Source organism: Anastrepha obliqua, chromosome 6 (genome assembly GCF_027943255.1).
Source record: "Anastrepha obliqua isolate idAnaObli1 chromosome 6, idAnaObli1_1.0, whole genome shotgun sequence".
Classification (NCBI taxonomy): domain Eukaryota; kingdom Metazoa; phylum Arthropoda; class Insecta; order Diptera; family Tephritidae; genus Anastrepha; species Anastrepha obliqua.
The window spans coordinates 72,936,569-73,005,147 of record NC_072897.1 but is presented as its reverse complement, the minus strand read 5'-3'; the positions used below and the strand labels follow the sequence as shown (position 1 = coordinate 73,005,147).

The following is a 68,579-nucleotide window of genomic DNA, read 5'->3' as shown; positions in this document are numbered from 1 at the left end:
TTTGTGTTTCCTAGTGAACAATATAAGTTGTGTTTTGTCTGGGTTGACTCCTAGACCACACTTTCCTGCCCACCTAGAAAGTATGTCTAGAGCATTTTGTATTAGGTCTCTTAATGTAGATACAAATTAACCAGAGACAGCAATGACAACATCATCGGCGTAAGCTATCACCTTACAGCCCACCGATTCCAGTATTAACAGAAGTTTATTTACAACTGCGTTCCATAGAAACGGTGAGAGGACGCCGCCTTGCGGTGTACCTCTACTTACCAATCTCCTGAGCACCGATTCTCCTAGTTCCGCTTCAATGATTCAGCTATTTAGCATTTTGCCAATGAAGCCTACCAAGCCCGGTTCTACCCTAAGATCAGTGAGTGCTGCAGTAATTGCGGTATATGAGGTATTGAGGTATATGACCGTCAAGAAAGCAACCTTTGAAGATTGCTAGTAGCCCGTGTGCTAGATATCCGGCGTCCTTTTGCAGTTCCACCGGGTAAATACCATTTGGACCCGGTGATTAAAAAGGTTTGAAACTTTCAATCGCCCATAAGAGCCGATCCTTAGATATAGCATCTATTCTGACTTCACGACAGTGTACTGTATCTTCCATGTCATGCCCAGTAATGTCTGAGCAACCTGGAAAATGAGTGTCGAGTAAAAGTTCTACAGATTATTTACTGGTTGTAGTGAAAGTACCATCATTTTTCTGTAGCAGTTCCCAATTTTAAGGGCTTCCCGCTAAAATCTTACGAAGTCTGGGGGCCTCAGTTGCCCCCTCAACCTCTTCACAAAAGGATTTCCAAGAATGCCTTTAGGCATTTCTAATTTCCTTCTTGTAGATTCTCAGAGCATCTTTATAGCCTTTCCAATCTTCATCGAGACGTGTTTTCTTTGCCTCATTAAAAGCGCTTCTGCTTGTTTTTTGAAGCTCGCTTAGTTCAACCGTCCACCACTTAGGCTTGGGTTTACCCCTCAGCCTTCTTATGGGGCAGGCTTCCGCTAAGGCAGAATTCATGTTATAGGTAATATTGTGAATCAAATTTTCTAGTCCTTCTATGCTTTGCGGTACCACAGATGGACATGTTTCTAGGGTAACCCCGATACAATCTACATACTTTTCACAGTCTGTTTTCCTGATATTTCTACCAGGCTCGGTAGATTTTTACTCATCTCTAACGAGATATATCTATGATCAGAGAAGGAATGTTCTTCCAAAACTTTCCAGTTCCTAATTCTGTTAATAACGGAGTCAAAAACAAAAGTAGCGTCTAACACTTCCTGTCTATTACTAATGACAAAAGTAGGTTTATTACCTTTACTGCAAACCTGTAGTTTAGTACCTATCAGATAATCAAAAAGACACTCACCTCTAGCGTTAGTATCAGTACTGCCCCATATCTCGTGATGCGCATTTACATCCGCACCAATAATTAGCTTTGCGCCAAGCTTCTGCGCCTGCGCTACCAGATCTTTGAATATTAATCTCGGTAGCTCCTCATGGTCATGTGCGAGGTAACAGGAAGATAGCCACATCCGTTCATTTCCCGACTCCAGGCTAATGGTCAGTTGATCGGTGTCGTTGTAATTAGAGAGCATAAAAGCATTTATCCCTTTTCTTATTAGTACGCACGCTCTAGGGTTACCTTTGTTGCGAGCATACATCAGTTTATATTTTTGAGTCCTTAGTTCGCGCACAAGTCCATGTGATACCCATGGTTCTTGAATCAGGACAATATGATGTCCACCTTTGGCCAGGTGGATTATGAGTTTGGCGGACGCAACCTCTGAGTGGTGAAGGTTAATTTGAAGAACCCGTAACATCATGGTTACTGGGCTTCCTCTCCACCACCGTTTTGTTGGGATCATCTGAGTCTGACGCCAGTAACTCCTCCTCATCAGTGAGAGTAGTATCAAGTACTCTATCTAACAAGGAAGAGATACTGCCGTCACCAGATGCCTTTCTTAGCTCTGTAGCAGTATTAGGACCGAGCCAGATTCCGCCGTGGGGGCTATCTCAGCTCGCTGTTAGTGCGAAGGCATTTTAAACCCTGATCACCCACTACAAAAAAGAAAAGCCCCCGTGATGCAACGCGCGGAGCGGACTTGAACTTTTACCAGTGGCCGGAGATATATTTTTTTCCTTACCGCCTTCCTCCGTGGATCTGCCCTTAATGTACGCGTGTTGTGATTTTGGCAGCCCCTCAGGACCTAACCTGTCCCCTATATGGTTTGCCAAGAGTTTTTCGAAGATTTTGAAAACGAATGACATTAAACTAATCGGCCTGTAATTTTTCGAGTACATTTGACCACTTTTACCTGCTTTGGGTGTAAGGTCAAATACTCATTTTTTATAGATACAGGGTTTTCCAATAACAGATGTTATCTTTCGCTATCGAGAGATGATAAACGATTTTTTGCTGCCGGAATTGGATGGTATTGATCTGGACAAACTTTATTTCCAAAAGACGGCGCTACGTGCCACACAAGTACGAAACCATTGATCTTTAACGGGAAAAATTTCCGGACCGTGTTATCTCTCGAAGAGGTGATCACAATTGGCCACCGAGATCTTGTGATTTAACACCTTGCGACTTTTTTCTTTGGGGCCACGTGATAGAGAAGGTCTACGCCAACAGCTCAGGGTCGATTCAAGATCTCAAAGATGGAATTCGTGAGGCTATCGAGGGCATAGAGCAACCACTTTGCAATTCGGTTATGGAAAATTTAATGAAAAGTATATTGTCCTGTAAGCGTGGTGGTGGTGGTCATTTGCCTCATGTTATTTTCCACTATTAACGACATACCTTCCTCTTTATATTAAAATACACATCCGATCATTTATATTAAAAAATAGCATTTTTCTTTGAATATCAAAATAACACCTCTTATTGGAAAACTCTTTATTTTGTAGGATTTTTTTTTAGGAAAATAAAATGCGATCGTTTTGATTTTATAGTATGTTATTATTCACATCAAATAGTGTACAAAGACATGTCTGTTTTTTTACATATTTTTTGTAGTAGAGTGGCACCAAAGTAAGCGTCTTAAAAAAAGATAGGTGACTTATCAACATGATTTTTGCTCTTTAGGACATCTGAAACGAAAAAGTTAAACTGATTATTATTCTGTAGGCTTGTCATTCTGGCAGGCGCTACAATTTGAAATTTTTTTTTGAAAAATATTGTAAAAAAATGGCGGACTTTTGAAAAAAAGGTATGTTTGTGGAAATCAGACTGTAGTATGGAAAGTTAGGGCTGAAAACGAACTATTGTTGTGTGGAATAACTGATGAAAATTTCAAATCAATCGGTTAAATAGAATTTGCTTTAAGTCGCTGAGAGACCAGAAACACGTTGTTTTGAGAAAAACTCGTTTAAAGTTTTTGAATAGATTTTCTTGACAAAATTCGTACTTATAGTACATTACTCGTCTACGCCTGGTGCGTATAATAATCCTTCAGTTTTTTCGTAGGCATCATTTTCAGTAAGTTTTGCTGCTCTACGACTTGACCTGGCCGCTTTAGAAGCCTTAGCTGCGTCTTTATCCGCCTTTGCTTCCCGAGCGGCAGGGCCGTAGAGAGCATATCCGGGCCCCGGGGGAAAATTGCAAATGCGGGCCCTTCCCAATTATGTCTAATTCATATAAATACGTATAATTGTTAAGCAGTGTGTTAACATATTAATAAAACAATATAAAAGTTTCCTGATTAAATCAATGTCAAAATAACGATTGATTTAAAAAACTTGAATGCATATCCGAAGAAAAACGCAATTTAAAAAGGTTTAATTTTTTTATTGACTTAGGCTTACAAATTTTCCAAAATTACAGACATAATTTGTAGAACTTTGCCTTCTGTGCTTTAGCCGAGGCAAAAGCTTTTATAATATCAGGAAAGTCAAGTTTTCTTGCTAACTCAGATTCTAAATACAAAGTTGCTAGTCCTGAAACTCGAGCCTGAGTCGAACAAGAACGATGATAGTTTTTAATTCTGGATAAAACACTAAACGAGCTCGGCGAGCGGCATTGTACTTCGTAGCGTAGCAAGCAGCTTGCGTACCGATTGTGACTACCATAGTGTCCACAACTTTCAAAATAGGATGAAATCCTTCATTGAAAGTGCATGCAGCTGTCAATGTAGGAATTTTAAGGGTCTTTTGCCCAACAAAAATATGTTTTGGAGCCAAATTCCATACGCAATGGTTGATTGCTTTATTATTATTTTGCGTGTTTTTGCCTAAGCAGCGTTTCAAAAGTTCCTCATAAATCGGATTCAAAAGCAATACGGTATCCTCGTCAAAAGCAGGCGGATGAACAAAAGTATGTTCCTTCTTTCCGGCTTTGATTTTTCGATACTCACACCGAGATAGTTAAGGAATGATTTCATTCACAAATAATAAATAAAAATAGTTAAGCAAATTCAATAGGGAGCATGCATCAGCTCATTTGCAAAATATGGCTAGTAGAAAGCATGCCCGATGATTGGAATCTCAGTGTTCTTTGTCCTGTACTACCGACGCATCTTCTAACCATCGCTTACAAGGTCCTGTCTAGCATCCTATGTGGAAGACTTAAGCCGTTTGGCAACACACTGATCGGACCTTATCAGTGCGGCTTCAGACGTGGTCAGTCCACCATCGACCAGATTTTCACATTACGCCAAATCCTGGAAAAGACCCATGAAAAGCAAGTCGACACCCATCATCTCTTTGTCGGCTATAAAGCTGCGTTCGATAGCCCGATAAGGGATTGCCTGTACGCCACCATGTCTGAGTTCGGTATACCAGCGAAGCTCATACGGCTTTGTAGAATGACGTTGAGCAACACAACTAGCTCCGTCAAGGTAGGAAGTAGCCCCTCCGAGCCATTCAATACCGTTCGAGGTTTCAGACAAGGCGATCCACTGGCATGCAACCCCTTCAATTTCGTGATTGAAGGGGTGCTCCGAAAAGCAAGTGTTCATCGTAATGGCACTATTGTCTACAAATGTGTTCAGCTCCTTGCGTACGGCGATGACATTGACATTATCGGCCGCTGTAAGCGAGATGTCACCCTTCAATTTCGTGATTGAAGGGGTGCTCCGAAAAGCAAGTGTTCATCGTAATGGCACTATTGTCTACAAATGTGTTCAGCTCCTTGCGTACGGCGATGACATTGACATTATCGGCCGCTGTAAGCGAGATGTCACCGCTGCGTTTTTTGCTATCGAAAAGGAATCATTACGAGTGGGTCTGGCGGTGAACGAGGGTAAAACGAAGTGTATGCTGTCTACAACGCGGAACACACGGCGTGTAGGAACGCACGTCATTGCGGACAACTATACCTTGAAAGTTGTGCCAGAATTTATTTACCTTGGCACCGCCGTTAACAGCAACAACGATATCAGCGTGGAGATCAAACGGAGAATCACTCTTGCTAATAGGTGTTACTATGGGCTAAATAAGCAATTGAGTAGTCGAACCTTCTCTCGCATGACCAAACTGACACTTTACAAGACGCTCATCATTCCCGTGTTGCTTTATGGCGCAGAGGCATGGGTAGTGTCACAAAGCGATGCAGCCGCTCTTGGGGTGTTCGAGAGAAAAGTTCTTCGTAAGATCTTCGGTCCTGTGTGCGTTGGCGAAGACTACCGTTCAAGAATGAACCACGAGCGGTATGAGCTCTGCGCCGACATTGACGTAGTTCAACGTATCGCCATCCAACGCCTGCGTTGGCTAGGGCATGTCGTGCGTATGGTTGAAGAAGCTCCAGCAAAGAAGGTGTTCGAGGGCGAAGTCCAAGGGAGCCGTCGCAGAGGAAGACCATTGCTCCGGTGGAAAGACCAGGTGGAGGAAACCCTATGCTCGCTTGGTATACAGAATTGCGGAAGGCGCGCGCGGAGCAGAGGCGCCTGGAGTGAGCTAGTCAGGTCGGTCGTAACTCGGTAACGGGTTGTTATGGTCACCTAAGAATACCAAAAGATAAACATACACTTGCCCCACAAAGTCTGCGTTCACCCTAGAATAACTTTTTAGTGAATGAAACACACAACCTGATTTTATAATTTTTATAACTTTGTATATATTTATATGTTTAAGTTTCAAAAACAAAAATAAATTTGAAGATTCCTCACATAAGTGTTTAGATAACGGAGAATAATGGCTGTAACAAGTAAATAAAGCGACCATAAAGTCTGCGTTCAGTCTTAAAGTGTAATACAAAAACATGATATGTTATATGCAAAAATTAAATCTAATATTTAGTTGGATATCCACGTTGCTTCAGGACTTCACTCAGCCTATTTGGCATTGAACTTTCTAGTTTCTCTGTTTCCTCTGCTGTTATCTTCCTCCATTCTGCCTGCATGACACTCCGCCAAACCTCTTTACTAGTAATCACTTGCTGACGAATTCTTTTTTCCAATAGATCTCATAGATGCTCGATGGGGTTAAGATCTGCGGACTGTGGCGGTTTCATAAGCTATTTTGGGGCGTTGTACATGAGCCAAAGCTTAACGATCTCGGCTGTGTGCTTCGGGTCGTTATCTTGTTGAAACCAAAATGTTCTTGATAAGCCGAGATTTTCTGCACTTTGCTTTAAATTCCGTTTTAGTATGTTCAAGTATCCCCATTTATCCATCGTCGAATCATTAAATTCTATCTGACCCACCCCATTTGCCGCCATGCAGAACCAAACCATAACCCCGCCACCTCCGTGCTTAACCGTGCCAACAAGATTTTGCTTTTCAAGAGCAGTTCCAGGTTTTCGCAAAACAATTTGACGGCCTTTTATTCAGAATATACAAAATTTACTTTCGTCTGAAAATATTACTTTTTTCCAGAACTCGGGAGGCTTATTTATGTACTCATTAGCAAACTGAATGCGTTTACGTCTGTTCACAAGAGAAATGAAAGGCTTTCTTCGGGCGACTCTACCATGGTATCCAGCTTAACGTAGAACTTTTCTGGCAGTTACAGCGCAAATACTTTTTTTAAATGTTTGATTTATGTTTTCAACTAATTTTGAGAATGCAATCCGGGGGTTACATTTGCCAAGTTGATTATAGAACGCTCTTCCCGGGTCGATAATTTTTTCGGACGCCCTTACCTGGGCTTAGATGTAAAAATTCCAGTTTGCCGAAAATTTGTTACAACTGGCTGAATAAAGGAATATGTTCTCCCAATATATTTTCCAATATTTCGGAAAGTTTTTCCGTCTTCCCACATTTTTATAATTATTTTCCTCTCAGAAACCCTTATTTCTTTTCCCTTTCCTTCCATGTTCAAATAAGCTTTGTTAACATTCAGTCGAAGTAATGAGCAATCAAAAATTAATATAAACAAGGAAAAATATCTTAAAATTAACGGTATCATTAAAATAAACAGGCTGAACGCAGACTTTTTGGTGCCACATTTAAATGCTGCTGAAATTATTTTCCCGTTGTCTAAAAAGTGAAGTGGGGAATCTTGTTTTATTTTTTTGCCCTTAAAAGCTGGGAATGTAGTGAGTATACAAATTGTAAAGATTTCAATTTAATCATAATATTCTATTTTGTTTTTAAAAAATTTAAGAAGGCTATTCGGGTGAACGCAGACTTTGTGGGGCATGTGTATGTATTTTAAGAATAACCAAAAATAAACATATTTTAAGAAAAACAAAAGATAAACACATGTATTTTAAGAATAACAAGATATAAACATGTTTTTCCTAAACAGCAAACAAAGAAACTAATATACAAGTCGTGTACCTAAAACAGTAAGATGAGGTATATGTACTCGTATAAATACGACTGTCAAATATGTTGGCAGTCAGTCCAGTATTAACATATTGTTAAGAACTACCGTAAAATTAAATTCGAAAAAATAAATTTTTATATTTTTCCAAAGCCAAGCAAGTCCTTAACTATCTTTCAAGTCTTTAACTAGATTCGGCACCCTCCGGGCAATGGAAATGCTGGGGATTTTCGTCAGTAGAAATCAAATGGTAGTAAGTTGCCCACACAGGGTTCATATCTTTCATTGAGTTTTCGTTTCGAATAATTGTTAATCCATAATATGCACTAAGTTTGACCATAAGTCAACGCAAGATGTTTGCTTTTTAGTGCATCAACAGTTTTTTTACCTTTTTTCGATCTGCGTTGTTTTTTTTCGGCGGCTCAGCTTCACCCGTAGATTTTCTGTTTTCGACTGCTTTTCTTTCTTCTTCAACTAAAGCTTGTTTTTGGCCTTTTGTAATGGCGTAAGGGCTTGTTTTGCCTTTTCACACGTCAATCAAATTTTTGAAGGTCTTGTAGTCGCCGGCTTCAATATATCTTTCGTACTTCACATTAAGCCATTCAATTGATCTTCCGAACATCTCTATAACACTGTCAACCTCCATTTCCCCTGAACTTCCTTCATGATTTGCCATGCACTGATCGATGTGATCTTCGTACCCCTCCAGGTACTCATCAGTTTCTTTTTGTCCTTCCCATTTCTCACAAACTTTGCAAAACTTCGGTTTAACAATCACATCTACAACTTTATTGGTAAATTTTCCAATTAAAGAAACAATACCTAAAAGTGATGTGAAATCACGTCTTGCCTACGAACCGTCGCCTGAAACTACAATATCGTCTTCAGTGCGGCCGTTTTTAACATTTTCTGCTTTTTCTTCATTCACGGCTTTTGTAAAAACGAAGTTTAGCTACGGATTTTACGGCAATCAATATATATTCGAGAATATTGTAATAACAACTTTTACTTAGGTCAGTACCTAAATCCGTCTTGAGCATTTCAAATTTATGCCGGCTAAACCAAGCGAAGGAATCTCATCGCGTAAACAAATATCGCAGCTGTATCGGCCAGTGTTAATGATGACCATCAATTATCGATTCGTCGCAGCAATTGGGCCTCTGTTACTCAACAACATGGAAAATTTTGCAAAAGGATTTAGGTGTGAAGCCTTTCAAAATACAGGTGGTGCAAGAATTGAAGCCGAACGACCTACCGCAACGCAGAATTTTCGGTGAATGGGCTCTTGGAAAGTTGGCCGAAGATCCACTTTTTTATCGAACAATTGTGTTCAGCGACGAAGCTCATTTTTGGAGCAATGGGTACCTAAATAAGCAGAATTGTCGATTTTGGAGTGAAGATCAGCCAGAAGAATTGCAAGAGCTACCAATGTATCCAGAAAAGGTCACAGTTTGGTGCGGTTTATGGGCTGGAGTTATCTTGGACTTCTTCAAAGATGCTGCGAATCGTAACGCAACTGTGAATGGTGAGCGCTACCGTGAAAGGTTATCCAATTTTTTTTTGCCCAAAATGCAAGAGCTTGACTTGCGTGACATGTGGTTTCAGTAAGGCGGTGCCACATGCCACACAGCACGCGTAACAATGGACTTGTTGAGAAGCAAGTTCGGTGAACATTTTATTTCACGTTCGGGACCTGTCAATTGGCCACCCAGATCGTGCGATACAACGTCTTTAGATTATTTTTTGTGGGGCTATGTTAAAGCTCGTGCCTATTCAGACAAGCCTGCTTTAATTAACGCATTGGAAGACAACATTAAAGCATTTATATGTGAGATACCGGCCGAAACATTGGAAAGAGGATGCCATAATTGGACTAAGCGGACCATTTGAAGCGCAGTCGCGGTCAACATTTGCATGAAATAATCTTCAAAAATTAAATTATATGGACTGTACTATCGATTTAAATAAAAATTTTATGCTTTTTTCTGAATTTTACGTCTGTTTTTTTTGAATAACTTTCCTATAGCTCTTAAAAAATCACCTTTTATTACCTCGAAAACTTCTCTTACGTTCACGTTTACCAGGATACCTCGCATTGCCTCTCTTTCCTTTTCTATCCATTTTAACATTTCGTCGATGTTTACGCACAAGAGAACGAAAGTATACTGATTCTTATTTTCAAAATTCTCATGGAACTATACTCCAAAATAAATGTGTAGTGAAATGCATATGGTGTATACCTTCCAGGTATATCGAGCAGGTATAACAACGGTACAATATATTACAAGATCCCTTCTTGTGAGGTGATGTCAGAACAAAAGAAGGGTCCTTCTGCAGTTGCCGTACAGCAAAACGCAGCTACGACGCGCTCTTTAATATGCGCTATAACTTTACTGATATTTTGAATTTTAGTCTAAAATTTTCACATTATATATTCAACATATTTACTTTTAAATATTCTAAAACTTTTAAAATATCTAAAAAAAAATATATATTTTTTAATTTTTAACCAGACTACTACCATAAAAACGACCCCCGCAACTCTCCAATTTGCCCGGTACATAGTTTAACCATCTGGTCCAGGCGATTTGAATTCAAATGAACTGATTACCCAATCCAGATTTTCGTGGGTGATTGCGTCTGTTTTAGTGAATCTCGTTGTCATCCCAGCTGAATCGGTATTGCTTACGTCAACACTGAGTGGAAAGTGGGCGCTATTGAGATTCTCTAGAGATTCTGCGCCCTTTTTAGTCCATGTACCATCCTCCTTCCTAACAAGGTTAGGTACAGAAGGATGCTTTGACAATAGCTTTCTAAGCCCCGCTACTTCAACCGTTTTTCCAAAACCTTTCCAGGAAAAAACAAGCAATGGATTTTGATTCGAACAATTAATAATAGCTAACCATATGTCTTAGTGTATCAAAGCTACGATTTAATTGAAGAATCTAATATACATAATACCAATTTAGTTCTAATTTATTTTAAGAATTTTACACAATTCATATTGCATTGCTTGCCCATGCGGTAATAGCGACTATGAACATTAAAAAATATACTTACGCTTATTGTCAAAAACCATCCATCGACCGGCATACATACAGTTGTTTCAAAGTAAACAAACGAATATTAACAAACCACATCATTTTTTGTTAAAAAATCAGTTGGGCTCTTGCCCCTACCTCTATAAATACACCTTGTCACGAGCCTTCTTACTAGATGACATGTTACTATAAGTGAAAAAGTATGCCTTTCCTATCTCGCTTACGCGAAAATAAAGTAGACCGCAAACGAGACTTTCAAGCAGGTGAATACGGCCTACGATGAGCTACCGCTTTTGTACGATCGTTCATTTGCCAACGGAAATGATTTTCACGAATTAATCGTGATCGCATTTATCGCGCTTAATCGCGATCGAACAATGTATTTTTGAGCGATCACATACCTGTAGATATTGGGTTACAACAAATCTCTCCGTCCCAATATATCAACTTTTATATTACAGAAGAAGGTATTTACAATGCGCAGAATCATCCTGCGTGATAAGTAGCTAAGATCTACATATATAGCGTTTTTCAATAGGTGCGCTTCAACTTTTTTCCGATAGGGAGGGCGAACGACGCAATATTTTTTATTTTTCGCTTGTCATTTGTAAACTTCATTAGTATACATTTTATCATGGAACGCTACACACTTGAGCAAAGATTGCAAATTGTGCAAATTTTTTATGAAAATAATCGTTCTGTTGCTGCTACTTTAATCCAGATTTTTTCCAAAAAATCATCTTCAGTGATGAAGCTCACTTTTGGCTCAATGGCTTTGTCAACAAGCAAAATATGCGTTAGTGGGCAAAAAGCAATCCACACGTGATTCATGAGGCACCGTTGCATCCCGAAAAAATCACTGTTTGGTGCGGTTTACATGCCGGCGGCGTAATTGGCCCATATTTTTTCGTTGACGATAACGATCGCCACGTTACTGTGAATGGAAATCGATACCGCGACATGATAAACGATTATTTTTAGCCGCAATTGAATGGTATGGACTTAGACGACATGTGGTTTCAACAGAACGGGGCCACAAGCCACACAGCACACGCTACAATTGATTTGTTGAAGAGTAAGTTCGATGAGCGCATTATTTCCAGAAATGGACCGGTCGAATGGCCGCCGCGCTCGTGTGATTTGACGCCTCTAGACTATTTTCTTTGGGGTTATGTGAAGTCATTGGTCTACAGTAACAAGCCGGCGACGATTTGTGAGCTCAGAGCCAATATTGAACGCGAAATTGCTGGAATTTCGGCCGATTTATGCAAAAGAGTGGTCGAAAATTGGGTTCAACGATTGGACTTCGTAAAACGTGCACGCGGTGATCATGCAAAAGAAATCGAATTTCATACTTAAATGTATATGTTCAAACTCGATAATAAAAAAAAATTAGTTAAAAATGTCAAACCGTTTGTGTTTTATATTATTAAAAAAAAAAGTTCAAGCGCTCTTACTGAAAAACGCTTTATATGTATTGAGGATAGAACTTTAGCCTATATTTGATATTTTCGCAAATTTATTTCTTTTGTTCTCAGAAAATTCAAGTCTAAAAGCAATTTCATGTTATTCAATTTTCAATATTCAAACAACTTTAACCGCCACAAATAAAAATTAAACAGTGTATTTCGAACAGGCAGTGACTCAATAAAGATTTTGGACATGCATAGCATGCAGATGCAAATTCGAAATTTTTGTAAGAAATGCAAGTTAAATATTTATATTTTTCTATGGAGTATTCAAATAGGATTTTAAATAGTAATAATAATTTACAAATCCATTACCTCCTTGTAACAAAAAATTTATCATGCAGCATTCCCAAAATTGGTGTCAAAACAGAAGTGGGACATCTGACATTATTGTCATTGTTTGGCACTTTAAAACGGGGAACCCCACAATTAATTTGTTCTCGGTAGAACAGTGCAGAGAAAGAACCAAACGTAATAAATAAAAAAAATTCAGTCGTGTTTTGTTGAATAAAAGTCCAAATTATAAACATGGGTAGGCAGCGGGGACAAAGCTGAATTGAAGTCAGAAATTTAATTATTAGTTATCATGAAAAGGGTAAAACCGTTCGGGAAATCGCAAAAATAGTGGATAGACCCCGTTCGACTGTATACTACGTGACCAAGAAACAAAATCCGTGGAAAATGAGAAGAAATCGCGACGATCAAAACTGTCTTCGGATGTAGATGAACGGTGGTTAGTGGACGAAATGCACGAAAAAACCGTTCATCAACAAGATTAACCGACACAAGATAATAAAATTAGCAAAGCGTCATGCGGATAAGGATTTCGAGTTCTGAAAGCACGTGAAGCAAGCAAGAAGCTGGTCGAATCCATGCCAAGAAGACTAAATGCTGTGAGAAAAAATAAAGGATTTCCGATTAAATATTAATTATATTGTTCTTTCCCAAATATTATTTGTCTAACTCTATGTTACTTTATATAAATGTTCTGTTTTGTTATGTATTTTGCTAAGCTTTTATGTTTGTATCATATTTTTTCACGAATGAGCTGAAGTTTGTTTATGTTTTTTGTAGTTTCGAAAGATACGCTTGAAGAACGAAAATAAATGTGGCCTACAAACGCAATAGATTCTCATTGTAATATATATTTTTAGACGTGATAACGTCTTATAATTCGATTTAGCCGGCTGCACGCACGAAAAAATGTGTCGTTATCTTGCTCATGCGGCGTTACCTTGCTTGATCTGCAAGCGAGAGCGCGGAACGAACGACAAAGAGCACAATCGGCCCCCGCGTTCGGCAACGTTCGACATCTGGTTCTCTCCTACTTGAGTGAGCATATATATGTATGTATATGCGCATATGTATATAAATTGACACATTTGTATTTGCATATGCCTTCTTCCTGTGTGCATGGTAATGAACCATTTCTCTGTTGCGAAGAGGACGATGATAGGAAAGGTAGGAAATGAAAGAGGGTGTTTCGAGTGTAATCTGTCTTGAAAAAGGCAAATCGATGATGTTGCCTCTTAGTGTTGTTGACTTATTAACGTCTGATGCACAATCGAAATTGAACATATCTTTCATGAATTTGATAAATGTTTCGTAATTTTTCACGTTTGTGTAAATGTAACTTGATCAATTCCATTGCGATTCCATTTACCTCCTTCTCTTTATCCATACAAAATATCTATCAAACAAATAAAATTAAAATTTTGTTTGGAAAATTGAAACCATTACATCAGTATTTTCTTATGACGTTGTCACGTTAAACTATCGTCAGTAAACCGACTTTACAGACCTCTTTTTTATTTAAAACCACATCACTTGGGTGTCTGAGTTCTTTATTGAGCCACGGTATGTATACATCAGAGAAGACGTTTCGTAAATAAAACTTATTTATTTGGATTGACATAGTAATTGCTTTTTACAAATGGCATACGAGCAAGAGTTGCTTCATATAGAACATTACGAACTTTGAGCTGCACTTCGGTGCCTAGCTTCTTCAAATCATTAGTAATATAGCCCATTGCGATATTTTTCCCAAGGGTCGGACTTGGACAGCCGGTTGTTATATGTCCAACTACTTTATCCTGACAATAGATCTTTACACCAGCGCGCGCAGGTGGAATTTGCTTTTGCCCGTTCATGATTAAACCGATGCGTCGTTTCGTGACCTGGTTAGTTCCTGGCTGTAATTGCGCCAAAATTCGACGAGAGCCTGGAAAATTCCCTTCGTTACGTCGACTTCGAGCTTTGCATGCAAATATAAACTAAAATTAGTGTCAAGAGCTTGTGTTAGAACATAAGTATCTGACCAATTAACCAAGTAAGACCTGCTTCAACAGGTGTAATTTGATCATTTATATCAGTGCCGTACAAACACAAACCCGCTTCTAGGCGTAGTGAATCTCGTGCTCCTAAACCGGCCATCTTAAGATTTTGATTTGTATCTAAAAGTGCTTCGGTAACATGCTGGACGTGGACTGACGGAACAGATATCTCTACACCGTCTTCACCAGTGTAGCCGCATCGTGTTACACGACAATTTGATACCCCAGCTACTTCCATGACTGACGTGTGCATAAAATAAAGTGTGTCTAACATTTGGGACTTTGGAAGCAGCTTCTCAAGCGTTGTAACAGCTTCAGGTCCTTGGACGGCAATAAGTGATTGATCATTAGCCGATAAAAACTCGATGCTAACATCTTTCCCATCTGCCCGAAATCTATCCTGAAAGAATATTGTGTTCATAAAATTAAAAATAGCTCTTAATTTAATGATTTTACTATATACATGCCCTAACACATTTTTTACATTTCCGCGGCAAAAGTAGAAATTGCACGTCACTACTGTTATGCTAGCTTTAATTAAAAAACGGTCAAGAATGTAAATCGATAAAATGACACATTATCGCATAAATACTTATTGCAGATAAAGAACACGAATAAAGTGCATTCATGAACTATAATGTGAACGGAGTGCATGCTTGCCGATTGGAGTTTAAGTATTCTCTGCCAAATCCAAAATAATCATCCCTCTTCTTATTGAATATACACCCCAAAACAAAATTGAAGTTTCCTACTACTTTTCCTTTTGTTTTTTGAATGTTCATTACTTAAGTGTAAAAGCTGAAGTTTTAGAACTTATTAAATTTTAGTATAATAGAATGATTACGAATGTACAGGGGGAGGATTATATAAGGAAGTTAGAAGTAGTTAGAAGCCAAGTATGAATATATCGGAACAATGAGATCCAATGTTCGGATACATCGGGTAATCTTTTCATACAGGTACAATGGCTTTTATGTGTATATTATTGCATTGGATATATTATTAAGACCACCCCATTCGAAAGTCTGCGATGCTAGCACTGCTTTAGTTTTAGTTTATATAATAATTTTGTTGTTAAATTAAATTAAATTGAATTAAAATAAAACAAATATGAACTAAACTACATTACACTACCTCTGCATATGATATACATATGCGCAACAATCAGTGATCTAACAAGTTTCAATTTAGTTTGGTGGGTCAATAAGTAGGCACTAATATATAGATTTCTAATATATCTTGCTAAAAATGAGGTATCCGTGGTCAACGCATGATAATCATGCATTTATTTTGAAACCCATGTTAGTTGCTGTGTTTATATTGCTTTTTTGATGTGATAACGTCTTATAATTCGATTTAGCTGGCTGCACGAACGAAAAAATATGTCGTTATCTTGCTCATTCGTCGTTATTTTGCTCATGCGGCGTTACCTTGCTTGAACTGCAAGCGAGAGCACGGAAAGAACGATAAAGAGCACAATCGACCCCCGCATTCGGCAACGTTCGACATCTGGTTCTCTCCTACTTGAGTGAGCATATACTATATATGTATATGCGTATATGTATATAAATTCACATATTTGTATTTGCATATGCCTTCTTCCTGTGTGCATGGTAATGAACCATTTCTCTGTTGAGAATAGGACGATGATAGGAAAAGTAGGAAATGAAAGGCGCCTCTTAGTGTTGTTGACTTATTAACGTCTGATGCACAATCCAAATTGAACATATCTTTCATGAATTTGATAAATGTTTCGTAATTTTTCACGTTTGTGTAAATGTAACTTGATCAATTCCATTGCGATTCCATTTACCTCCTTCTCTATATCCATACAAAATATCTACCAAGCAAATAGAATTAAAATCTTGTTTTGAAAATTGAAACCATTACATCAGTATTTTCTTATGACGTTGTCACGTTAAATTATCGTCAGTAAACCGACTTTACAGACAGCCTCTTTTTTGAACTCAAATATAGCAAATAAAAGCATGTAGATGCGCTCTTTTTTTAGAAAAGATTATATAATGTTTGCGTATATAATATGTACGTAGATTTATTCATTTGATATGCCCATATGATTTGTATGCAAATTATGTTTTTCCTTACTGGAATAACATTTTTAAAAAAGACGTGCTTCAGTTGAAGACGGAGTAAAAACTAAACTTTATTCTATAAATTCCCTTATTTATATCTTTACAATTTGTGTACTTAAATCTATGTGTTTCACAATGATGGTTTGGCATTGCCAATTTGTTTACTTAAATCTATGTATTTCACAATGATGGTTTGGCATTGCATCAGCCTGGTCAAAGAAGATATCAATTTCATTTTCAATTAATTTTTATTACGCAGCAGCATAATGCTGAGCTGGCGGATTTGTAAGATGCAAAATATGTTTTCTCAATTGTGTTTACATTTAGCATTGTAATGGGGTAAGTGGTCTGCCGTTAACTCCCCCTTCTCTAAAATGAATCGCCCTCGATTCAACGATTTCTTTTGATAGAATATTTATTTTATTTTGCAACTCAAAATATAATTTTTCTTGATTTCTTTGGAACTTTTCTTGCTTTTTCATTTGTATAAACAATATCAATTTATGAACTGTATATGCTATTATTGCCAGTGACATGAAGGTCAATAATGACATTGATTTGGGATTTTCAATATACGAATTTCCAATTTTTTCTAAGAAATTTATGTTAGTGAACTTTAAAGTGTCGTCATTTGAGTTTACAAATTCAAGTATTTCATAATTTTTAAAATGATTTTGTTTTATAAATTTTACAATTTTTCCTGTGGGGTTTTCATATGTTTTGTTATCTATATTCACACTTGTATTAAAAGTTATTAAATATGTACCATTTATTACAATTTTATTAACTGTATGTTTCCCTGAAACGAATATAGCCCCATCTCTTATTTTATCTATTTGTTTATTATTTTCTTTGATTTTAGTGCAATTAGCTGGCTTTTTATTTAACAAATTTATAAAACATGTATTTTGTAATTTTTGCTTACAAAAAATATTACTTATTTCAATTTTACATTCTTCAATAGATATAAATGTGTTATTACATAATGCTACTTCATTCTCAATTATTAACTTCCCATCATTTTGTGATATTGGTCTGGTTTCAAATAACGTACAAATATTATTTATTTTGGGATATTTAATATACAATATAATTAGATCTGATTTTTGTATGATTTTAAATGTTGAAACGTCTAATAAGTCTGTCAAGGTTACTGCTTGTAATTCGTTCTGAATTATTTCTCTTGTTTCATCTGTATGAAGTATATGTGAGTTTAATATTCCTCCTTTTGCTAATGTAATAGTTTGCAAAATATTTTGTAATTCATATATTATCATTTTAATTCTCTGTTTACGTATTATTCTTTCATGCGAAATTCCTGTGATACTGTTTACTAAATTCGTTAAACGTCGTATTTCATTAAATATTTCAGAATTTGTCGTTAGTTGTTTATTGCTATTTTCAATTAAATCATTAATTTTATTTGAAATAAAAATGTAGTCGTCATGGTCAGGTGTGCCTGCTATCCACTTCCATACTGTACCTATTTCATTAATTCCTCTCTTTGTTCTAGTTTTTTCCAATTGAATTAAAGAAGATTCTATAATTTGGAGTTCTGATTCTATTTCTAGAAAGTCCGATGTAGAATAAGAATGTTTTTCTTTTTCTTGTAAAAAATATAATTTTTCTTCATTATATAAAGTTTCATAATATGTTAAATTTGTAACATGGAAAATGCTTCCAAACGATTCGTATAGCAATGCTTGTTCATTCTGTATTAAAATATATTCGTCGTTTGAGTAATTGATTATGTCCGCCTGGATGAGAGTAATAAAAGGTATGAAAAAATACCCCAAGTACATTTCCTATAAAATAATATAAAAAAATTTTAACTTTTAATGTTATCCTTATGTATTATTCTGTTTCTGTTATTAATTACTACCTTATTTGCTAAGTTCTCTTTTACTTGTTGTCTCTTATATCTGGGCTTTAACTTATTTCTTTCACCTACAATTTTTTCATATATTACCTGACCAGAGTGGTATTCCTTATTTAATCTATTTTTGTTATGAATCGCAAGCATTTTCTTTTGCGCCTGCTCAAGAGTATCATGCAATTTTTCATGATCTATTTTATTATGAAAAATATCTGTTGGTCGGAATTTTGTAACGGAATGTATTGTAATATTATATTGTTGTGCAGCTCTTAGAACTGTTTCTAAATCACTTACTATGTTGTATTCCTCTTTTATACATCTAGCTATCTCTATTATCGTAGAATGAACTCTTTCAATTTGTCCATTAGTAATACTATGCCTTGGATTGCAAAAATATATTTCAATATTTAATCTCTGCATTAACGATTTGAATTGAGGTGTTGTGAAACTTGGCTCATTATCTAACGTTATTCGTTTCACATCTGGGAAAGTTTGAAGAATTTCTAAAATCTTTTCCTCAATATTAGATTTGTCTTCTATATTTTTTAATATTAAAAATTTTGAATAAGCATCAATACATGTGATAAACTTCAACCCCTGAGCATAAAAAATATCTAGGTGAAGCTGCTCTCCCTCTTTTTCTGGAATTGGAGCCTCTTTTATTGGAATTTTTTTCGGATGTCGATCATATTTGTTCCTATTGCACGTTATGCAATTGCGTACATATTCCTTCATTTTCTTTCTCATTTCTGGCCAATAGTATAGTTTTTCTATCTGTTTTATATTTTCATTGTAATTTCGATGGGCTCTGTTATGGGTTTGCTCAATTATACCTGCTTGATCTTCCCTATTGGGAATGTCCATAGGAAATAGCTTAGTATATACAAATTTATTTTGAAATGTTTCTTTTAGAGGTCGCTGTATCTCATACAAATCCTCTACTGTGCAGTGTATTGCTGTTACCAATTTAGGTTTTATGTATTCTTTTAAAATAGTAAGTAGATTCTCAACTGTATCATATTCAATCAAATGTCTTTTTCTTCCAAAAATTTCTATCATTTCATGTATAGTGAACCTATTTTTACATAATATAGTTTGTTGTTTAAATTGATTTACAGGTTTGTATGTTTCCTGTATTTGATCATTTTCGCTACTTTCCGCTGAATGTTCTGATTCACTTGACAAATTGTTTATTTCAAGGCGTGATAATGCATCAGCCACAACATTCGTTTTGCCTGGCCTATATACACATTTTGGAGAAAACTCCTCAATTAAAGCATGCCATCTTTTCATTTTAGAATTCGGGTTGCGCGTAGATAATGCAAATGTTAACGGTTGATGATCCGTGTGAATTTCAAGATTAGTTACTCCATAAAGATAATTACGAAGATTCTTCAGTGCCCATACAATCGCAAACAACTCTTTTTCATTTGTAGCATAATTTCTTTCTGTCTTATTAAGAGTTTTGGAAACAAAAGTAATGGGTTTATTTTCTTGAGAAAGGACTGCGCCTATTGCAACATTCGATGCGTCAGTAGTTAACACAAACTTTTTTGAATAATCTGGTTGCGTCAATTCCATTGCTGATGCTAAACTTTTCTTTAGCTTTTTAAAAGAAGATATCCCTGCTTCATCAATTTTCACTAATACCTTTTTTGACATATTTTTAGAGACTCTGCCATTTTCTGCGGATAAGTATTTTGTCAATGGCTTTGCAATCGTTGCATAATCTTTAATGAATTTCCGGTAATAACCGGTAACACCTAAAACCCCCTTAATTCCCGTAAACTTTTGGGTAGCGGGTAATTAAGCATTAATTCAATTTTATTTGGATCTGTTTTAATTGTATTTTGAGCTATAATGTAACCCAAAAATTCTATTTCAGTTCTGAAAAATTTAGATTTTTCAAGAGAAATTTTCATATTAGCGCTTCTTAATATTTCAATTATCATTTGCAAATCCTTCATATGGTGATCTAAACTTCCTGAAAAAATTATTATATCATCCATATATACATGACATGTTTTTCCTATTTGATCACGCAATATATTGTCCATTGCTCTTTGAAATATTCTGGGAACATTTTTTAGACCGAAAGGCATTCTTAAAAATTCATATTTTCCGTTATTAACGGAAAAAGCTGTTTTTTCTATGTCATTTTCCGACATTAAAATCTGGTGAAAACCTGACTCCAAATCAATGCTTGAAAAGTATCTTGATTTCCCTAAATTTGACAAAATTATATTCGTATCCGGGATGGGATAGCGATCGGGAATAGTATGAACATTCAATTTTTTGTAATCTATCACCATTCTAAATTTTGGTGAACCGTCGTCGTTAGTACCTTTTTTTGATACCACCCAAATGGGTGAATTATAAGGACTTTTACTAGGCCTTACAATATTTTCATTCAATAATCTTCCAATTTCTTTATTTACGAAAGAATTCACAGACAGAGGATATGGGTACTGTTTACTCCATATCGGCTTTTCATTTTCTGTTCGTATTTCCGCTCTTACATCTGTTCTAAACGGAAAACTTGTATCAATATTTCCGTGTTTTTCCACTATTCTCTGCTTTATTAAAATTCTAAATTCCTCAAGGTTTTTACCCTGATTTCTCCTTTCTGGAGTTTTATAAGCTCTTACTAAGTGAGAGTCTTCACTGTTTTCATCAAAACTTTCATTGACTGCCTGATCTGAACCTTTTTCAGTTTTCATGGAATAGTTATCCCTTATATTACCTGAATATTCATCAGCTATTGCTTTAGGATCTTCAGGTGCCAAAGACAAACATTTATATGGCATACTTTTACCGGTAAATCCCTCGGTATATGCTGTAGAAATTTTCTGATCCACAGTGTTTATTTTAATATATAATTAATTTTTTTATTATTTTTTCTTTTCTTATTGCCGGTATTTTCTTCGGCGGGCGCCTTAGGATCCTTTTGTCCCAAGGGGTTAAAATTTTCTTTTTTCTCATTTTTATTTTCATACTTTTCTTTTTTGTTGCAGGTACTATCATCTGCTGGCGCCTTAGGATCTTTTTGTCCCAAGGGGTTAACATTTTCTTTTTTCTCTGAGGTTACTCTTTCTTTATGGATGTTAATATTCATACTTTCATCCACCTTTTCGTTCTCATATTTTGTTTTGTAAATTATTTTGTTGCTACGTATATCGATACGTGCTTCTATTTTCTTTAAAAAATTATATCCTAAAAGGATGTCCGAATCCAAATTATCTATTTCATAGAATACTTGTCGAACTCCGAATAAATTTATTATATGGTAATATTTTATAATAGAATAACCATTTACAGTTCTCACTCTTTTATAAATGGCTAATTCATTTCTATTTTGATATACTCCCTGCTTAATATAACAAGAAGTTGCTCCGGTATCTACCAGTGCTTTCAATCCTTTATTGAGTTTTTTATCATAAACTATAATGTAGGGGAGGTCGTTCCCCTTTTCCCTAAAAAATGTTCTTCATTTAAATTGTTTATTTTAGGAGCTTTTCCTTGCGGTCGAAAGCTATTATTACTTTCTCTTCGTCTCTTGAAGCCTTGCATATGTTGGTTCTGAGGCCCTGAACTTTGTTGAGTAGTATTTAACCCATTGCCTGAACTACTTGTCTGGGGTTTGTTATTCTGATTAAAATATCTGCCACCTTGTTGACCAAAAGGGTTGTAATTCTTATTGTATGACCTGGAGACAGATGGATCTACGTCCATTGGTTCTGGTTTTGGTACGTTATTCCTTGTTGGGAACCTCAAATTATTATTGGGATAATTTGTTGTCCTAGCTCTGCTTCTTTCATTTGCAAAATTTTTAGCAAATAATGCCCTTTGGTTGTTTGATTCTAGTTCCTGTGCTTTTGCCAAAGCATCAGGCAAATCCTGAGGATTGAGAGAAAATATTATGTCTCTTAAAGGTGCATTGAGACCAGTTACAAATATTCTTAAGGCATGATCCCTATTCTTTTTATTAAGTTCTTTGGCTATATCGGATGAGCTACTATGAGTCATTATTGTTTTATTTATGAGTAAGGTCAATTTTCTATTGACCAAATTATAATACTCGACAACTGTCATTGATCCCTGGCGTAAGACACTCAGTTCCTGTTCTATAATGTGCATCGGCCGTTTGTCTGAATAAGCAAAATCTAATCGCGCAATTATTGCATCAAAATTCAACACCGTACCATGATTGGTGAGCGCGTCATTCGCATCTTGTGTGATCTTGTTTCGCAAAATAGTAAGGGCTGCAAAGTATCTTCTACTTTTCCTTATATACAGGCTCATAGCATTATGTGCTGCCTCCCTCCAACTAACGTAAGAATTTAATTTCCCTGAAAAATCTGGAAGGGATTTAACAACATCAAGAGATTCTTGGCACTGTATATTTTCGTCAATAGACTCAGTCACATAATCCGTCACCCTACGAGTATCTATCTCAACTTGAGATCGTAATCGTTCAACTTCCTGCCTTAAATTTATTGTGCTCTCCGCAATCAATCTTGTAATTAAATCAACTGTCAAGTCAGCCATTTTTATATCTTATTCTTTTGTTCACTTTTCTTAAAATTTTTCTTAAATAATATAGGGCACTTTTCAATTTTATGATCCCCACTACATTAAATCAACTGTTAAATCAGCCATTCCTATATTTTATTATTTTGAATACTTTTTATTCTTTTGTTCACTTTTCTTAAAATTTTTCTTGAATAATATAGGGCACTTTTCAATTTTATGATCCCCACTACAATATTCACAATATAATAATTTTGAATATTTTATTTCACTGGGAGTATTCCCCATTTACTTATTATATGTATATGGTATAACTTACATATATCATTTTTTATCTTCGGTGCATTTGTGTCTCCTCTTCTGCGAAGAACGTGCTGCGCCAGGAAAATGCTCGCTACAAGGAGCGCTGCCAAATCGGGCAAAAGTTGCAAGCCAAGCCACTGCTGGTGTTAATGGCAAAATTGTTGCTGTTATTGTTCTTTGCTATTGAGTCGCTGTTGGTAACTTCGCTGAAGCTGCTTAGTTGAACCGGAGCTCGATGCCTGCACTGCGATCACTTTTAAACGCTCTGAAAGTGGAGAACAAGGCCCTTTACGTTGGGCGCCAATTATGTTTTTCCTTACTGGAATAACATTTTTAAAAAAGACGTGCTTCAGTTGAAGACGGAGTAAAAACTAAACTTTATTCTATAAATTCCCTTATTTATATCTTTACAATTTGTTTACTTAAATCTATGTGTTTCACAATGATGGTTTGGCATTGCCAATTTGTTTACTTAAATCTATGTATTTCACAATGATGGTTTGGCATTGCATCAGCCTGGTCAAAGAAGATAACAATTTCATTTTCAATTAATTTTTATTACGCAGCAGCATAATGCTGAGCTGGCGGATTTGTAAGATGCAAAATATGTTTTCTCAATTGTGTTTACATTTAGCATTGTAATGGGGTAAGTGGTCTGCCGTTAACTTGCATGTGTACATATTAGATTTGTTCGTTTTAGTTTTTTATGACAATTGCGCGAAATTTATATAAATATAAATACATATGTATGATGTGTATTTTTCTTCTTCTTAATTCGCCCGATAACTGCGAACGCGATTTTGGCCGAGTTTAACAAAGCGCGTCAGTCGTTTCTTTCTGGTGCTAATCAGCGCCAGTTAGGCATACCAAGTGAAGCCAAGTCCTTCTCCACGTGATCTTTCCAACGCAGAGGAGGCCTTCCTCTTCCTCTACTACCACCAGCTGGTACCGCATCGAATACTTTCCGAGCCGGAGCGTTTGTATCCATTCGGACGACATGACCCAGCCAACATAGCCGCTGATCTTTATTCGCTGCGCTATGTCTATGTCGTCGTAAAGCTCATACAGCTCATCGTTCCATCACCTGCAATATTCGCCGTTGACAACGTGCAAAGGTCCAAAAATCTTCCGCAGAATGTTTCTCTCAAACACTCCAAGCGTCGCTTTATCAGATGTTGTCATCGTCCATGCTTCTGCGGCATACGTTCGGACGGGCATGCTGAGAGCCTTGAAACTAACACTCTAGTTTTGTTCGCCAAGAGAGGACTTTACTACTCAGTTGCCTACTTAGTCCAAAGTAGCACTTGTTGCCATGAGAGATTCTACGTTGGTTTTCTAGGCTGACATTGTTATCGGTGTTAATGCTGGTTCCTAAATAAACGAAGTCTTTTACAACCTCGAATTCATAACTGTAAACAATGCCGTGGGTGCCGATACGCGGTTGCGCCGACTGTTTGTTTGATAACAGGAGGTACTTCGGTTTGTCCTCGTTCACCGCCAGATCCATTCACTTTAGCTCTTTATCCAGTTTGGAAAAGGTAGAACTAACAGCGGTGTTGTTAAAACCGCTGATGTCAATATCATCGGCATACGCCAATAATTACAGCGTACGCCAGACTCTTATAAAAAGTTGTGCCTGAGCGATTAAGTTCTGCGGCTCATACGATCCTTTACAACATCAGGTTAAAGAAGTCACACGACAGTGAGTCGCCCTGTCTGAAACCTCGTTTGGTATCAAACGGCTCGGAGAGTTCCTTCCCAATTCTGACGGCGCTGCTGGTGTTGAGCAACGTCATCTTCCATAGCCGTATTGGTTTTGCGAGGATACCAAATTCAGAAATCGCGGCATATAGGTAACTTATTTTCGTAGTGTCGAAAGCAGCTTTGAAGTCGACGAAAAGACTGTGTTCTTTCATGGGGTTTTTCAAAGACTTAGCGTAATGTAAGTATTTGGTCGAGGGTGGACTTTCCAGGTCTAAAGCCAACCAATCAGTTGGTTGATGGTGGGCTTCAGTCTTTAACACAATACATACAATTGGCACAGATTGCAGGATCACCCTTCTTATGGATTGGGCAGAGCACACTTAAATTCCAAATCAAACTAGGAGACAAAATCACGGACTTTGCCCCAATCTCTGCAGGTGTACAGGGTGCGCCATCTTTTATGTCGGTATGAAAACAATAATTAACTTTGAAAAAACAACTGATTTGTATAGCATTTGCGGGCAGACATAATGAGCTAACATCCATCGATATCGGTTTCCATCGACCGTTTCGTTTTCTCGCTAAAAATAGGGCCCAATGATGGTTTTGACGCAAATGCTGGCACAAACAATTGACTTTCGGCCATGGAAAGGTGTTTCATGGATCTTGTGTGGACTCTCAGATCCCCAAATGCGGCAATTTTGTTTATTCACGCTGCCAGAGAGGTTAAAATGTGCCTCGTCAGTCATTAAAATTTGCTTCCAAAAATTGGGGTCAGTGTCAACCATTCGAGCGACTGTTTGACGTATTCCAAACGACGTGAATGGTCTGTCGGCAATATTCTTTGTGTCAATTGCACTTTATACGGAAACAAATTTAAATCACCTTTAAAATGCGCCGCATTGTGGTTTCACAATGGCTCCTGGGCAACGCTCTCCCTCATTGCTTCAACAAGTTCATTGGAACGTCTTGGTCGTCGTTGAACGGCATGTTTTCGATCTCCTACTGTTCCGTGTTCAAAAAAACATAAAAGATGGTGCACCCTGTACCACAAGGAAGTGTTCTTGGCCCAGTATTATACACAATATTTACTGCGGATCTACCACTCTCAAAATTGGTTGAGACTGTGACTTACGATGACAAAACCGTCATTATGTCTACTAGTCACAACACTATTTTGGCGACATATTTTCTACAAGAAAACATTAAAAATATACAGAAATGGCTGAATAGATAGTATATACAGGTAAGCCCAACAAAGTCCACGGAAGTTACCTTCACACTGAAACGAGAAACATGTGCTGCCGCCACCTCATTCGATCAGCAGCTTCCACAGCGGATACTGTCAAATATTTGGGTATGCGCCTGGACAGACGCCTAACGTGGCAAAAACACATAATGACCAACCCCAAACGACTCGGTTTTAAACTCACCTTGCTACAATGGCTTATGGCAAGCAACTCAGTGCTGTCTTCAGAAAACAAACTTCTCCAGTACAAAGCCCTAATTAAACCTATTTGAACTTATGGCAGCCAACTATGGGGAGCGGCGAAAAAAACGAACATTGACATCATAGAGAGGTTTTAGGCAAAGATACTGCGATTAATCACTGCAGACTCGATATACTTCAGCAACGAGCTAAAACGCAACAAAACGATGATACCATCAATACGGAAAGAGATGAAACGTTTCAACGACAAATACAGCAGTGTTTTGCCGATCCACCCCAACGCACTTGCCAGGGCCATGATTCAGCTAAACACCAACGTACCGCACCTCAAAAGGGCACACCTTTTCAAATCATATAAACAAAAACAAAAAAAAACAATAATAATAAATAAATAAATAATAATAATAAAATGTCACGGCTCTTACTTCATGCTTCAGTATGCTATTTCCAGAGCATGTGGTGAGCAAATTCTGTAGGTCAACTTGGAATTCACCTATCCCGCGCTCTTCAAGATTAACCTATTAACTTAAGTTACATAAATTGCTTATTGTTTAAATTTAAAACAGATTGCAATAAAATTGGAAATTAAAAAACAAAACACATATAACACTGTGCGACAGTGATATTATACTTTTATGGAGACCTAGTACAACTTGTAGGTATAGTGAAACTAAGAAAAATGGTATAGGAGAAATTTCCAATACACCCCCAAAATCTCATTTTATGGCCATAAAACCGTTTTTCAGTAGGTTGATGTGAAGAATCACTCCTAACTTCGCCAATTTCCATTCGATTTCGAACCAAAGGAAGCCTTTTTGACAGTGTGTTGACAATTTTTTTGAAATGACAACTGACGTGACTGTAGACGGAAGTATTTGGAATTTTTTTATTTTTTCAACTTTGACATAATTTTTACGATATTATCCGATATTGAGGAATTTTTTTAGTACACTACTGTTATAGTAACTTTAACTTTGCGTTAGGACTATGAATAAGTTCGTGCGGTTTTTTTTCGAAATTTGAATTTCGGATCATTCCCATGGCTTTTAAACGTTTGGAAATGGTTGATTGATCAACTCCCAAAGTTTTTGCAACCTCTTCTTGCGTTTGAGCCGGATCTTGATCGAGCAATTCCTCCAATTCGGTATCCATGAACTTTGGCGGCGCACCCTCGCGTTCTTCGTCTTCCAAGCCAAAATCACCACTTTTAAAGCGTGCAAACCACTTCTGGCACGTTCGCTCAGCTAGAGCATGCTCACCATAAACTTCCACCAAGATACGATGACTTTCGGCTGCTTTTTTCTTCATATTAAAATAATGAAGAAGAATTCCCCGCAAAAACACATTATTTGGCGCGAAATTCGACATTTTCAAGTGTGGTAAAAATATTGTTGTTTACGCTTCAAATAAAAAACTTATACTGACGTTTGTGCCTTACGACAGTAGCTCTCCAATGAATGTTTGGAAATGTGGATCGATGGAATAATAAAATTGAATTTAAATTCATAGAGTTGTGTGAGTTTTAAGATTTTGTTTTTTTTACTAATTTTTTTATTTTTTTTTATATAATGATGGCCATTTACGTCCGTTTTACAAAAATAACAGTCATCGGGTTTATGAAAAGGCTGTTGATGCCATATCATCGGAGAATATAAGGAAATTGGACTTTTCTGGCAACGTTTTGATTTATATCTCTTGAATTTCAATGAACACTCAGTACAAACAAATTCCGGTTCATAAGTGCGATCAGAAGTAGTATATGTAAGACTAAAGAAATCGTTGTAACCATCAACTAGAGCTTTATTATTCTATGACTTCAAACGATGCTTTTGCTCCACCAACAAACCACATATGAAACAAAACTTATTGCGATTATCGCACATTTTTTTTCACAAATTGAAGCAAAACAATAAATCTATGACGTTTTAATAAGTTTAAACTTTGAACTTTGGTACACTTGAGAGCTTTTTCATATTTCTATTGAAAAAAAAAATGTGTGATAATATTGTGTGTCAGATATTTTCGTAAGTTCTATCCAGTTCTGTTGTATGCAGTACAGTGTACTCTTATGTATACATATACATATACTCCAATAAATATTACGTATCTATAACAACGCATCAAAATACGTCGTTATTCCCATTTAGCGTAAGTTATACCTACATACCAAATTAGTAAAAAAAAAATAAAATCTTAAAACTCACACAACTCCATTAATTTTAATTCAATTACAGTCAAATATAGCTCATTCGACGCAAAATTAAATTTACTATAACAGTAGTGTACTAGAAAAAAGGCTTAATATCGGTTAATATCGTAAAAATTATGTCAAAGTTGAAAAAATAGAGAAAAAATAAAAAAATTCCAAATACTTCCGTATACAGTCTCGTCAGTTGTCATTTCAGAAAAATTGTCAACATACTGTCAAAAAGGCTTGTTTTTGTTCTTTCGAACTAAAAAAACAAATTCGAAATCGAATGGAAATTGGCGAAGTTAGGAGTGATTCTTCACATCAACCTACTGAAAAACGGTTTTATGGCCATAAAATGAGATTTTGGGGGTGTATTGGAAATTTCTCCTATACCATTTTTTTTAATTTTTCTATAGCCACAAGTTGTGCTAGGTCTCCAAAAACGTATATTTAATTTTTTTTTTTTTGTCGAACAGTGTAATGTATAGTTCCAGAATAGCTGCAGATTCTAACTCTGAAGCGCACGAATACCTTTTGCCGATCAACACATGCTGCTTCATTTAGCTGCAAGGAGGAAGTTCCAACACACATGCCAGCTATATAGTCGGATTTTTATTTATTTATTCTTTATTGTTTACAGAGATATGTCTTACAGACTAATGCAATTAGTTAAATGTCACAAAAAGATTAAGTTAAAATTTGCATCCATAAAATTTATTTGGTCACCGTATACGAATGGCTTCGTGGCGTGGCTACCATTCGGAGTACGTAGGTTCGAAATGTTTTTTTCTAATACTGGTCGTCCCTTAGCAGGCAATGGCAAACCTTCAAGTGTATTTTTGCTATGAAAAAGATCCTCTTAAAAATATCTGCCGTTCGGAGTCGGCTTGAAACTGTAGGTCCCTCCATTTGTGGAACAACATCAAGACGCACACCACAAATAGGAGGAGGAGCTCGGCCAAACACCCAAAAAGGGTATAAGCGCCAATTATATAATATATATTGCTAGTCTTGACGTAAAATCTCTGCCAAGTTTTACAATGCATACGCCGAGAATAAATTCACAGAAAAAAGCTCAATCATTTTGTTTTGTTGCTTTCTCTACTCATAAATTATAAGAGGGAGGCTCAATAAGTACCCCTGTTTGATGACAGAGAGCATTCCTGAGGAAAATTTGGGTTAGTATCGTGTGCTCCCATCTATCAAACGATGGCAAAACAAATTTCAGACTGATTTGTAGGTTAGTTTGGATATGGCTGCTATTCGTGTAAGACGTGTTTCGAGATTTTCGCTAAGATGGAAAAAGAGCAATATCGTTCGGTAATTCGCTTTTTGTTTTTGGAGCAGTGTTTGACGCAATTCAAGCAAAACCCGAAGGAATTTTTGCGTCGAGTAGTCACCGTTGATTATCACTGGATTCATTACGCACCGGAAATTAAGCAACAATAAAATCAATGGATTTCTCTTGGTGAATCTATTCTAAAGAAGGCAAAGACAATCCCATCAGCTGGAAGGTCATGGCGACAGTTTTTTGAGATGCGAACGGCGTCAGCTTCATGCATTTTTTAGAAAATGGAAGAACGATCACTGGACAATACTATAGTAAATTACTGAACCGCTTTCATAAAAAATTCAAGAAGACACGACCGCATTTAGCGAAAAAGAAAGTGCTGTTTCACCATATAAACGCTTCAGCTCATTCTGGTTCCCTAACATGAATAAATGGCTCGCGGGAGAAAAGTTTAGTTGAAACGAGAAAGTAATCGCCGAGACAGAGGCGTATTTTGGAGAATTCGACAAATCCTATTTTCTGGAGGGGTCAAAAAAGTTGCCGGAGCGTTAGGAGAAGTGTATCTTTCCTTGTATATGTACCTTGATTGATCAGCGCCCGATAAATAACGGGTGGGCCATATAGCGTTTGCTTTTTGAACCACCTATTTTTTTGAGAATGGTAACACAAATGACATGTCAAATGTGTTCATAATTTACTTAAAGGTTTGACATTTACGAAATGGGACGCTATACGCTTGAACAAAATTGGAAAATTGGAAATATTGAAAACCTATTTCCAAAGTAGTGAGTCTTCTTTTTCTTTTCTGATTTTCACATCGGTGGCTAAGTCAATAAGCAAAATTGTCGGATTTGGGGCTCAGAAAATCCACACGTTACTGTAGAGAAGCAAATGCATCCACAACGAGTCAATGTTTGGTGCGGTTTTTGGTCTGGCGGCATCATCCGGCCATTTTTTTCGAAAATGAGCGAGGAGCCGCGGTTACAGTAAATGGCGAGCGTTACCGTGACATGCTCAACGAGTTGTTTCCAAAAATTGAAGAGGATGACATGGACGACATTTGGTTTCAACAGGACGGTGCAACTTGTCACACTACCAAAGTTGCACTCGAACTTTTGGCTGCCGTTTTTGAAAACCGACTAATCAGCCGAAATTCCGATATCTATTGGCCGCCTCGGAGCTGTGATTTAAGCCCGTTGGACTATTTTTTGTGGGGAGCCGTTAAAGACAAATGGTATGCGAACCATCCAGAGACGATTGATGCTTTAAAATACGAAATCGAAGTTACCATTCATGAAATTGGAGCCCAAACAATCGAAAATGTGCTTAAAAATTGAGTTGATCGAATGGCCTACTGTAAAGCCAGTCGTGGCAGTCATTTGAACGATATTATGTTTTATTCATAAATGACAATGTTCAATCTTCAAAATAAAAAAATATTGTTAGATATATTAGTTCTTTTTTTATAGCCGATTCAAAAAGCAAATTTTATATGGCCCACCCTATAGGTTGTTACTCCTAACACTTGATCGTGCTCATATGCGTACATAGCGAAACATGTATACCGCTTAAGTTGCTGAAGTTGTTTTAGATAAAAATACCATACACAATCTATGCAGGCTGATGGCGTTATTATATTCGCTATGCCAGCTCTTAAACAGCATGAGAATCCAATAGAAATTAGTATCCTCTTTATTGCTTTGTACACACACACGTACATACGTAGTGTAGGAAAAGTAGAAGAAGTAGCAATTGACAAAACTATTACCTAAATAAGAGACATATGTTATTAATAGGACACCATAATAGTTCCAACTAATAATCAAAGCTACCACAATTCTATCTTAGCATGTTAGAACCGAGCACAGTAAGGTTTTAAGTTAATGGTATACTGGAAACTCACATTTGATATGTTCGCTTTGATGGTATACTGGAAACTCACATTTGATATGTTCGGTGAGATTGGTATTCTGTTACCTGAGTATGCAGGTGTGAAAACCTTCAGAAATGGCTTCCAGGCTAATGCCAAGTTTGCTCCCGTTACGTTAAAACCCTGGCAGGACTCAGAAAACGCTCTCTATTCGTTGCCATTAAGTTGGCCGCGTAGGCTCAGTTGATTTAATCCTGACTAATACCGATCTGGCTCTGAACACAATTCTTCATAAGAGATTGTATCAACCCTCGCATGGCCTCCCTGTTTACATAGATAACCATGAGATCAAATAGGTAACTACGCATACGAGTAAAGATAACGGCTCTGAGTGGGGATCGAAAAAATAAAACATGGAACAATTAAACACAATAAAAACAAACGAAACTAATGAACGAAACATTAAAGAAAAACAAAATATGCTTGTCTCGGAGGACATAGAGCCCTTCAGGAAAAGCTCACGGTTGGCTCATTCACCGGCAAAATCTCTCACGGATCGGACTTGTCGACTCGGTGAGTCACAGAGCATTACAGTAGCTGGCTCACCCACAAACAGATCAGCGCAGAAAGAAGATCTGGAAACGAAAAACTCGTTTAGCATACTGGGGGAACAAGTCATAGCGATCGTGAACATGCTAAACGAAAACGAAGGAAAGCGCCGTACTATCCATGAACCTTTGAGGGACGTTATATTTAGCATAAAATGCCTCTACCAACGGGCTGCCGCGAAAAAGTGTCGTTGCAACTCAAGCGGGTATACCCTTGGGGGAACCTGTTATCCCTATAGGGCGCGTCCCCAGGTGGTGGATAGGGGAACGCCTCCCAGATATGGAAGGTAGGAGAGTAGGTCTCCCGCGAACCACACAGGTCGAAGACGTAATCTTCGTTAAAAAAAAACTCCCTCAACCCAAGGTGTGATGCGACCCGTGCCTATTGGGTGGGTTTGGCAGCCGGGGGACTAAATAAGGCTGTCTTCGTACGGAGCCCTCCTGATACCAGGCCGCCTCAGGTTGTAACGGTGGCCTTACCATGGTATGGGGCGCTGCCATGGTCGACCGGATATTTCCTCTATATCCTCTTTGGTCACCGCGCATGGCGACATGCGCAGCTCCCTTGGCGGGGCAGGTGACCGTACGAACCAGATGAAATGAAACCACAAAAACTTAAAAATTCGGATGACGGGAAAACAAACACGGAACAAACGGACAAAATGACGGGAAAACATACCAACGCATCGACAGCACGGACTGACAAAGAACCAAACACGCGGACAGAACTACAGGACAAGCAAACAGACAGACAGGAGGAAGCGACGGACGCACTTAAAAAACAGTCAGACAATTGGACAAGACGTACAAGCAAGGACGAACTGAGGATGACGGGGTCACCCTCAGAGGATGAGCTCTTGGCCTCCAGCCAAGAAACAGTTGAGGGCAAAGCTGTGGGCCACAGTACGCCAACAACTATAAATCAACCAACAACATCCGCTCAAGCCATGGGGCAAAAGCGTGGTAATAAAGGTCCCTCGAGGTATAAACTTTACCAGAGGTCTCGCGCCATCCTTGGCAGGATTCGGAAAAACGAGACCGAAGGTAAAGTGCATCCCAAAGATGAGACCGACAAGGCAAGATGCCAAAAGGTGGTTGATGAATACTTGGCATTCCAAGCCGCCAACAGGACAGATGCCAAAAAACGAAACCGCTCGCATGACGAAACTGGGAAGGTAACAAAGAAGCACAAGATATCGGATCAGGGTGCAGTTGCCTCAAAACCTATCAAGCGATTTAGTGAGGTGGCACGGGACCATCTCCAAATGGCGTTGGTAGACGAAACCTCTAACCGCGGGAAACCAGTGCTTGATAAATGGTCAGAGATTGAGGCACGGTTGTCTCGCATAGTCGTTGACCATGTCATGGCGAACCCGGAGGGCCAAACACCAGGTTTCGACTCGGTGGAGGTAGTCCGCGGTTACCGAGTCATTAAATGCGATGACCAGTTTTCATTGCATTTCTTGACTAACGTGATTGGTAAAATCCAGAACAGCTGGGAAGGCTTGAAACTCAAGCTAATTCCGGCTAGCGAGATTCCACGAAGGCCGAGGGCTCGCATCTGGGTACCAAACATGGAGTTTGATGCCAATCAACTAATCCCCTACCTTCAGGCGCATAATCGCTCGGTGCCGATGACCGATTGGTCGATCATCAAAGCGGAGGCTCCGCAAAGGCACAGCAGGTCATTCCTCCTTCTAATTACAGAAGAGAGTCTGGAACCACTGGAGAAAGTGGGAAACAAACTTCAGTTTGGGATCAGGAAGACCCAGCTGAAGATATTCCGTCCTGCAAACCCGGAAGAGGAGCAGGATGAGGTCGATGGTGCCAACGAACTGCTGACTGGCATGCAGCTAGATGACACCGAGTCCGAAAAAGGAAACCAATAAACATGGATTTAAAGGTTGTCAAAATTAATCTGCAGCACTCACGGTGTGCAACGGACAACCTAACCGTTCTCCTGGCGGAGGAGGACGTGGACATCGCACTAATTCAGGAACCCTGGGTGCGGAGCACCGAGGTGAAAGGGTTCACTGGGAAGACCTACAATATCTACTATAAACGGATAGAAGGTAATCCCAGAACATGTATTGTAGCTAAAAAACATTTAAACACATTTTTAATTCCATTATATAGTTCACAGGATGTGACGGCTGTTGAGGTGGAAGCCACTGACGGAGTCGGAATAACGCTTGCCTCTATATACATGGCACACGAAAGACCAGCACCGCCTGAGGAGGCTCGTAAACTTGTGCAGGAAAACCCGAACAAAACCCTGCTTCTCGGATGCGATGCCAATGCAAGGTATGCCCTATGGGGAAGCTCCGAAACAAACGACCGAGGTGAGTCTCTTTATGATTTCATAATTAACACTAACTTGTCGGTATGTAACAGGGGTAACACTCCCACTTTCACCTTTCCAAGTACGGAGTACTTCAGGGGATGGGAGGAAGTGATCGATGTTACCCTTATGTCTGAAAACAGCTCAGTAAGGTTAGACAATTGGAGGGTCTCTGATAAAAGGTCTTTTTCGGATCACAGCTGGATCCTGTACGATCTGGATCTTAATGTTGATCCGCCCCTACCGTATAGAAATCCACTAAGAACCAACTGGAAAAGGTTCAGAAACATAGTCAATAAAAGGATAGGAGAGATCCCCATCCACAAAATCACTCTCACCGAAAACCTTGAGAGTAGGGTCACAACACTGGAGAAGGCATTTAGTAGGGCCTACAAAACGTCCTGCCCCATAAAATTTAGCAAAAAGTCCCATCCCCCTTGGTGGAGCAGTGAGCTCGCAAAACTAAGGGAAAAATCTAGATCAACGTTTAACCTCAGCTACTCGACAGGAAATTGGCAATTGTACAAAGAGAGTCGGAGACAGTACAAGAAGGCAATTAGGGCCCAAGAAAGAGAGCTGGAGCGAATTTTGTTCGTCAATCGAATCCACCAGGGATTCTGCCAGGCTTAGCCGTGTTCTGTCCAAAGATCATTCAATGGCTTCTTGGGTCAAGAAGCCTGATGGTACTTGGACAGCTACGACAGAGGAATCGCTAGAACTTCTGCTAAACACGCATTTCCCGGGGTGCAGCGTCCACGAAAGTGGGAGGGGAAGTATCAGGCGGAGCCAATATAATCCACAGCACCTCGCAAAAGAAATAATTACAAAGGAGAAAGTTGCATGGGCAATTAAATCTTTTTCACCTTCTAAATCTCCGGGGCCAGATGGGATCATCCCAAAGATGTTACAGGAAACCTTGGACTGTATCCTACCATGGCTAGAGGAAATTTTTAAAGCGTGTTTAAACCTAGGTCATATTCCAGATAGTTGGAAACTGGTCAAGGTCGTCTTCATTCCAAAAATAGGCAGGAGGGGACATGAATCAGCGAAGGACTATAGGCCAATCAGTCTTTCGTCTTTCCTGTTAAAAACCTTTGAAAGACTTTTGGATATATATCTTAGAAGCTCTTTGGAGAGCTCTGGTATATCTACTGCGCAACATGCGTACCTTAAAGGCAAATCTACGGAGACAGCGCTTCACGAGGTAATCCGAACAATAGAGGGCTCTCTAGAGAACAAACATTATACCATGGCGGCATTCTTTGATATAGAAGGCGCCTTTAACAATGTTAGTACAGATGCGATCCAACGGGCGTTGATAGACTTAGAGGTGGACAATTGCATCAGTAATTGGGTCATCTCTATGCTAGAAACCAGGATCATCAAAGCTAATATGGGTAATATCAGTATAACCAAGAAGGTCCACAGAGGCACCCCACAGGGGAGAGTACTGTCTCCACTTCTCTGGTTATGCGTTATTAGCAAAATCTTAATAAAACTTAATAGAGGTGGGGTAAAAGCGGTGGCGTACGCTGATGATTTGGTGTTAATGGCGTCAGGACTGTGTCCTAATACGATCAGCGGGATCATCCAAAGGGCATTAGGCGAGCTTATCTCTTGGGCCACAGGCTATGGCCTAGGTTTAAACCCACGTAAAACAGAACTTATGATTTTCACCACCAGATATAAGGTACCAACTTTTTCCCTACCAAATATTAACGGACAAACTCTGTCACTATCACCCAGCGCAAAGTACTTAGGGGTAATTCTGGACTCTAAACTAAGCTGGAAATTAAATGTTGAAGAACGGGTAAGGAAGGCAGAAATTGCATTATATGCCTGTAAACGTATGCTTGGAAGAAGATGGGGTCTTCAACCTAAGCATACACTATGGCTGTATAAGACGGTTATACGACCTATTCTATCGTATGGTTCGGTAGTTTGGTGGAAGGCTCTAGGGAGAGAGTACAATACCAAACTACTGGGCAGAATACAAAGATCAGCATGTGCAATAACGGTCGACGCAATCAGATAATGTCCTAGAGAGGCTCTCAATGCGCTGACACACGTTATTCCAATAGACCTACATATTAAGAAGACGGCAACCATGAGTGCATTTAGGTTAAACGAAGCGGGCCGCTGGAGAGAAAAAACTTATGGTCATGCTAGTCTATTATTGCGACAAACTCAGTTAATCTCGGTGAGAACTGACTACATCGTCCCGACGGTAACTTTCAATAGGAATTTTGCCACTCTCTTTCCAACTAAGGAAGAATGGAATAAGGGATTCTCTCTAAACAACTTCGACACTACAGTCTATACGGATGGAAGTAAAATGGGCTGCGGTGTCGGAGCTGGTATATATTCTCACAGGCTTAAAATTGAGAAATCTTTGCGTCTCCCTAATACCAGCAGTGTCTTCCAGGCGGAAGTACTGGCAATTGGGGAAGCCTGTAGGTTACTAATCGCAGATTTCTCTTTTAAGGGTAATATCGCTATTCTCTCGGATAGCCAAGCTGCAATCCAGGCACTGGGTTCGGCCACAACAACCTCCAAAGTGGTGGAACAAAGTAGGAATAGCCTCACCATCTTGAGTGAAAACCATAAAGTTACCTTAATCTGGGTCCCGGGACATCGGAACATTGAAGGCAACGAAAAGGCAGATGAACTGGCAAGAGGGGGATCTGCCATGAATAACGCTCTTGCAGAATCGGTACTCACACCATTAGGTGCAGTCAAGAGCACAATTTCCCTAAAATACCTCCGAATCGCAGACTGTAGGTGGAAAGTGCAGACGAAATGCAAAATTAGCAGAACGTTATGGCCCACCTACAATCTCAAGCAATCGTCGGCATTAATAATAATGAAACGACGGGACGCCTGGAGACTAACGGCAGTCCTAACTGGCTTCTGGTCTATCGGAGAACAAGCAGCCAAAATGGGTATCCCTCACAATACATACTGTCACAGTTGCAAACAACCGGAGAAAAAGGAGACAATCTTCCATTTCCTCTGTGAATGCCCTGCCTTATGGAAGGACACAATGTTAACTCTGGGCCAACCGCTGTTCGAGAATCTCGAACAACTATCTGGCTTAGACATTAACAACCTAATAAGGTTCCTTAACCGCACAGACTGGATATAGTTATGCTGTAAATAACCGTTAAACAAGTTGGTAACGTGGATGTGGCAACAAAATGGTGCGGAAGCGCTAGTTGGATTCTGGAAGAATCACCACTTTAAGCAACCAACCAACCAACCAAGCGGGTATACAAACGTCACCCAGGCTAAGAGATACAACAGGGACTAGACGCCAAAAGGCTAGCACTGAGGGTTCTCCGAGAAGTATAACGGAAAAAGCAGAAGCAGTGAGAAAAATGCAACCGGTGGGGAAAGTTCGTTTACCAGCCTCTTCTCACCCAGTCCAGCCGAAGCCAGCAAATGAGTGGACACAGGTAAAAAACAAAAACCCAAAAAAGGCTAAACAAGTTAACTGTTCTTACGCTGATATATTAAGGAAAGTGAAAAGCGACGAGAATTGAAGAATTTTGCTGAATCAGTTTCGAAAATAAGGAGAACCCAAAAAGGCGATCTCTTAATCGAATTGACGAAGTCCTGCCAAAAATCTACTGATTTCAAAACTATCGTGGGTGCCACCCTAGGTAGCAAAGCAGCAGTGAAGGCACTTGCTCATCGCATGACAATAGAATTCAAGGACATCGATGAAGTGACCTCCAAGGAAGAGGTGCGTAACGCGATTAAATCTTGACCTGGTTTTGACGATGTGGAGTTGGTAGTCATAACTGAACTCCGAGCAGCCTATGCCGGCACTCAAATGGTCACCATTAGCTTGCCAGCTCTGAAAGCCAAAAAGCTAATGGAGGTTGGCAAAGTCAAAATTGGATGGGTCGTCTGTCGCTTACGAGAACGTGTCTCGTTGCAAAGATGCTATAGATGCCTAGAATACGGTCGCATGTCGCGCACCTCTTCTAGTGCGTTCGACAGATCTAAGCAGTGCAGGAAATGTGGTGTTGACGGTCACTTCGCCAAGGATTGTCAAAATAGCCCGAAATGTGTGCTCTGCGAGACTGACCAAAGGGAGAATATCAACCATATTACCGGGAGCTATAGGTACCCTGCATTCAGGAGAGCTGTAACAAATAAAAGTAAATGAGAATTGTCCAGATAAATCTTAATCATTGTGAGGCCGCCCAAGACCTATTATCACACAGAGTTAAAGAAATTAGAGCGGATATTGCCATTGTAAGTGAGCCCTCCAGGTGTGAAAACCAAGCACTTGGGCGTCTGACAGCAAAAACTGCGCGGCCATCTGGCGTTGTGGAGAGCTCGCTTTCCAAGAGAATAATACCGCTAGCGAAGGCTTCGTCCGATCCAAAATAAATGGAATCAATTTCGTCAGTTGCTACGCAAGACCCAGTTTGACTACAGTGCAGTACGAACAGCTTCTTCAAAACATCGTACTGGAAGCTAGTGGGAAATCGCCTTTAATAATAGCGGGCGATTTAAACGCCTGGGCAACCGAATGGGGTAGCCGGGGCACAAACAAAAGAGGAGAGATGCTTCTTGAAGCATTCGCTCCTCTCCATATTACTGTTCTAAATAGCGGGTCAACTTTCACCTACCGTAAGATGGGAATGGGGTCAGTCATAGATATTACCCTGGGAAATGATTCCCTTGCACAAAAGATCGAATGGAGGGTGAGTTAGAGATACACGCACAGGGACCATTAAGCTATCATAACGGACATCAATGAAAAGAAACTTAGATTTGCACCCAAGCCAGCAAGTCCACAGTGGAGGGACGCGATGCTTGAAAATGTTCAAAGTCTTAGATCAGCCAGGCAGGCGCTAAAAAATGCCATTAAAATTAGAAAGCAAGAAAGTTTGAAGCTGATATCAACCCCTGGGGCACCGCTTACCGGGTGGTATTATTCAAAGCGACAAGCGTACACACACCCTAAATTACTCGTCCAATTAGGCTGCGCAAAATTGTTACTACTCTTTTTCCTCAAAGATCTGAAAACATTTTGCCATCCTGCATACAACACGAAGCAGGTGACATCCCTCGTGTCACCGAGCAAGAACTACAAGCGCCGTGTAATAAAATAAAGTCTAAAAAGGCTCCAGGCCCAGATGGCATACCAAATAGAGCTCTGAAATTAGCAATTTGCAAACGTCCAGACATATTTCAAGCAGTCTTCCAAACCTGCCTTAACGAAGGCACTTTCCCAAAGAGGTGGAAGAAGCAAACTCTTGTGCTTTTACCCAAGGGCAACAAAAAGCCTGGCGAACCCGAATCATTCCGACCAGTATGTCTACTAGACACAATGGGGAAAATCCTAGAGAGAATTATTTGCGACCGGCTGTCGTCTTTCGCTGAAGACAAAGGTTTGTCTTCAGTAAATCCCGCTCAACAGTGGATGCTATCAAATGCGTGGTAGATTTAGCAACAGAAGCCATTGAAGGCAAGAGATGGCGCGGCGGGAAAAATGAATACTGCGCTGTGGTAACTCTGGACGTTAGAAATGCTTTTAGCACAGCTAGTTGGCAGCTTATACTAGAAACCCTCGCAAAAATAGGGTCACCTAGCTATATAATCAAAATAATTCAGAGCTATTTCAGGGATCGTAAACTGAGGTTTAGAAGTGACAAAGGCGTTGACGAGTGTATTGTATCAGCAGGTGTTCCTCAAGGATCAGTTCTGGGCCCACTGCTATGGCACCTAATGTATGACAGGGTTCTAAGACTGAATACGCCCCCTAGAACTAAAGTCATTGGATTCGCGGATGACATCCACGAAATTGAGCGGATCGCAAGCGAATCAGTATGCAGGATCAAGACTTGGCTAAGATCTATGAAGCTTGTATTAGGTGAGCATAAGAGCATAGTTTTAATAAGCAGCAGGAAGATAGTAGAAACTAAAAATGTAAATGTTGGGTCTGTAACCATTACTTCAAAACCTGCTATAAAATACCTGGGAGTGATGGTGGACAGCCGTTTAAACTTCAAAATATACCTGGAATACGCTGTGAAGAAGGCATCGAGTGTGCAGTCCCGCCTGTCGCGACTCATGCCAAACAATGGCGGACCTAGCCACAGCAAAAGAATGCTATATAGCAGGGCAGTCAGCTCGGTTCTTTTGTATGCTGCACCGATCTGGACTGATGCACTTAACTTAAATAGCTTCACAAAAAAACTGACAGCAGTCTATCGGCTAAGCCCTATCTGCGGTTTTCGTACAATTTCGGACGATGCTTCCTTCGTTATAGCAGGGCTAGTCCCCGTGGACATCTTGGCGAAAGAAATGCACATATTGTGTATAAGGCTATCTGAACACGACGGTAGAGCAAGTCGTAATTCTATTGCAGAGGAAGAAAGACGTCGTTCGATCGCCCAAGACCGGTGGAACAGATCACCGAGAGGTAGATGGACGCATGGGCTAATACCCATCCTTACGACGTGGTTAGAAAGGAACCACAGGGAAACAAACGTCCACCTAACTCAATTCCTTTCAGGGCACAGAGTATTTCGAAAATACCTCCATATATTCGGCCATGACAGTTCCCCACGCTTCCCAATCTGCACGGATAGGGAAGAAGACGCTGATCACGTCTTGTTCCAATGCCCACGCTATGCTCCCGAAACTTGTGGTATTTTAGACGGAGAAAATATTATAGATTTTGGGCTTAAATCGAGCGATAACTGAAAGCGAATCTGCGCGCATGCAAATTATATCCACTATTTTTAAGTGGCGGGTCCCAAACCCAGCGCACAACCAGTTATCCTGGAATGCTTCGCCTTCTCACGTTAGCTCAATCCCGCACGCGTGTTCGAAAGCTACCCAGAGGATGCGTGGGCTAATCCCGGACGTTGTGAGCTGCTTGAACCATATGCAGAAGAATCGTCCTGGCCACTCCCAAGTGAATGGCGATCAGTAACTTTCCCCACTTGCGTGGACTTCTACACATGGAACCATCCTCCAATGTAAGTATATTAGGTTATGAAAATTGCGCCAAAGTATATGTATGCATGTTTATACATATACAGGGTTGGCCATATTAAACTGACCCATTGAGTAACCCTATAACTTTTTATTGTAATTTGAAATCTAAGGTTTACGTCAACAAGCAAAAGACACTAGGCGCACTTAAGGCCAATATCCGACGGGAAATAGCCGCCATATCGGCCGAGACGCTGGACAAAACTATGGAAAACGCCGAAAAACGGGCACATTACGCTACACGAGCTAAGGGCGACCACTTGCGCGATATCATATTCAAAAAGTGATGTAAACGAATCTCCTTGAGCTAAATTAAATGTTTTTCACAATGAAACACAAAAAAATGTTTCTTTTTCCATATTTTTTTAATAATCACATGGGTCAGTTTAAGATGGCCAACCCTGTACATATCCAAATACGTGCTAAGGGCGACCACTTGCGCGATATCATATTCAAAAAGTGATGTAAACGAATCTCCTTGAACTAAATTAAATGTTTTTCACAATGAAACACAAAAAAATGTTTCTTTTTCCATATTTTTTTTAATAATCACATGGGTCAGTTTAATATGGCCAACCCTGTATATCATTTTAGCATACAACATATGTATATTAGGTATATGGTAAATATAGGGTCCGCCATATAACATTAAAAAGGCTATAAAAAAGAAACTACTCAATATTTTTCCAAACTGTTTTTTTTTATTTTGAAGTACAATCCTTCCGGTTAATGACGAAACACAACTTCATTCATATGGCTGCCTCGGCTAGCCATGCACCATCCCATACGATCGGTCCAATTTTTCAACACATTTTCGATTGTATGCGGCTGTATTTGTAGTGCATCAATTGTTGCTTGTTTGTTGGCATAACACCAGTCTTTGACGGCACCCCAAAGATAATAATCCAACGGCGTTTTTTTTACTTTTTTCGCAAAGTAACGCACATACGCTTCATTCGGTGCTTTTCTTCTTCCCATTGCCGTACGTAATTTTCGTACACATTCTGCAACATTACCATGATTTTCAAAGTAATGTAGCAATATTTTCCTGCGTTTTTTGAGCGTATACACAACCATTTTCGTTCAGCGGAAGAATAAAACTAATTTTCTGTTAAATCAGATGACAGCTAAGTGTTACCATTCTTCCAATAATACCTAGTTCAAATCCGTAACGATAGATGGCGGGCCCTATATATAAGGATGATGATGATATATTTAGTTTTATTTTAAATTCTTCAAGCAAATGAAATTAATAACCCTCATAGAGAAATGATTCATTACCATGCACAAAGGAAGATGGCATATGCAAATATCAGGCCAGTCCATATTTCGTGCGTATTTTACCAATAATTTCACTTTTGTACGATTTTTGCATACAAAAAATTATTTGCGGACTATAACGGAACTATTTATATTTTCTTTCATATATTGTGTATTCAACAAGTGATTTTAATCGTGGATAGAAGCACGTGTTGTTAAAAAATAAATGGAATCTTCGAACGCGTGTAAGAGGCATGTTTTGTATTTTTTTATAAAAGTAATAAAAATGCAACAACAACTGCTGCTGCAGATATAAACACTGTTTACAAAGAGGATACCGTGAGTGTAAGGACTGCGCAAAAGTGGTTTTGAAAATTCCGAAGTGGTAACTGTACGTGGAGGATGCCCCGCGCGCTGGTCGTCCTGAAGTCTTTAAGTCGGACTCCTTGCTCGAACTCGTGGAAGCTGAGCCAAATTTGACAATCAATCAGAGGTTAAATTCATCGAATGGAACAGTTCACAAGCACCTGGTTCAGTTGGGAAAGGTTTCAAAGCTGGGAAAATGGGTTCCGCATAGACTTTCCGTCACCAACCTTAGGCAGAGAGAGAATGTGTGTTCTCAGCTGCTGCAGCGGCTTGAAAATGAAAGTTTTTTGGACCGTATCGTTATTGGTGATGAAAAATGGGTTGTTTACAATAATCCTGTTCGGAAACGCCAATGGTTATATAAAGATGAAACACCAGAACCGACCCCTAGTGATGGCCTTCACCACAAGAAGATTCTCCTGTCTATTTGGTGGGATATGACCGGTATTGTTTATTATAAACTTCTGGAACCAAATCAGACGATAACTGCTAAGTATTATTGCCATCAGCTAGCACACCTGAATGGGGTGAATAGACGCAAGTGAATAGACGCAAAGTTTTGTTTCATCACGACAACGCAAGACCTCATACCGCAAGGCAAACATTAGGCAAGCTGAACGAGCTCGTATGGGAGCTAATGCTGCATCCACCATACTCTCCGGATATTGCACCTTGTGATTATCATCTTTTCCGTGGACTTGAGTCCCATATGAGTAACAAGAACTACTCCTCAAAAGAAGCTATAAAAAGGGATATCGAAGCGTATTTTGGCTCCAAGGACAAACAGTTTTTTGGGCAGGGAATTAAACATTTGCCTAAACGTTGGAAAGACATTGTAAATAATGACGGAAAATGTATTATTGATTAATAAATGCTTTAAACATCTTTTTTATTAATTTTAAAACCACCTTTAAAAAACGCACGAGCTTATGGACTACCCTGATACGTGAGTATGTGAACTTATCTATATACATATGCGCCCGCGTGCACTTGCACTATTGGTATGAGTTCACAGAAGCTTGAATATAAAATATTTGACACTTTGGGCTTCATCCGAAGGCTGAATGTATGTACAATAATATCCAAATAATTCGCACTCCTCTTTCAGTGTAAGTTTTTATTTTTCGGGTTTTTTACATATGTATGTTTTGTTTGATTTTCTGTAGTGTTGAAATGTCCGACACAGAACTTTTTTTATAAGCTACTTGTTGCTGTTTTCTGCAACTTACTGTACGTTCATGCGCCCACTTGACGCACAGCGGCTGCAGCTGTCGCGCATTTAGAAAGACATACTTACATACATATATTTATGCAAACATATGGAGCCAGTTAAGGAATGATTTCATTCAAAAATAATAAATAAAAATAGCTAAGCAAAATTCTAAGTATAATCATGCAGGGCTAAACAATTCCAAACATATGTATTTTAAGAATAACAAGAGATAAACATGTTTATTCTAAACAGCACACAAAGAAACTAATATACAAGTCGTGTACCTAAACAGTAAGATGAGGTATAAGTATAAATACGACTGTCAAATATGTTGGCAGTCAGTCCAGTATTAACATAGCGTTAAGAACTACTAATCTTTGGAGAAACGTAATAAACTTAATACACGAAGAAATTTGGACACCATTGACGTTATGGAACAAATCGACGTGAACACCATGATTCAGCAGATGGCCAATTTGCAAGTAATGCTTCAGAGTATCCAAACAGAAAATGCAATATTAAGAGCACGGATAGATCAGATCCAAGTTAACCCAGCAATGATTCCACAAGCAGCAGAACGATTGGAACCAGTCAACATAACTTATACCAATCCAACCGATATCAACCTGGACGTTTTTAAAGCACTGCCGGTATTTGACGGCAACATTTCCAAATACCGCGTATGGAGGGAAGATGTCTCTAGACTTATGGATGAAATTAGTAATCATAGGAATTCCAAGAGATACGTAGGAGCTCTATCAGTTATAAAAACTAAAATACAAGGTGCAGAAGCTGACGTGTTGACCAACCATAACACAATATTTAATTTTGATGCAATCAGGAATAGATTGGATTACACCTGTGCTGATCAACGACCTTTATATGTGCTGCAGGACGAGATGAAGAGACTCACACAAGGTAAACACAATTTAAGTGATTTCCATGACAACGTGAATAGAGACATGAATACGTGAATAAATAACTCATATATTCGTTCCACCCTATACGGAAATCCTATAAGGGATTTAGAGCATGCATTTGCAGTAGCCCGTACCATAGAGCACGATGACGAACATCGAAAGTTACGTCTAGGCTATGCACAACAGAACATTCATCCAACAAACAATAAACACTACTATGAGAAACAACATCACCAGAGACGTTCCATGTATCAGCTGAAATACAACTGCTAGTTCACCAATCAATTCCAACAACCAAAACTCATGCGGAACAACAACTTAACATCCGAAGAAGACAACTCTAGCACAATTGTAGGGACAGGTAGACAAAATCATTTAGTAATTAAATATTTAAACTAATAAACGGGTTGCCCAGTATAATAATAAATGATGGGAAAGTAAATTATAATGTTTTAATAGATACAGGTGCAACCCATAACTATGTTAAGAAAACTTTATAATTTAATAAAACCAAAAAAGTAAAACCATTAGAAGTGATATCAATGCATGGTAATTCCATAATTAATACGAAACAAACTATCAAGTTTATGAATGAGGATCAAGATTTTTTTGAGGTAGATAAGATAAATGGATTAGATTTGATACTAGGATGGAACGGAATGAAGAACTTGAACGCGGTTATACATTTGAACAATATGACATTGGAGGTGTTAAGAAAGTCGAAAATTAGTGAAAAAAATTATGCAAACTACACTATATGGATAGCACGCATAGAACAGAAATCGATAGGTTAATGAAGGACAATATTGTCATAGGACCGTTAGCCTTCACTACAAGGAGTGAAGCTAGCATACGGACAGATACAAAGGATCCTATATGGACCAAACAATATACAAGTAATATTAATGACGTAGAATTCGTAAATAAGCAAATTGACAAATTATTGAAAGATGGAATAATACAAAAAAGCTACAGCTTATACAATTCACCTATGTTAACCATACATAAGAAAGGTATAGATGAGAGCCGAAAACCCAAAAGACGTGTGGTTATACATTTTAGGAAATTAAACGAACATACGATCACGGGCGGATACGTAATACCAGACATAAATATTACGCTGCAAAACTTAGGGAAAACCAAATTTTTCACTACACTTCATTGTGAGTCCGGCTTTCATCAAATTAATATAAAAGAAAATGACAAAGAGAAACCAGCATTTTGTGTAAATATGTGTTCATTCGAATGCCTTTCGGATTGAAGAACGCCCCATCTATTTTCCAAAGATGTGTGGATGACATCCTGCGCGACTTCATAGGTAAATTCGCATATGTTTACATTGACGATGTAATCATTTACTCCTCATGCTATGAAGAGCATATGAAACACATCCGAACTATTTTTAACGCATTAAATAATGCCTCTTTAAATGTGTCCAATGAAAGGTCAAAATTTTTAATGGATGAGGTAGAATACTTAGGTCATATTGTACAGCATAGTAGAATTTCAACTGATCCGAATAAAATAAAAACGATAGAAAATTACCCAATACCAGAAACCCTCAATGATCTTAGAGGATTCTTAGGACTTACTGGATACTATAGAAAATTCGTAAAAAACAATGCATCTCTATCTAAACCCTTAACTTTACATCTTAAAGGAGATAATTCTCATATCGGAAAAAATAAAAGTAAGAACACAAAAATTAGTTTAGACCAAACGGCCATAGAAGGCCTAAATAAACTGAAAAACTGCTTAAAGGAGCAGGTGGAATTATATCAGCCAAATTATGAGAAAGCTTTTGAACTCACTACAGACGCTTCCAATATAGCCATTAGAGCTGTATTGAGTCAAAATAAAAATCCGATTTATTTTTTATCACGCACACTTAGTACCACAGAACAAAATTATGGTACCAATGAGAAGGAGTTACTAGCTATTATATGGTCGCTACAAAAATTACGAAATTATATATACGGCATAGCCATATATACTGACCATCAATCGCTTACTTACGCCATATCGGATAAGAATCCGAATTATAAACTATTGAGAAGGAAAAATATTATTAAAGATTATGGAGCAAAAGTTGTGTATAAACCAGGCGCACAGAATGCTGTAGCTGACGCCTTGTCACGACAAATAATTAACACATCTTCTATAGGTACTGTAGATTCATCTGATAGTTCATACAACGACATAATCAACGCAGTACGCCAACCGCTAAAAGCCTACGGTATCCATATAGTATTGATACCAAACACACAAAAGAATGAGACAAGTTCGCGCATTATATTCAAAGTAATCTACGTCAAAGTAATAAACGTCAACCTTTACCGACGAAAATTATCTAATATCCGAATTAAAAAGGTGTTTGCAGCCGAAAAATATCGCAGCAATACATAACACAACCCGATAGATAGTTAGAAGTAGTTAAAAAAACACACGAGCGAGCACACAGGGGATACAAAAATAATGTAACAGAACTATTCTTCTTCTTCTTAATTGGCGCGATAACCGCTTACGCGATTTTGGCCGAGCTTAACAAAGCGCGCCAGTCATTTCTTTCTCGTGCTAACCGGCGCCAGCTGGACACACCAAGTTAAGCCAAGTCCTTCTCCACCTGATCTTTCCAACGCAGAGGAGGCCTTCCTCTTCCTCTGCTACCACCAGCTGGTATCGCATCGAATACATTCAAAGCCGGAGCGTTTGTATCCATTCGGACGACATGACCCAGCCAACGTAGCCGCTGGATCTTTATTCGCTGCGCTATGTCTATGTCGCCGTAAAGCTCATACAGCTCATCGTTCCATCGCCTGCGATATTCGCCGTTGCCAACGTGCAAAGGTCCAAAAATCTTACGCAGAATCTTTCTCTCGAACACTCCAAGCGTCGCTTCATCGGATGTTGTCATCGTCCACGCTTCTGCGCCATACGTTAGGACGGGCATGATGAGAGTCTTGTAGAGTGTTAGTTTTGTTCGTCGAGAGAGGACTTTACTGCTCAATTGCCTAATTAGTCCAAAGTAGCACTTGTTGGCAAGAGAGATTCTACGTTGGATTTCAAGGCTGACATTGTTATCGGTGTTAATGCTGGTTCCTAAATAAATGAAGTCTTTTACAACCTCGAAATTATAACTGTCAACAGTGACGTGGGTGCCGATACGCGAGTGCGCCGACTGTTTGTTTGAAGACAGGAGGTACTTCGTTTTGTCCTCGTTCACCACCAAACCCATTCGCTTTGCCTCTTTATCCAGTTTGGAGAAGGCAGAACTAACAGCGCGGTTGTTAAGGCCGATGATATCAATATCATCGGCATACGCCAACAATTGTACGCTCTTATAAAAGATTGTGCCTGAGCGATTAAGTTCTGCGGCTCGTACGATGCTCTCCAACATCAGGTTAAAGAAGTCACACGACAGCGAGTCACCCTGTCTGAAACCTCGTTTGGTATCAAACGGCTCGGAGAGGTGCTTCCCAATTCTGACGGCGCTGCTGGTGTTGAGCAACGTCATCTTACATAGCCGTATTAGTTTTGCGGGGATACCAAATTCAGACATCGCGGCATACAGGTAACTCCTTTCCGTACTGTCGAATGCAGCTTTGAAGTCGACGAAAAGATGGTGTGTGTCGATTCTCCTTTCATGGGTCTTTTCCAAGATTTGGCGTATTGTAAATATTTGGTCGATGGTAGACTTTCCAGGTCTGAAGCCGCACTGATAAGGTCCAATCAGTTGGTTGACGGTGGGCTTCAGCCTTTCACACAATACGCTCGCTAGAACCTTATAGGCGATATTTAGAAGACTAATCCCGCGGTAATTGGCACAAATTGCAGGATCGCCCTTCTTATGGATTGGGCAGAGCACACTTAAATTCCAATCGGCAGGCATGCTTTCATCCGACCATATTTTGCATAGGAGCTGATGCATGCACCTTACCAGCTCCTCGCCGCCATGTTTGAATAGCTCAGCCGACAGTCCGTCGGCGCCCGCGGCTTTGTTGTTCTTTAGCCGTGATATTGCTATTCTCACCTCGTCATGGTCGGGTAACGGAACGATAATTCCGTCGTCAGCGATTGGGGTATCGGGATCTTCACATTCTCTATGACATGCGCAGCTGTCACCGTTTAACAGGTTCGAGAAGTGTTCCCTCCATAATTTAAGATTGCTCTGTACGTCAGTCACCAGATCGCCGTCTTTGTTCTTACAGGAAAACGCCCCGGTCTTAAAACCTTCTGTAATCCGCCGAACTTTCTGGTAGAATTTTCGGGCGTTGTTCCTATTGGCTAGCATCTCAAGCTCCTCGCACTCACGTATTTCGGCCTCTCGTTTCTTCTGTCGGATAATACGTCTCTCTTCCTTTTTCAGCTCTCTGTAGCGTTCCCACATGGCTCGCGTTGCGTCCGATCGCAGCGTGACTCTATAGGCGGCATCTTTTCTTTCGGCGGCAGCATGACATTCCTCGTCGTACCAATTGTTTTTTCGGGCTCGCCGGAATCCGATTTCTTCTTCGGCGGCGGTACGTAGGGAACGAGAAATGTTGCTCCATTGCTCGCGCATGCCGGTGTGTAGTACAGTGCTCTCCGAGAGCAGGAGTGACAGTCGAGTGGCGAATCTTTTGGCTGTCTGTTGTGATTGCAGCTTTTCGATGTCGAACATTCTTTGCGTAGGTAGATGTACGTTTTTTGCTGCACAGAGGCGGGTGCGCAGTTTGGCTGCATAAAGGTAATGATCCGAGTCGATGTTGGCTCCTCGGATCGTACGTACATCTAACACACTAGAAGCGTGTCTTCCATCTATCACAACATGATCGATCTGGTTTCGCGTTTTTCGATCAGGAGACAGCCAGGTAGCTTGGTGTATCTTTTTATGCTGAGATGTTAAAAAATCGCGCTTTGATGCGGATTATTGCGAGACGCTCGTCCACCGGAGTGAACGACAGTACTTGGCGACGAAGTCTCTCTCCCACAACAAATCCGACACTGAATTTGCGCTCCTTTACATGGCAGCTGTAGTAGACGTCGCAAAGTCCTATGTTTTTCTTACCTTGCCCCGTCCATCGCATCTCTTGGATGGCAGTGATGTCAGCCTTTACTCTCACGAGGACATCAACCAGCCGGGCAGAGGCACCTTCCCCATTAAGGGACCGGACATTCCAGGTGCATGCCCTCAAATCGTGTTCCTTATTTCGTTTGCAGGGGTCGTCATCAGTGTTGGAAGTTCTCATCTGAGGCTTTGTTGCTGTTTTCATTGGGATGATGCTTCGCCTTCTCACGTTAGCTCACTCCCAAATGGGTGTTCGGAAGCTAACCAGAGGATACGTGGGCTAATCCCGGACGTTGTGAGCTGCTTGAACCATATGTAGAAGAATCGTCCTGGCCACTCCCAAGTGAATGGCGATCAGTAACTTCCCCCACTTGCGTGGACTTCTACACATGGAACCATCCTCCAGAACTATTAGAACAATGGTATTACAGGGGCTATGAAAACATGTCCTACTGATGCATTGGGTGTGCTCCTGAACATACCACCGCTTCTAATCTTGATTGAAAGGGAAGCTCGCTCGGGTGCCTTAAGATTAAAAGGTATATCTGAACTTAAAAGTGGGGGTATAAAAGGACATTTAAAGATCTTAGAAGACTTCCTACATAGTCACATTCTTCATAGGAATGATATATTATCACCCAAACCAGACTGGAGAACTAATTCTATCACTTTCAGACCTGGCTGTCAGCTATGGTTTACTGATGGGTCCAAATGGGAAAATGGTAGAACAGGGGCAGGAATCAATCGGCCTAAATTCTAAAAATCGATTCCGAAGGGACTCTACCCAACAATATCCCAGGCAGAAATACATGCCATTGAAATATGTGTGAGAGAATGCCTTAGCAGAAAAATGAGAGGTACTCACATCTACATACTTTCAGATAGCCAAGCGGCTCTAAAAGCCCTTCGATCAACCACTATCACCTCTAAATTGGTAAATGATTGCCTAAACCTTATCAACACGTTAGGAAACCTCAACATTGTAACACTAGGCTGGATCCCGGGACATGAAGGACATGAGGGAAATGAAATGGCTGATGACCTTGCAAAACAAGGAGCAAATATGCAACTTACTGGTCCTGAGCCTTTCTGTGGACTCACAAAAAGCCACCTTAATGAATTCCTTAGGAAATGGGAAGAAAGGAAATTTGCTGTACACTGACTAAACTGTGCCGGTCAGCGTCAAGCCAAACTATTTCCAAGTCCCAACAAAGGAATATCTGACAAGCAACTCTCACTAAGCAGAGTAGATCTGCGTCTTTTAACTGGATACCTTACAGGTCACTGCAGCCTGAGGTACCATCTAAACAATATTGGTCTATCCGAGACCAATGTCTGCCGCTTTTGCGAAATGGACATAGAAAGCTCAGAACATGTGCTTTGTGAGTGTCCTGCGTTGGGCAGACAAAGACTTCACCACCTTGGTGGTATCGTAGTATCTCCATGCAATCTTTGGAACAACAAACCGAAAACTGTGCTAAAATTTCTAAACAGCCTAAAACTCTAGGGTTACAAAAATAGGCCTTTCACAATAGATCAGCTCTGGCCGCAGTGTGTAATGGCCTTCTAATAAAAATGATTAGAACAATACTATTGGCCGAACATAAAACAACAATGTAAGGCATACAACAAAAAATGCACAGCTGGTCTTTACGGCAAATACGAACGGAATCCCACAAGAGAACCATTAAAAGAATCAGACGTACCAACACAACGAGGGGAATACATACATTAAGATATTTCTTTAATGAACACAAGACATATTTAGTACCAGTAGATAAATTCTCAAAATACGTAACTATTAGAGAATTATACTCAAAAACAGAAATGGACAAAAGAGTAGAAGAAATTCGTATCAACAATTTTCCGAACTGTAAACGACTCATGACATTCAACGAAAGTTTTCTGAATACACCAATGTTAAAACAAAAGTGTATTAAATACAATATCAAAAAAATACCGACATCAAACGAACGAACGAATAATTCCATATAAGAATTGGCGAGAATATTAAAAATAAAGAATTCAACATCTGCGACCGAGGAGCTATTTATTTTATTTATTTTTTTTTTTATTTTATTACTATTGCAATCTAGTTAACAAAACTAATAAGCAATTCATTTTACAATACATATATTTAATTAAATTAAAACATCTCAAGTAAAGACAAAATTTTATGAAAAGAGATCATGCGGTTTCGTCCTTTTTAATCTTCTCGTGAGGTCATTAGTTACAAGTAGTTTGGTTGCTTCATCATTGATGTGCTGCTGAAGTCGCTCTTTATGTTTATTTGCGAATTTTTTTATGATATCCGTAATCGGGACTTTAAAGTTAACACTGTAACTGAAGAAATTAAGAAAATAGCAGAAGCGCACCAAATTCGACTTCAAGGGCATGTAAACGAAGAAGCTAGGAGCATCCTTAGTAACCCGTGCCCAGTTCGAAGATTAAAGAGGAAAAAACCACATGAACTTGCTGGCTATTAACAGAAAATAAGAAATATTGTTTGTAATTTCTTTTTATCAATTGTAATTTATTTTCGAATCAAACTGCTCGTTAGTTTCTGAACTAGTTGTAGTGTAATTAAACATTGTAATTTACTTATTATGTTTGAAATAAAAAAAAAAAAAAATCCGTAATGGTGTCTATATTAAGATCTTTATGTAGATTGCAATTACGAATGTACCACGGCGCTCTAACGATGTCGCGTAATACTTTATTTTGGAATCGTTGAATGATGTTTTTGTTGCTTTCACTGGTGCAGCCCCAGAGCTGTATGCCATGTGTCCACACTGGTTTCAGTATTTGGTTGTATAAAAGTATTTTGTTATAAATAGAGAGTTTAGAATGTCGGCCTAACAGCCAATACATTTTCTTGAATTTAAGAATTAACTCCTCGTGTTTTTTCTTGACATGTGCTTTCCATCTCAGCTTAGCATCTAAGGTCATTCCTAGATATTTTGCCGTATTTGCATGCGGTATTGCCGTATTATTGATAAATATTGGTTCATAATATATATTTCTATTAGTGAAGTCAACATGCACAGACTTGGTTTCGTTTAACTTGACACGCCAGTTTTTGGTCCAATTTTGAATTGCATTTACTGATGCTTGTAACTTCTGAATTGCTTCTAAGTGTTTTTCATCAGTTGCTAATACTGCAGTATCATCGGCAAATGTTGAAGTTGTTGTATTGCTGCATGTGGGTATATCGTTAATATACAGGAGATACAAAACTGGCCCGAGTACACTGCCTTGCGGGACACCTGCATTAATATCTTTCAGTTCTGAATAGACATCTGCTTGCTTTATTCTAAAGTATCTGCTCGTTAAGTAGGATTTTAAAATGTTTGAGTACTGGATTGGTAGAACTGCTTTAAGTTTATGGATTAGTCCCTCATGCCATACTTTATCAAAAGCTTGCGATACATCCAGGAATACCGCAGAACAGATTTGTTTTTCTTCCAGTGATTTTTCAATTACATGAGTAATGCGGTGCACTTGATCAATCATTGAGTGCTCACTTCGAAAACCAAATTGATGGTTTGGTACAAGGCATTTTGCATCTAACAATGGTTTTAATCTTTTTAGCAAGATTTTTTCAAAAAGCTTAGATAAAATTGGTAACAACGATATTGGTCGGTATGATGTCACATCGTGTGGTGGCTTTCCTGGTTTTGGAAGCATAATAACTTCCGCTATTTTCCATTGTTGCGGTACATATTCTAAACGAAATGCAGCATTAATCAAATGTGTCAATTTGATAATAGCATTATTGGGCAATTCTTTTAATATTTTCCCTGTTATTTTTAATAGTGTCCTTTACCTCTTTAAAGGAAGTCAAGGGGATTTTATCGATTTTTTGTCGCTCCTTCGTAGGGATGAAAAATGTTTTGAAGATATTCGGGAAATCTTTTAGCTGTTTGTGCGTTAGATTTGGCCCAGCTGCCATCATAATTTTTTATTGGTGGGGAATGCATAATAGGCCTTTTCAAGGTTTTAGTTGCCTTCCAAAGTGAATAGTCCGTACGTTTATCGCTCGTTAAATTTTCTAGAGCATCTCTAATGGAGTCATTTTTAAGTTGTTTTATTTCTTCTTTTAATTGTGTAGAGAGTTTATTGCGTTTGGCTTTGTCTTGTGGTGCTCTGGTTTGTTGCCATTTTCTTCTCAATCTACGTTTATTTTTTATTAGCATTAAAATCTCCCTCGTATAACTATTTCCTTTAAGTCTTCTTTTTATTTCCGGTGTGCATTGCCAGGCCGCTTGTTGGATAATTTTGATATATTTTTCGATTTCTTCGTCTAATTTCTTTCTCGATTTTATGGTAGCATTCAGATTTATATTTTCCTTTAGAATTAACTTAAAACTTTGCCAGTCGGTTTTATGATTCACGAGTGTTGGTTTGTTTATTTTTGATATTAAGTATTCGCTTAAAGTGAGTACAATTGGTGAGTGATCAGAGTTTAAATCAGCGCTTTCTTCTATTTGTAGATAGTTGCAACTGATATTTTTGCTATGAAAAAGTCTATCAAGTCTAAACCTTTGTTTTGATCTGAGGGCCAGTATGTTGGTCTCTCTGATGAAAAAGTTTCACAATTATACTGGTTTATTGCACATAGTAACTCCCTCCTTTCGTTGTTGTCAATCTGGATCCCCAATGCGTGTGCTTTGCGTTGAAGTCGCCACCTATAATAAAGCGATCTCCAACATGTTTGAAGAATACAATATAATCTTCTGTTTTAAGTGCATGTTTTGGTGGACTATATAGACTTGCTAGCGTTATGCTGTACTTCTTTGTATAAATTTTAATTAGTGTTGCCTGAATTTTTTCCATTTGATATTTTGGTTCTTCACTGTACTTTAACGTTTCTTTGATGATTATGGCACTACCTCCTCTTGCTGAATTTGATGGATGTATTGTGTGATACAAGTTGTAACCTTTAAATTTTATAAACGACTGTTTTGTGCAATGTGTTTCTGCTATTAAGCAGACATCTATGTTGTTTTCGTCTAAAACAGTTTGTAACTCATGTTCATGTTTAGAAAGACCGTTTGTATTCCATAGCATTACTTTGAAGGTATTCAACATGTTTAATTCTTTTTTTGGATACACCTTCCGTTATTATGTTCTTGTTGTTTTAATCGTTCATCAGTATTTGTAATAGCTTTTTCCATATTTAATAGCTTTGGCAAAATATTTTGTAAGATTTGACTAGTATCAAAGTTTTCGGTTGGCTGCGGTGCATTATCAGATCGAACTATAGTAGCATATGTCTGTTGTGCTCTTGTTTCTAAATTTTTATTTTCAGGTTCTTTTTCATGCGATTTAGTATTTAAAATATTGCGAGATTTATTTCTGAGCTTTTGCAGTTCCTTGGCAACTGCACATCCCCTATAATTTGCTGGGTGCGCTTCTCCACAGTTGCTACATTTTGGTTTTTCAGTTGACAGTTTTGTACAATAAACTGTAAGGTGCTTTTCTCCACATTTTACGCATTTTGGTGGTTTTCTACAATAATTTTTAGTATGTCCATACGATTGGCAGTTCTTACATTGTGGTATTAATGTCGAACTTTTAACTGGTTCTACATTAACTACAGTATTTAATATTCTATTTATCTTGAATATATCTTCTATTTTATCGGTCGGTTCAAAGCTGACAAGAAACATATCTAGTGGCTTTTTGGTTTTCCAAGCTAGTTTGTTAATAGCACTTTTTGGCTTAAAACCTTGCGCTTCTAAATCTTTTAGTAAACTGCTTGGTTGATTTGAGTGGTGCAAATTTTTTATTACAACTTTAATATCTCTGGATTGCTTATTTTCATATGTGTACCAGGATATATTTTTATCGAATAATATTTTGGTTACTACTCTGTAGTCATTTACATCTAACATGTTTATTTTGTGCACATCATTATTTAGTAATTTAATATTAAATTCATTTTCCGAGTTATCTTTTATATAAGAATATAGTTTTTGGTAATCACTTACATTTGTCAACATTATAGGGGGCGGACGCTTAGCAATTGATTTTTGCATCACCAATGCTGTTATTGGTTTTGCTGTAGGAGTTGTTTGGTCAGCGTCTTCCAACGATTCATCAGCGTTTCTCTTTTTAGCTGGCCTTCTTGTTTTTTTTAGGATCCAGTCGGTTTCTCGGTTAAGTTCTTCCTCATCAGTTTCATAATTAGCGACAATTTTATCTTTCAATGTCCCTATACTTAGTGAACCTTTAAAATTTAGATTTTATCTTTTAGCTTAGCATTATCAGCTTTAAGTTGAAGCATTTCTTGCTTAAGTTGCATACATATTGCTTCAAGTTCAGAGATCTTGTTTTGTAAGAAAATTTCAGATTCGCAATTATACAGACAGTTGTCCCGATGTGAATTGAGTGGTTTTAATTCCGGAAAAGTTTATTCTTTTCCAAATTTATTTTTATTAAATGTGTATTTACCTACGTTGTTTCCAACGAATTTGGATTTGAGGTGGAAATGTAGGCGAATCCTTTTACCCACGTAAGTAAAATCGTATTTGTAATAGTTTTTTTTTTATTATTTTCCATATATTTTACAGGAGTATTTTCTTTACACCTCTTCACACCACAACGTATATTAGCTGAGGAGCTATTTATAGCTATGCAAGAATTGAATAATACAATCCATACCGTCACAGAAAAAAAACCAAAGGATATACATTTTAACCTAATAACATACAGCAAGGAAGACATAGTAAAAAAATTAAAAGACGCATCGGAGAAAACATTACAACGTCTAAACCAAGGAACTAGACACCGAACTTTCAAACAAGGAGACCAGATATTGGTGGTTAGGACTGACATCAGAAGTAAAAGCGACAATCGTTACAAAAGGTACGTAGTGCAGGAAGATCGTGAGGACACGATTTTGACTAAGGAGGGAAAACGTATTCACAAAAACAACGTAAAGAATTACACAGTAACCTTTTATTACTAGCCATGGTCATCACAATCGCAATTCAACAAGAAGGAGACACCAAAAATAACAAACAGGAAATATATTCTAACTAGAACCGACGATGCATATTTATCCGACGAATTCACATTTTTATTCTACATAACTAATTCTCAAACAATTACCACATCATACGAAGAAATATTTAATAAGAACTAAAAATTCTACCATTGCTAAAGGGTGATTTTTAAGAGCTATAGGAAAGTTTTTCAAAAATCCCAGGTAAAATTCAGAAAAATGCATGAAATTTTTATTTAAATCGATAGTACAGTCCATTTAATTTAATGTTTGAAGATTAATTCATGCAAATGTTGACCGCGACTGCGCTTCAAATGGTCCATCCGCTTAGTCCAATTTTGGCATACTCTTTCCAATGTTTCGGCCGGTATCTCACATATAAATGCTTTAATGTTGTCTTCCAATGCGTTAATTGAAGCAGGCTTATCTGACATAGCCCCACAAAAAATAATCTAAAGGCGTTATATCGCACGATCTGCGTGGCCAATTGACAGGCTCCGAATAAAATGTTCACCGAACTCGCCTCTCAACAAGTCCATTGTTATGCGTGCTGTGTGGCATGTGGCACCGTCTTGCTGAAACAACATGTCACGCAAGTCAAGTTCTTGCATTTTGGGCAAAGAAAAGTTGGATATCATTTCACGGTAGCGCTCATCATTCACAGTTACGTTACGATTCGCAGCATCTTTGAAGAAGTACGGTCTAATGATGCCTCCAGCCTATAAACCGCACCAAACTGTGATCTTTTCTGGATACATTGGTAGCTCTTGCAATTCTTCTGGCTGATCTTCACTCCAAAATCAACAATTCTGTTTATTTAGGTACCCATTGATCCAAAAATGAGCTTCGTCGCTGAACACAATTTTTCGATAAAAAAGTGGATCTTCGGCCAACTTTCCAAGAGCCCATTCACCGAAAATTCTGCGTTGCGGTAGGTCGTTCGGCTTCAATTCTTGCATCAGCTGTATTTGAAAGGCTTCACACCTAAATCCAAAATTTTCCACGTTGTTGAGTAACAGATTGCTGCGATCGGCGATGAATCGATAATTGATAGTCATCATTAACACTGGCCGATGCAGCTGCGATATTTTCTTCAGTTCGCACTCTACATAAGCGTGTTGGTGGTTTGATGTCCAATAATGTAATTTTGGTTGTAAATTTAGTCACAATAGCTCGTATAGCCGTTTCAGTGGGTCGATTAAACTGACCATAAAATGGAAGAAGCGCGCGATAAACTTTCTTAACAGAACACCCATTTTTATAAAAAATTCAATGATTTGCAAGCGTTGTTCGTTTGTAATACGATTCATGATTAAATTATAGACCAAGCTGAAGATGTTACACAGTGACACAAAACACGAAACGTGCGTCAGCTGTTTAAACCAGCTGTTTAAAAAGATAATAGCTAAAAAATCACCCGTTATTTACAAATATCCTATCATAAATAATCATTGTAAACTATTTAAATTCCCACCACTTAGAACTAAACATGTAAAAATTTTCACCGATAAGAAAACTGCCCTTTACAACAATATTTACACTAGAGTGAATAACTGTACAAATTATTTAGGCAAGAACAAGAAACAAACATTAATTCGGTATAAATCGGGCCGATTGAATTTAGGAAGGGGAGAGTTAAGGAATGATTTCATTCACAAATAATAAATACAAATAGTTAAGTAAATTCTAAGTATAATCATGCAGGGCTGAACAAATCCAAACATACATATGTATTTTAAGAATAACAAAAGATAAAAATATGATAAACATGTGCAGTTTAAGAATAGCAAAAGATAAACATATGTACTTTAAGAATAACCAAAGATAAACATATTGTAAGAAAAACGAGAGATGTACAGTTAGTAACATAAATAAGTATACACGAGCCTGATTTATGGAATTGTTTGACGCTAACGCTTTCCTTAATATGTAATCAAAATATTTTACACATAGTAATTGAGTACTGGGATAAGCTTTCATATGCGCCTTAATTTAGCTGTAAATTTTAGGTACCGTTATCCACGCTTTGCTTTGTCTTTGATGCCAGGGAAATTTATGTCACAAAAGTTAGTATACAGCAAACGATTGTTCAGTTAGCATAACATTTATTTTTACGTATTGATTAAAAAAGTTAAAGCTATTAAAAGGAAATAATTAAAGTGAGTATAAAAATTTAGGGAAGTACGTTTTGTATTAATTTTTGCGACATTTTTAGTAATGGCACCGAGAGGAAAAGGGCTTTCTGATGATTTAAAAAAACTGATTATAAAATATCACAAGTAACATAAATCATTGCGAGAAATCGGTCGTTTGATAGATAGGAGTTTTGCTACAGTTCAAAAGATTGTGAATAAATATACAAGTGCGTGAAGCACCACTAATAAAGAGCGTTGTGGGCGTCCGCCGTTCTTAAGTCCCAGAAAAAAAGCTTAGTCGTACGGAAATCACGACAAACCACAAAATAAGTGCCCCCAAATTGAAATCTGAAGTTGAAAATGAGACTGGAAAACAATTTAACTGTTCGCCGGGTTTTGCATAGTACTGGTTATCATGTGCGCAATATTAGGAAAAAGCCCTTCGTGAGTAGTGTCAATCGGAGTAAACGTATTTTATTCGCAAAAGATCATGAAAAATATTACCAAACGTTTTGGATCCAAGTCATATTTTCTGATGAGTGTAAGTTCAGTATCTGTGGATCTGATGACCGTGAAAAAATTTGGAGAAAAGTTAACGTGGAATTGGATCCAAACAATATGACCGGCACTGTGAAACATGGAGGTGCTCTGTGATGGTTTGGGGATGTATGGCTGCGAGCAGGGTTGGAAACTTGGTACCGAAAATATTATGGGCCGATATGGCTATTTAAATATTTTGAAAAATAATTTAAAAGAAAGCGCTACAAAATTAGGCCTTGGAGGAACGTTTATCTTCCAGCAGGATAATGACGAAATGGCAATGTGCGAAAACAGCTGAAAACACTCCCACAGTCCCCGGATACCAACCCAATCGAACATTTATGGGAACATTTAAAGCGGTAAATACGTTAACATCCCGTTAGAAAAAAGGAACAACTGAAAAACGTCCTTCAAGAGGAATGGAATAAAATACCACCAGCTGTAACTGAAAACTTGGTGAAATCAATGCCATCACGACTTAAAGCGATTGCAAAGTCTAATGGTTATCCTACCAAATACTAGGATTTGATTTTAATTATGTTTTTGATTTCACAAATTAATAATACGATGAACTGTATACTTACTTTTGAGACATGAATTTTTATAAAGTTTAATATAAAAAGCTATAATTTGGTTGCTTTTTAAAATTTTGTCATTATTTGGATTAAATATGATTTTTGTATAGCATTCATGTATATTAAATAAAACACAATTTTGTTATAACTTAGGTTGTTTGAAGGAATCAATTGGGGGAAAATTGAAAACGTATCCGGTGTATACTTACTTCTGTTACTAACTGTACATGTTTTTCCTAAACAGCAAACAAAGAAACTAATATACAAGTCGTGTACCTGAAACAGTGAGAGGAGGTACAGCGGCCTCCGTAGCCGAATGGGTTGGCGCGTGACTACCATTCGGAATTCACAGAGAGAACGTAGGAGGAGCTCGGCCAAACACCCAAAAAGGGTGTACGCGCCAATTATGCATATGTATATATACAGGGTGAACAATATGAAGGGTTACCAACTTGACACTGCTTATATCTGTAAAACAGCTCATGACATCAACGTCAACTCGGCAAAGTCTCATAAGGCTCATGAGAACCAAGAATGGTTAAAAAAATCATGTTCCACACTTCATTTCGTCCTCACAATGGCTTTCGAATTCACCAGACGCAAATCCGATGGACTATTCCATCTGGTCAGTATGGATGCGCTGAAAAAAGCGATTATACGAGAATGGGCCAAAATACCTCAAGATCACATTCGTGCAGCATGCAACTCATTTTTCGACCTTTTGAAGGCTATATTCAAGACAAAAAGTGGTCATATCGAGGTGAAGTGAATATATGTTAAAATTGTAATCATTTTTGAACAATTTTGTCTTTCAAACCAATAAAAACTAATTTCACACAAAAAAGTTATGGTGTTTTGAATAGGTAACACTTCGTATCGTTCATCCTGTACATTCAAAGATAGATATATTTGAAATATTTATAAGAACCAAAGTTTAAAATAAAAGTATGGTGTTTTGAATAGGTAACACTTCGTATAGTTCATCCTGTACATTCAAAGATAGATATATTTGAATTATAAGAACCAAAGTTTAAAATAAAAGTATCTTTAACGTTCTCTGCGTTTATTTAATAAGAAGATTGCAACAGAAACAAAATACATTGCAAAATGACTTCACATTTTGGTGGTCGTTTTAGTAAATTAAGACTTTATCCAAATTTGATGAAAATTGTTGCTAATTTTTTGTGTTAAACTTACTTTAGACGAGAATGCATAGAGCGTTTAGGAATTTTGGTATATTAACATAAATATAAAAGGTTTTCGAATAAGAGGTGTGGTTTTGATATTCAAAGAAAAATGCTATTTTTTAATATAAATGATCGGATGTTTATTTCATTATAGGAATGCGGTTAATAGTGGAAAATAACAGCAGGCAAATGACTACCACGACCACGCTTACAGGACAATATCTTTTTCAAAAAATTTTCCATAATCAAATTGCAAAGTGGTTTGCCCTCGATAGCCTCACGAATTCCGTCTTTGAGGTGTTGAATCGACCCTGGGCCCAATGTCTTCTAAATGCTCGACAGCCGCAGCTGTGGCTATGAATGTGCGCTGGATTTTTTGAGAAGTTTTAGGGAATCGTAATATTTTTGCTGCTGCAAGTACACATACATACGCACAACATATACATATATATTCGCATGTGTATGTAAGTTCACATATTTAAATTTGTACATGCCATCTTCTTGTGTGCCTGGTAATGAATCAATTCTCTATGAAGGATTTGATTTGGTTGAAAGGAATTCAACAAAGTTTTTAACAGAAGAAGATGCCTTAGACAGACATAATATATGTATATATTTTTGAACGATTTGCTCTTTCTAAAAGTACGTTTACATATGCATTAATTACCAATAAATCCACAAAATTAATCTACCCGTTCAGATATGGCAGATTACCTGCAAAATTCACAATCAGCTGTCAATACTGTTGGGAAAGGTTTTTCTTCATAGAAATTATTTTGGTGGAATATTTCGGTGTGTTTGGTTTATTTAATTATTACTAACGATATGAAGAAAAGACAAGGAGAAGGAATAGCTAATTTAATTGCGCAATTTTTAAAGGACGTTTACTGAGGTTTCAAAAAATTATACGCATTCGAAATTCGATATTACATTTTATAAAAATTGATCTACTTATATGTGAACGTATTATAAGTCACTATTGACTTAGATTTTTATGATAAAGTGCCTGTAGCTAGCCTATAGCGTTAACATTCTTTCTTCCTTGATACAAACAAATTTTACTCAACTGCTGTTTAATTTGACCAGTTGAGTATATTTCTGTTAACTTTTGGTGAAAATTATGTCTGTGGTGAACCACGCGCTCAAAACGAGTACTCCTCAAAATTCCATGCGTTCCCATCATTGAGACTTCTCTATATGTTAACGTTCTCTGCATTGTTGGTCACAACTGAATGAACCAAACAAAAATAGAAAACAAATTTTTTTAGTTCTATACGGAATGAGTTTTGCTCAATTTTGTGCTCTCTCTTGAGATAAAATCTACGATACTACGATACGGAAGGGTGCTAATTTTTCATGCACATCGGGCTCTCATTAGTTTCATCGCTGACAGGGCCCTGCCCTTGCGTCGGGGAGTCTGCGCACTAAAACAGTACTATTTCGAAAATGCAAGAAAATTTAAGTTCTTAATACGAGGTGTGTTCAAAAAGTATAGCGAATTTTGTGTTTTTTCAAATATTATTTATTTATTCATTAATATCTATTTTGTCCCCTTCAAAGTAATCCCTATGAGATATTAAGCACTTGTGCCGACTTTTTTTCTAATCTTCGAAGCACTTCAAAAAATCATTTTTTTTAATCTTGTTTAGCTCCTCCTTTGATGCCGTCTTTATATCGTCAATCGTAGCGTAGCGTCGTCCTTTCATGGGCCTCTTCAGTTTCGTGAACAAGAAAAAGTCACAGGGGGCCAGATCTGGGGATACGGTGGCTGTGACATCATTAGTAAGTTGTTTTTGGCGGAAAAGTCGCGCAGAAGCAACGCTGTGTCAACAGGGGCATTATCGTGATGCAGGAGCCAATTCTTGTTCTTCCACAAATCCGAGCATTTCTGGCAGATTGCTTCGCGCAAATTGCGCAGAACTTGCAAGTAATATTCCTTATTGACCGTTTTACCCTGTGCCAAGAACTCTCTTCAAACGCGCTTAAAAGGTGCTTTTATGACTATTCGTAGTTATATGTGTATTGCTTCGAACGGAGCCTATTTTGAAGGCGAAAAAATAAATTTTGATGATTAAAAAATTATTTTGCGTTTTATTGAACAATTCCCGGTATTTTTTTGACAGAATGTAAGTCTGAAAATCCTCATCATGTTGGTCTCCTTGCCGCGGGGATGAGGCTTAAGTGGTCTTTTGACCACCATATCATGGGGCCAAACCAACATAAACTAAGAGGGAAGCTTCATATGAGGATTGGCTAGCCATCCATCCACTTTACGGCAAAATTGGTGGCCATCCAATCACCATATGAAGATTCATGAAGCCTCAAAATGGCTAAAGATAAACAGAATATCATCAACGGATATCTGCATTCTACCAGACAGCCAAGCTGCCCTACGAGCCCTGGATGCATTCCAAACAACATCCACAGTGTCTTACGTTGTCGCCAATCTCTAAATGAGATGGCCAAACAATGTCGTATAATCTTATGCTGGGTTCCAGGCCACAGAGATGTACCAGGGAACTGTAGGGCAGACCAAGTTGCAAGAGAAGGTACCTGTATGCCAGACATAAGTAATTTTATGGAGATACCTCTCCCAACTTGTAAGCTTCTCATTAAGGACGCATTAATCAGGTCTACAAATCAGAGATGGATTAGCGTTAACACCTGTGAAATTGCTAGGCAAACATGGCCAAGGCTAAATTTACGTCTGTCCAAGAGTATTATAAAACTGAGTAGACTTCAAATCAGGACCTTAGTAGGAGCCCTCACAGGACATTGTCTCATAGGAAATCACGCAAAGAGATTATGCGTTTACACGCATGATTTCTGTCGTAGCTGCAGAAATGAAGAGGAGTTGGAAGCAATTCAACACCTTTTTTGCACATGCCCAGCTCTAGCCAGAAGCAGGAACCGATTTTTAAAATCCTACTTCTTAACAAATATAGATAATCTATACATTTTAGGTATCAACAACCTTTTACGCTTTGTCAAAAACTCAGGATGGTTTAATATGGAGAGGGAAATGTAGCTCAGCCTCCGCGGTTCACAACGGACTCATTTCGTGGTCTAAGTGGCATCGTTGTCTCTATGTGCGATGCGGCTGCCAGACCTAACCTAACCTAAGTCTGAAAATAAAAAACAGTGCAGTTCAAGGAGTAGATAAAAGGAAGTACTTTGTGTTCTAAATGAAAAAAACACTGCACTTGAAGAGCATACATATTTGTTATTTAGAAAAAAAATTGCTAAAAAATTAGGTTTTACGTATAGAACGCGCCTACATAATAACTATCGATTACAGAACCATACTTTATCTGCAGCTCAACTATAGTACTGTTAGCAATCGATACACAAATTAAGAAACTACAAATAGAGTAAATAAAGCAATGCGATTAAATTTAAAATGTCCTTTCCGAACGTCAAATAGCACCATGCTAGATTGGCTTAATATAAATCAATCAATTGGCTACTATACAATAAAACTTATACAATACATACATAGTATAAAATTAGGAATGTTAACAAATTACATACGCGATAAAATACATTATAATTATGAGGTTCATAATTACGGAAGTATGTACAAATAGTCAAAACATAATACTGCCTAGAGTAAGAACGGAGTTTGCAAAAAAGTCTTTAGAATACGTTGGTTATAAAATGCAGTGCCGGATTTACACAAAATGCCGCCCTGTGCACCATGAAGAGTGCCGCCCAAATTTTTTAAATTTGTGTGTGCGTGTTTATATTATAGTACAAAAAATAGCCGTTACACAATGTAACAAAAACAGGTGTAACAAAACAAATTTTGGGTAGTTTTATGCATCAATTAACAGATTATAGAATAATATTTGACATATTTCAATTTTTATTGTTGAGCAAAATTTTTATTGTTTAATTATAAATTAAGTGCCAGGAAAATGTAATAAATAACATAAAATATAGTAGTACATCTTAAAAAATAGAATCCAATTGAATCTATATATGGTAACAGCATACTTACTTAAACATATTATCAATCTTTATTAGATGAGCAAAAAAAGAAATGATTGCTTTTATGAGATCAAATTTTTACACATCACCTTCAATGCGATCACGTCTGACTTTTCGTACTGCACACTGGTGTATTAAATTGTCACAATTCAAGCGTTCAAGTAAATCAGACTCAATGCACAGTAGAGCCAGACTATTCAGGCGGTTTTCAGACATTGTTGAACGCAAATGATTTTTTACTCTATTCAGACATGAAAATGAACGTTCTGCGCTGCAGTTTGTTGACGCTAATGTGTTAAATATTCGACATGCTATCTCCACATTTGGAAATTCAGTGTATAACTCGCTCGTCCGCAGAAGTTTCACAAGGTCAGATGGCGAGTTACGTTCTATTTTTCGTTCAGAACAGTACGCGTGTAAATGAATCATTTCGACAGTGAATGAAATCTTAAATATTCCGATCTTTCACGAAGCTCTTTGAAATTCAAACCTCCAAAATTAGTAATCACTAAAAATTTCTCGTATAACCTTTCATATGCTTGGTTTCTCTTTCTCAATTCTGAATCAACGTTGTCTAGTAAGATATTGAAGGTATTTATCTCTTGATTCGTCAGCTTGTAACTTTCTTCTTCTTTTTCTCGAAACAGTCGTCTGATATTCTTGTATCTGCTGCTACTTTTATTAGTCCACGATAGTCATTAACTACATCAGTAATGTTGATTTCAACTATCTGTAATCTTTTACTAACCGCGTGGAATCGTGATAGTAAAAAATGCCAAAGAATGTGCATGAATGTTATCTCAAGTCTCTCTAGTTGAATCCTCAGTACTCTAGCTTCTTGTCTCGTTATAGCATTCTCAGTTACATCTTCCTCGAATAAGATCGGAGTTTCAATGATTTTGCCATAGTAGACAAAATATTTTGTTACATCAATACGGTTATCTATGTATTATTAAGAACATTTGTCAATAAAAAAGTATTTGAATGCTTTTACTGTATGCATCTGCTTTCTAACCTTGTATTAGAAGGACTGTCGGTTTTTAACAATTTAATATACAAAATCGAATGCATGATGTATTTTTTCCTGCGCCACATTTGCGCTAACCGGACTCTCTCCAACTTCGAAATATTTTTGTTATTGCGAATAAAATAAATTTTTATGCCCTAAAGAAGTCAATGAATAAAATCGCTCTGGCGGGTATTGTGGGCCACGTATTATATAACCATAGATAACGATTATTTCTGTGTGTACGAAGGTTTCTGAAGATGGAATTGTAAACAAACTACTAATTACAACAATTATCATGAATCAACATTGTTTGATAAGTAATTCTCAAAAAAACAGTTTTGTCACTCGAATCATATTTATTTATAATATATAAAAAGAAATACTTCATTTTTTCATACACACTAATGCATTCAAGAGATTTTACATAATTTAAGTAAAAATGTTATTTTATACATTAAAACCATAACGTTTTTCAATAAAAGATTTGGTTTCCCACAATTTCCGACACTCTCGGATAATGTGGGCCAAAACACTTATAACACGTATAATTAACGTTCAGAAATTAACCTTTATATGCTTACAATTATTTCTCGCATAGATGAATGACTAAACTTTCACTAACTGTTAGAAACTAATCCGAGATCAGCTTCTTATTTTCTCCATAAGCGTTTTCCCTAAGGTGGCCCCTAATAGCCGATGCTCCTCGAGTATAATTTTTTTTTTTCAATTTTCTTCTCCTAGTTTTGCCGCCCTTCTAGAATCTGCCGCCCTGTGCGCATGCACCGTTGGCACTTAGTGTAAATCCGCCACTGATAAAATGTATAATGTATTACGCACTGATATAAAACACTGTGAAAATTTTGATAAATTTAAAGACAAATTATTTTTATACTGTAAAACATTGAGAGTGTAATATTTATTTAACATTAAATTTACCTTAAATTAGGTATTAAAAACCGTAATAAAAAAATATTACAATAAAAAGAAAAATTCATTTAATATATTAGCTTTACCGTTGTATAGCAAATTATAAGTACACATGTTTTGTGGGAAATTATTTTAGATAGGACTTGCTAGAAGTACTGTCCACTGTAGCAGCAGTACTATACCCGTATACTGTATAATACCTGTTAATTAAAATTTAGTACACTTTCAGAACTCTTTGATTTATTTTGGGTCCGTGAAACTTCTGTCTGGATTCAGAAGTACATAAGAGATAAGTTTACAGCAGAGTACTTGACAAGCACTTCGTCGCTGTTTCTTTTTGAACTCGCTATGGGTTGCACTAACATCTGTCAGGAAACCTAGTAAAATAAGTTCACTTTTTAATATATTGATTGAATTTAGGACTTAATAGTAATAAAGGAAATACACAAAATTCAGTCAAAGTTAAATATATTCTTGAGACGTGTAGATCAATTGGTGACCATCGAGTTCAGCGTTCGTTGCATAGATGACTAGATGCGAAACTCTTTTTCTCGTGAGAGCGGCAGTAATGCCACA

The 68,579-nt window shown here is 38.1% G+C and overlaps 3 protein-coding genes across 3 annotated transcripts; 2 read left to right on the top strand and 1 right to left on the bottom strand.

Moving 5' to 3' along the window:
• Nucleotides 1-14,045: 14,045 nt before the first annotated feature.
• LOC129250718 (uncharacterized) lies at nt 14,046-21,327 on the bottom strand. Its single transcript, XM_054890318.1, has 3 exons — nt 21,169-21,327; nt 14,537-14,951; nt 14,046-14,472 (listed from the first exon to the last, which is right to left on the bottom strand). Exons 1-3 carry the CDS (start codon nt 21,325-21,327, stop codon nt 14,114-14,116), a joined length of 933 nt encoding a protein of 310 aa, XP_054746293.1. The 3' UTR covers nt 14,046-14,113.
• An 11,802-nt stretch (nt 21,328-33,129) lies between these two features.
• Nucleotides 33,130-34,356, top strand: LOC129250717 (uncharacterized). The gene has a single exon (XM_054890316.1). It carries the CDS (start codon nt 33,130-33,132, stop codon nt 34,354-34,356), a length of 1,227 nt encoding a protein of 408 aa, XP_054746291.1.
• Nucleotides 34,357-34,358: 2 nt separating this feature from the next.
• Nucleotides 34,359-40,269, top strand: LOC129250716 (uncharacterized). The gene is made up of 3 exons (XM_054890315.1): nt 34,359-34,495; nt 34,604-34,771; nt 39,843-40,269. Exons 1-3 carry the CDS (start codon nt 34,359-34,361, stop codon nt 40,267-40,269), a joined length of 732 nt encoding a protein of 243 aa, XP_054746290.1.
• Nucleotides 40,270-68,579: the final 28,310 nt, after the last annotated feature.

Bases quoted from the DNA above. Each gene is read 5' to 3' on its own strand.
- LOC129250718 (XM_054890318.1), bottom strand. From the start codon at position 21,327: ATGCCATATAAATGTTTGTCTTTGGCACCTGAAGATCCTAAAGCAATA. The intron at 14,952-21,168 runs GTAAGAGCTTAT...ATATTCTTTCAG, and splicing joins ACAGTGAAGACTCTCACTTA to GATAGATTTCGGGCAGATGG. The intron at 14,473-14,536 runs GTCAGATACTTA...TTGCATGCAAAG, and splicing joins AGGTCTTACTTGGTTAATTG to CTCGAAGTCGACGTAACGAA.
- LOC129250717 (XM_054890316.1), top strand. From the start codon at position 33,130: ATGACGGGAAAACATACCAACGCATCGACAGCACGGACTGACAAAGAA.
- LOC129250716 (XM_054890315.1), top strand. From the start codon at position 34,359: ATGGATTTAAAGGTTGTCAAAATTAATCTGCAGCACTCACGGTGTGCA. The intron at 34,496-34,603 runs GTTCACTGGGAA...TCCATTATATAG, and splicing joins CGGAGCACCGAGGTGAAAGG to TTCACAGGATGTGACGGCTG. The intron at 34,772-39,842 runs GTATGCCCTATG...TTTTCCTCAAAG, and splicing joins GGATGCGATGCCAATGCAAG to ATCTGAAAACATTTTGCCAT.